We start from the raw sequence: 70228 nt of genomic DNA on the forward strand, positions 1-70228 counted from the left end.
AGGTGGCTCTAAAAGGCTCGGTTTGGGCAAGGTCCCTAACCATGAGGGCTGGAGGCTTATGACTGAATTCATGTGAGTGACCAAGCAGGGGGACTTCAGGTGGACCCAGATATTCTCTGGGCCAGTGGGTCTGGTCTCAGGGACTTGATCTGGGCCAGCGTAGGTATCTAAGTGGACTTCGGGAAGTGCAAGGCTAAGGAGCTTCTGAGGTGGTGGCAGCTGGTGGCTGGAGACAGGCAGGTGGTGGACCTTTGAGCCCATGACCCATGGGTCATTTGAGTCAAGGCCTCAGTGACCTCTGGGTGTAGGGATGCGCAGTGGTCAAGAGTGAGGCTGGGTGCCAAAGACAGGGAGAAAAAGCAAGAAATCAGGACCTCGGGGGGTGCCCTGGCCTCCCAACTTGTCACCCTGTAGCCCTTCTCCAGCCACAAAGACAGTTGCTCTTCCTTGTTCTCACTCTGGCCCAGGGTCTTCTGTTTACTGTTCTCTTTGTCCTGTGCTTCTCTGCTCCTTTGTCACCTTGGAGTGACTTCTTAGCTAAGTGAACACATCTGCTGGAACTATCACACCCAACATCTTCCAAGGCTGACTGATGTCTTATCCTCTGCCACCAAGACACACTGCCTTAGTGCTTCTGGGTTCCACTCGCTAATCCCAGGGCCCAGGTCATCCTTGCCTGGATGAAGGGTTGAGGCAGGACAGGTGACAAAATGACAGCTCCTGCAGCTACTCCAGGAGGGGTGGTGGTCATAAGAAGGACAGGGAGGCTGAAACTCTAGGTGGCACCTCAGCTATTGCACATAAACACACGCATGCACACAAGCATGCACGCACACTCATGCACATGCATGCACACACACATATAGACACATGCACACAGGTTAAGTTAATGCAATAGAACAATGTGCAGGAAGAAAGAGCATCAAAAGGAGGGTAGCCAGTGTGCTGGCCATAAACATCACTGAACTTGCCTTTTGGAGGTTAACACATGGCTGTCTGGGTCCCAGGGCCCAGGACCTGATGAGGAAGGACATGTGGCCATCTATAGTTCCACAGGTCTCAGCTTGTGAGGCTCACGCCCTCGCTGTGCTCAGACAGTGTCTAATGCACCCAGTGCCACAGGTAGCACTCATTGTAGCAGGAAGCAGAGCAGAGGATTTCAGGGTATATTTGGGAGGCTTGTGTCTCAATACTCAAGTCGTTGTCTGTTTCCTCAAAGCCAACAGGGCAGCTTTCACTGGTGTCTCCTCCAGGAGGGCATCACCTGCTCTCTAGGTTAATCCTTCACCCACCCCATCCATTCACAAACATGTATTTGGCCCTGACTGTATACTGGCCCCTGGGACATAGCAGCAAGCAAGGCTGATGTGAGCCACACCTTTGTACACCTGACACCAGAGAGATAGGACAACATCATCCCGGTGCATCTGTGTGTTTGGATGCCCAGCACGTGTGTTAAGTTGATGGTCTTCTTTTTCTGCATATCAGATTGACATCTTTTTCCTCCCCAGCCCTCCCCATCCCAGTATTGGAAGCTTTGCTTTTTTCTTCCAGGGATGAGTGATTTCCCAGACTTAAGAAGACTGCCTGGCAGACTGGGCCCATGGGGTTCAGTCCTCCCAGATGTCAGCAGGCCACCAGCCAGGAGGAAGTAAGGACTGTCTTCCCAGGCATCTGGGGCCTCCCTAACTTTCCAGCCCCACTCCCCAGCTTATGACACCCCACATATCCCAAGACAGTTCCAGCTGAAAGGCAGCATTGAAATGTGAAGGAATGGAAGCCTGTGAATGGCTTCTAGGCCTCAATGGCTCTGGCCAGGAGTCTCTAGCATTCTCCAGGGAAACAGGAACATACCAGCAAGAGATAATGCTGCCATTGCATTAAGCACAGGAGAAATAAGGGAGGTTGAAAGCATTGTTCATAGTAAATGTATCCAAGTAAGTGTCAAAAACATCCCAATGGTCTCATCCTAAGTGGGGGACAATGGAGGACCAAGACAGAAATGTCCACTCTCACCACTTTTATTCAGCATGGTATTGGGAGTCCTAGCCACAGCAATCAGACAAGAAAAAAGAAAAGGCATCAAATCAGCAAGGAAAAAGTCAAGCTTTCACTATTTGCAGATGACATATTCTATGTAGAAAACCCAAAGGACTCCAATAAAAAACTGTTAGAACTGATAAACGAATTCAGTAAAGTCTCAGGATACAAAATTAATGTACAGAAATCTGTTGCACTTCTATACACCAATAATGAAGCAGCAGAAAGAGAAATTAAGGAATCAATCCCATATACAATTTCACCAAAAACCATAAGATAACCAGGAATATACTTAACCAAAGAAGCTGAAGATCTGCACTCTGAAAATTATAAAATACTTAGGAAAGAAATTGAAGATGACACAAAGAAATAGAAAGACATTCTATGCTCACGGATTGGAACAATGAATATTGTTAAAATGTCTACACTACCCAAACCAATCTACACATTTAATGCAATCCTTACCAAAACACCACCAGCATTTTTTCACAGAACTAGAACAAGCAATCCTAAATTTTGTATGGAGCCACAAAATACCTTGAATCAACAAATCACTCTTGAAAAGACAAAGCTGGAGATATCACAACTCTAGACTTCAAATTATATTACAAAGCTGTAGTAGTCAAAACAGTATGGTACTGGCACAAAATTAGACACGTAGATCAATAGAGAAGCATAGAAAACCCAGAAATGAATCCACAATTATATAGTCAGTTAATCTTTGACAAAGTAGGAAAGAATATGCAATAGGAAAAAGACAGTCTTTTCAGCATCTGGTGTTGACACAACTGGACAGCTACATGCAAAAGAATGACACTGGACCATTCTCTTTTACCATACACAAAAATAAACTCAAAATGGATTAAAGACCTAAATGTGAGACCTAAAGCCATGAAAGAAAGCACAGGTAGTATTTTCTCTGACATCAACCTTAGCAACTTTTTTCTAGATATATCTCCTGAGGCAAGGAAAATAAAAGCAAAAATAAGCTATTGAGACTACATCAAAATAAAAAACTTCTGCATAGTGAAGGAAACCATTAACAAATCTAACAGGCAACCTACTGAATGGAAGAAGATATTTACAAATGACATATTTGGTAAAGAGTTAGTATCCAGAATACATACAGTTCTACAACTCATCACCCCCCAAAATGAATAATCCAATTAAAAATGGGCAGAAGACATGAATAGAATTTTTTTTTCCAAAGAAAACATCCAGATGATAACAGACACATGAAAAGATGCTCAACACCTCTCAGCCATCATCAGGGAAATGCCAATCAAAACTACAATGAGATATCACATCACACCTGTCAGAATGGCTAGAATCAACAACACAAGAAACAAAAGGTGTTGGCAAGGATGTGAAGAAAGGGGAACCCTCATGCACTGTTGGTGGGATTGCAAACTGTGAAGCCACTATGGAAAACAGTATGGAAGTTCCTCAAAAAGTTAAAAATAGAACTACCCTATGATCCAGCAATCACACACTGTTAGGTATTTACCCAAAGCATACAAAAATACTAATTCAAAGGGATACATGTACCTCCATGTCTATAGCAGCATTATCTATAATAGCCAAATAATGGAAACAGCCCAAATGTCCACTGATTGGTGAATGGATAAATATGTGGTATATACATTACAATGGAATAACGGTATATGTACAATGGAATATTACTCAGCCATAGAAAAGAATGAAATTTTGCCATCTGCAATGAAGTGGATGGAGTTAGAGATATTATGCTAAGCGAAAATACTGTATGATTTCACTCATGTGGAATTTAAGAAACAAAACAAAAGAGCTAAAGAAAAAAAAGGGATAGATAGGCAAAGCAAGAAACAGACTCTTAATTATAGAGAACACACTGATGGATCCCAGAGGGGAGGCAGGTTGGGGGATGGGTGGAATAGGTGATGGGGATTAAGGAGCGCACTTGCTCCTTAATCGGATATTTTATGGAAGTGTTGAGTCACTATTTGTACACCTGAAACTAGTATTACACTGTATGCTAACTGAAATTTAAACAAAAACTTAGAAACCCCCCCACACACAAAATCTCAATGCGTGTAACCCGCCTAATGGCCGAGAAGTCTAAAGCACCAGCATTACAGCTTCATCCAATCTGTTGCAGAGACACTTTGAACGGGAAAGATCATGTTTTGATGTCAGATCAGCCTGGTTTTGAGTTCTGGCTATGGTCCTTATTAGCTGAAAATGGACTATATGTTCCCCACGCAAAATGTGTCACAAAGAATAACTATGGAAATACTGGCTTCAGGGCTTGGAGGCTACTTTTATCCATAATAACCAAGTGAATAAACAGTCATGACCTACTGGGTTTATGGTGAGGGTCAATAAGACCATTTAAATATATTCTGTGGCTTTATTCCTTGCTGAGAACCCTTAGACCTTGCCATAAAAGGCATTCAATGACTAAGCGCTGAGTAAATTAATAAATAAACCAATGAATGAATAAATGTCATTTATCTCATCAAAATCCCTTTGCCTATGAAAGAAAATCCAAGTTTTTTAAGATAGCAATCGTTAAGGAGTGTTGCAGTGTCAGCACCTACCACTCCCCATCCCCTCCACCCACCCACCAGCTCAGCCTCTTCTCCTTTCTTTACACTCTGTCGGGGCCCAGATCCTTAGCCTTCTTCCTTCCCACAGCCCTTCCTGTTTCTCACTCTGGACCCAGGGCTTGCAATACCCACTTCTTGTCCACTTTAAGATATGACTCCCTTCCCCAAACAGAGTTGATCACTCCTGGCACTGTGCTTTCCTGCACTGGGTCTGTGGTCCTGGGGCTTGCTCTTATCACTGTGCTTTTCTCTGCATAGAAAAGTCACTGATTTCCAAGTCTGTCTCCACATTGAGCCTATGACACATCACCTGTCCTCTGTTTCTGCCTCCTTTCGTCTCTCCCTCTTTCTTTTCCTCCCTCCCTCCTTTCCTCTCTTTTTTTTATCCTTCTTCCCTTCCTCTCTTCCTTTATCCTTCCCTTCCTCATTTACTCATTTCCACACAATGATAATGATCCCAACATTTAATCCATACCTGGCATTAAGAATACAATAGTTCACAAGAGCACCAGAGTCCTGACCTTCAAGTAGTTTGTAACTTGGAGCTGGTGGAGGTGGTGGTAGTCATGGTGATGGTGGTGGTGGTAATGATGGTGGTGGTGGTAGTGAGTGAGGATGGTGGAGATGGTGGTGGTAGAGATGGTGGTGGTGAAGGTGGTAGTCATGGCAATGGTGGTGGTGGTGAGGATGGTGGAGATGGTGGTGGTAGAGATGGTGGTGGTGGAGGTGGTAGTCATGGCAATGGTGGTGGTGGTGATGATGGTGGTGGTGGTAGTGAGTGAGGATGGTGGAGATGGTGGTGGTAGAGATGGTGGTGGTGGAGGTGGTAGTCATGGCAATGGTGGTGGTGGTGAGGATGGTGGAGATGGTGGTGGTAGGGGTAGTGATGGTGGTGGTAGAGATCGTGGTGGGGGCAGTGATTGTAGTGCTGACAGCAAACAAATTTTTACCCTAATAATTATTTAATTCCAATTGTCATGTGACTGAAAAGAAAAATATGTTATTTTCCCTTTTTTCATCTTTTTAAAAAAGATTTATTTGAGAGAGAGAGAGAGAGAGAGTGAGCCAGGGGAGGAGCAGAGGGAGCAGAAGTGAGAAAATCTCCAGCAGACTGTGCTGAGCACGGAGCCCGACATGGGACTGGATCTCACAACCCTGAGATCATGACCTGAGCCAAAATCAAGAGTTGGATACTTAACAGAGTGTATCACCCAGACGCCTCTTCCTTTTCTTCACCTTAACATTAAACTGCATTTAAATCTTCAGGGCCCTCAGCTCGACCTGTTCTTGGTCACCTATCTGTGAGTGGAAAGAAGGCTCTAGAGATAGCCAGGTGGCCTTTGAGGACAGGTTGGGGAAATAGCAGAGGATTCCTGGCATGGGACAAGGGCAGAAAACGGGGCTCTGTGTGCTCAAGATGGAATTTCCTCCCTTGGCTTGCCCTTCACTACCATTCATTCGTTCATTCATCCACATGCGAGTTTTTACTGACCACAGCTGTGTGCGGGGCACTGTGTTAGGCTCAGGGACACGGTGCTAAAGGAATTAGGGGCCACCTCCTTACATCAGGACTTCCGTCAGAGAAATGCCTGTAATGCATCTGTAGTTCTTCTAGGCCAATCTGCTGATCAAACAGTTAAGTCCCCATTCCAGAAATTTAACAAAAGGAAAAAGAGTGCAGGTGCGTAATTCCTCCCCTGAGCCCTGCTGGAGCCTGGCAGAGAAAGGAGACGCCAGGCCAGGGTGCCCAAGGTCTTGGGAATCTTTGATGCTTCACACTGGGGGCCTGGGATGAGGAGTGTGGGAGGTGGGGGGCAGGCAGATGTAGCCAGGGGTCTGAGAGGGCACGAGCCCCACTGCCTGGCCGGGGGGGCCCGGGTAGAGGAGGTGTGAGGCACGGCCTCTGGGTCTCTAGCCGGGCCAGTGCCACCCTCCTGCCTTCCCCAACACTCTCTAATGGAAGGGATAAAATGTGTCAGCAGCTCTCATCTCCTACCCTGGAGGGTGACAGCGACAGCTGTCAGGGCTTCCTCAGGAGATGAAAGCTCCCACTGGCCTCTGAGGGATTGTGGTGTAGAAAGCAGATTTTTGTTTCTGCTACTTTTTGGGCCGCTTATGATCCTGTTTCTATTCTGTCCTTCCTAGCCATTTCTAGAGCAAAGCCTTGTGCCAACATTTCCTTGAACTTCTCTTTCCTTCCAATGGGACTTGGATGCTGGAGTGGTTGCATAATGTCCCGTTCTTCTGGGGCGAGCCTGCCACCTGCACGCCCGCCTGCCCGACCCGGTCCCGGTCCCCAAGCAGCCCTGCAGGACACTGATTCCCTTCCTGACAGAGAAGCCAAGATGCCTTCCCCTGTTGGGTAAGTGCTTGTCTCCCAGCCCCCAGCCCACCACCCAGAGCCCCCCGTGTGTGGCCTCCACCCACGTCCCTACAAGCATCCCAGCTATTCACACGTCTACACTGCACATCCCTCCCCACGAACATCAGTGCTCCCTGCTCCAGGGCTCCCCTTTCACTCTGAAGCCCCTCCACTCTAGCCTCCACACAAATAAGCCCTTCGAGTCAACTGCTGCTGCCTCCAGGAAGGCTCCTGGATTCCTTGTTTGGAAGAGGTTGCACCCTCCTCCTTGCTGTGCTTGGCCTGCGCGTCTCGGGGGCACAGATCACAGGCTGTCTGGTGCTTATCATTCCCTCTGATTTCTGCACCACGTTACCCTGTAAGCCTGTGTGTCCAGCCCAGGTCTGGTGGCCGTGGAGACGCGCTGCCTTTGGCCCTGGGCAATGGAGTGAGCAGACAGTGCCCAGCTGCTGGCTCTTTCAGAGTCTGTCCTTCCCCTGGCAGGCTGTGTCCCGTGACTGAGGGAGATGGGATTAAAAGGCCCGGCCATTTCAACCCAAGAGGGACAACCCCACTGAATGGTGGTCCCTCCAGAGCTTGGGAAGTAGCCAAATCCCTGTCAGCCAGCATTGCTGCTCCCCATTCCCATCTGCCCATCCTGTTGCCTTGCACTTCTGTCCACAGGTGTGGATCCCCACCGAGCATCCTGTACCCCAAAGCCCATCTCAGTGTCTGCTTCAACGAGGCCTGCAGCAACCCCAGGCCTTCTTCTGGACTCGCTCATTCGGCCCCTCATTCAGCAGATCTGGATCGAGCCCTAACTGTGTGCAGACACTGTTCTGGGCCATTGAAATCTGGCTGCGGGACGCCTCGGTGGCTCAGCGGTTGAGCACCTGCCTTCAGTCCAGGGTGTGATCCCGGGTCCTGGGATCCAGTCTCACATCAGGCTCCCTGCATGGAGCCTGCTTCTCCCTCTGCCTGTGTCTCTGCCTCTCTCTCTGTGCCTCTCATTAATAAATAAATAAAATCTTAAAAAAAAAAAAAAAAAGAAAGAAAAGAAATCTGGCCGCAAACAACGTGGGGACATAGACCAGAAATGAGCACATGAGTGAACAAGATGATGCAAATACCATGAGAATGGGCAAGGTAGGAGTCAGAGAGCACTTGGGGGTAACCACCTCAGACAGAGAGGGGTGCTGGGGAAAAGCTTCTCCGGGGAGGAGATGTGGGAGTGGGTGCTGAAATGGGGAAGGAAGCCAGGCATGGGAAGCATGCATCTATCAGGTTCTTTTTTTTTTTTTTCAATAAAATGATATTTTATTGCTGTTAAAACCACTCTGGGTTAAAATCACCCAAATCACAGGAAAAAAATAAGCTTAAATCTTAGTTATGCCTAAAAGGTCTTCTTGATTTGCTAATTTTTTAACTATAGAAGATGTGGTGGTAATTTCTTTTTTTTTTTATAAATTTATTTTTTATAGTTGTTCAACTTGCCAACATATAGAATAACACCCAGTGCTCACTATCAGGTTCTTTTTGTGCAACGGCTTCTGGATATCTCACCAAACGTTCCCAGGTCCCAAGTGGTCCTTACCACCCTCCTTTGGCTGCATGTGAGATCCCAGGGAGCCCCACCCCTGGCCATCGGCCATCCAGCCCAGACCCTGGCAAGTCCTCCATCCTGCCCCCTCCATCTCCCACATCATCAGGTCCCCATGCCACCAACCTCCTTGGGCTGACCACACCCCCAAGCCGAAGGTAACTGTGGCATCCACCCTGGCCGGCCCTCTGCACCTGTCATCAGCTATAGCAATACTCACTGGCAGATCGCCCTTCTCCATCTGGAAGCATCCTCCTTTCTCTCCAGGTCCAGATCCAGTGTGCCTGCTGGGCCCCATGACCGAGCCTCCGACCCCGACTCCTGGATCACACAGCCCCCCGGGTTGGTGTGCATGGGCTGCTGTAACAGAGAACCCAGACAGTGCCATTAAATGACAGAAATGGGTTCCCTCATAGTTCTGGAGCCAGAGGTCTGAGATCAAGGTGTCAGTGGGGCCGTGCTCCCTCTGAGACTCTGGAGAGAATGCTTTCATGCCTCTTCTCAGCTTCTGGGGGCCCTAAGCAGTCCTTGGGGTCCCCTGGCTTGTGGCTGCAACACTCCAGCCATTGCCTCTGTCATCCCATGATGCTCTCCCCACATCTGTTCATGTCATCTTCCTTCTATGTATGTCTGACTCCGTGGTCCAATTTTTCCTGTTTGGGAAGGACACCAGTTACATTAGGGCCCGCTCTAATCACGTCATTTCAACTCGATTACCTCTGTAAAGATCCTATTTTCAGATAAGATCATATCTTGAGACATTGGGGGTTAAGACTTCAATGTACCTTTTTTAACCCAGGACACCTGCCACGCCTCTACCTTCATCTCACACCTCGACATGGGGTCACTGGAGCCACTCCCCTCCCCATCCCCATTCCAACATCCAGATCTGTGGTCTTCAAACTTCTTGGATTTTGTAGTGCACTCATTTTGTAAAACATAATTTTATCTGCTTCTCTGACATCACAAACACAGAGTGGAGGTGCTCTCTGATTAAAAGGGATGGGAGTGAAGAATTGGAGGTGACGGCCCCTGCCATGGCATCTTCACTGGCTCGGCTCTGAGAAAGTCTGGGGTGCCATGGACCACGGTGGAGAAACGCTAGCTGGACAGGGAGACCCTTGGCCATGAGCCTTGGCAATGGCTTACTGGAGCCCTAGGAACCCAGGTCTGCATCCTCCTTCTTTGGGCCTCTGCCCAAATATCAGCTTCAGAGATGTGTCCCTGGGTGACCTAGTAACAAATCTAATGTCCTACTTCCACCCTCTTTCCTGCTTTAACTTTCCTCCCCAGCACTTGCTACCCTCTTTCTTTGTTTGCCATTTGTCTCACTCTTCTCTCACTGACCTCAAGGACAGATAACTCCTTGTCATTCCTCCAGGGCCCGGAGCAATGCTGGTAGGTGGTAGATGCCCAACAAATATTTATTGGATGGATGGACTTCTTCTGTTAACAGCTTTTTGAGAAATAGTTCACATTCCATACAACTCCAGCATTCAAGGTGCAAAATTCAGTGGCTCCCAGCATATTCATTGAGGTTGAGGAAACATCACAGAGCATTATCAAGAGATGTCTTCTTCTGAATGACACCAGAAAAAAAAATCCTGTTAAGGGCCTAACTGTTAGTTACACATATTGGTGGTAGGAAAGAAAACACCAGGGGTTTGGGTTGTGAGACAAACACAAAAAGTTAAGTTTTTTGTAGGTCATGTTTTTCTGTTTTATTTAGTGAGAAAATGTAGATGTTATACTAAGAAATGGAATATTGTACACAAGCGGACGCCTTATGCATAGATATTAAAAATTGTTATTTAATTAAATGTTGCATGCTCATTAACTTTAAAATAATTAAACAGGCTGTAGTTGACAGCTAAGAGTTCCATCTGCTGAGAACCCCTTTTCTGGAAACTTCCCATTCGCCATCTCTGGGTGTCTATCATTACCCTGGCAGCTGCTGCATGGTACAGTGTGTCCTCAAACTCAACTCAAGATTGGCTGGTCCCAGGAGAGCTACAGACACAAGCTGGGCTCCTCAGCCTCCTTCCCCTGGGATTTGGGGTCCAAACAAAGGCCTGTTTAGTCTGATTGCTCTCTGGAATAAAAGAGATGTAAGCCTGGAGCTCTTGGGGGCTTTGCTCTGCCCTGTGGTCTAAGAGGGGACAAACTGGTTGGTGGTAAGAGACAAAAATAAAGCAATGGAAGAAGGCAAAGGAGGTGGGGAGAAGGAGGAGAAGGAGAGGGAGGAGAAAAAGGAGGAGAGGGCAAGATTGGGGGGAAGGTATGGACGCAGGGCATTCTTTGCAACTGTAGGGAACTGAGGCCTGGGGGGGTTATTTGCCACAGGTTCTGTGAGACGCACAGAGCTGGCCTCTTGGAGTCCTCCCTCAGGAACTCAAGTGGAAACACGAAAGGCCTGGGCTTTTCCAGAACTGAGAACTAGCACACCATCGCTTCCACACCAATCTGTTGGCCCAACCTGGATTCCGGGTGTGAGGACACTGCAGATCTGTGTGGTGGGGGTGCACATGCTGGGAGGGGTGAGGAACTGGAGGTTCCAGGTTCCTCCAGTAGATTGCTTGCAATCTACGTACCAGATGCTTAGAAGAGACGTGAACCTCTGTGAAACAAGGATTTTAATGGCATCAGTCCTCTTGGAGGTGCTTATAAATTACCCGGCATCATGATCCTTATCATGATTCTTGTCATGCATGGGAAGTACTTGATAGAGCCCAGCACTTGGTAAAAAGGGTCAAAACTGGGGATCCCCCAGTGGCTCAGTGGTTTAGCACCTGCCTTCGGCCCAAGGCATGATCCTGGGGTCCTGGGATCGAGTCCCGCATCCAGCTCCCTGCATGGAGCCTGCTTCTCCCTCTGCCTGTGACTCTGCCTCCCTCTCTGTCTCTCATGAATAAATAAATAAAATCTTAAAAAAAAAAGAGGGTCAAAACTACTGTGCTTATGGCCACAGATAGACTCTGCAGGACAGCACAGAATTTCTTTCTGACAGACTGACGGAGGCAAGCCCCCCTCCACCCACCACTACAATCTCCTCCAATGTACCTCGTGTCTCCACTGCGTTGATGGGAGTAATGGAGCTCTGGGCTGGCCTCCAGGGCTCACAGCCCCTCCTGAATTCCTCAGGGACTCCACTCTGGTGCACTCCTACATCCAATGCCCAGTACTTTTTCATGCCATCCCAACCTGCTTTTCTAGTCTCATCTCTCGATTTTTTGCTCTTTCTCCCCAGTGGTTCAATCAAACCAGATCACTACCCATTCCCTGCCTCACTGGCCAGGCTCCATGTCACATGGCAGTCCCTGGCTGGCTGCTGGTCTGCTGCACACCATCTTTCACTCTGGGACTCTGATTCCTTTCCAGACACTGCTAGCCACAGTGGCAGTGGGGAAAGAAAGCACGGTGAGCTGTGTTTGGCTCCTAAAACCTATTCCCATAAACACACATCACTTCTGTACATACTTGATTGTCCAGGGTCAAAGTAGCACCTTTTCCCAGGCAGGGGCAGCAGACATAATAGTTGACCTCAGATTAACAATCCCTGAAACTCTTCATTTAGAAAAACATTTGAAATAGATTGAAAAATTCTGTTGCCAAGTTTTCAATATGAGAGTTTTTATAGGTGATTGTATTTACATGGCTTTCAACAACAGGATTACTTAACAATAGAACTTCCCATATATTTGTTCCCAAAAAATTTTTCAAAGACTGAGCTGGTTTTGTTTGTCTTTTGAAGACTGTTACTGTCCTACTCATAATTAAAACTTCTTTTAAGGGCGCCTGGGGGGCTCAGTTAGTTAAATATCTGACTCTTGATGGATGAGTCAAGTGGCTCAGGTCATGATCTCAAGGTCGTGGGATCCAGCCCCACCTCAGTGCAGAGTCTGCTTCTCTCTCTCTCCCTCTACTCCTCCCCCTTCTCATCCTCTCTCTCTCTCTCAAATAAATAAATAAATAAATCATCTCTAAAAAAAGGTATTTTATATCAAAGAGACAAATTGTTTTCTTAAATCCACTTGGAAATGAGATCCACTTGGAAATAAATCCACTTGGAAATGAGACCCGCTTCTTATTGTATAATAAAATAAAGTCAACAAATTTGAAAATACCTGTACTAGTAAAAGGAACAAAATATGTAACTCATCTTTAAGAACCATACTTTTAAGCACTTTGCACAAGATAGCAAAACCTTTCTGTGTGGCATCAAGGCTTTCAAAGTAATTCCTCACCTTGTAGAGATTCGATGTAAGAGGTTCTTTTTATAAAACTCATAATATTAATAACACCTTTCAAATCAAGACTTTTGGAATGACTTGCCATCTTAATATAAAGAATTACAAAGATTTTTGGGGTGTGAAATTAAACACATCGATAGCATAGCTTGCTGACTCATGATACAAAGAAGAGTTTCATATGTGGTGCTATTTTTATAAACATACCCAAGAATCCTTTGCGTATTCGAGTCTAAACAAATACTGTGTCTGTGCCTGCACTCTTTTCCCATAAAAATACTATTTTGACTTAAGAAATAATGAAGTGTTGAAAGATATATATCCTTTTGATACATTTTTCCTTTAGTATTTCACAAAAAAAACCCAATCATTTCTTAGATATACTTCATTGCTGCTCCAAGAGTTAAGAATCTTGTAAATGTGCTAATTTGAGACAGTAGACTCAGTACTGTCATCCAACCATAGAGCAAACCACCCACCTGAGGAGTTTATTTTTTTTTCCAATCTCTGCTTTGGATCTTCAGCAACATTTTATCTGGGTCACGAAACAGCGTTTGCTGACAAATTAGTTCACCTTATTTTGTTGCCCTACTATTTTCCATGTACTATTTCAATCCTTTTTGCTACAACCAACAGTATGTGCCCTTTTGTTTTCACCATTAAGAAAGAAAGACAAAAAGAGACTTCTCCTGGAAAGACGGTCCTTTTTTTTCCTGATCTGGGTCCTGAACATTTGGAGGTGTTCATTTTGTGAATTGTTAATGAGCTGCAGTTTGTAACACGTGCTTGTTCCTGTGTGTGTATTATAGCTCAAGAAAAAGTATTTCGGGAGATTCCTGAATGTGCTATCGAAATTAATACCATTTTGTAATGGTCCAGGTTGAATGATACATGATCTTAGACGCTGCTGAAGAAAGCTACAGAGATTGGTTTATTTATTTATTTATTTATTTATTTATTTATTTATTTATTTTTGGTTTTATTTCTTAAACTCCCTGGGATCATTCCCCATTCTTAAAGCTAACATTTTAGGAACAATATTAGCTGAGGAGACATGAATCTGCCAGAACTGTGTCAGCTGCAAGGAGCACAAAATATGACCAAACAACAGTTTAAACAAATTTCAGGATTCCTTTTGCTCATGTAACAGAAAGACGACAGTTCCTGGCATTGTTACAGCAGCTCAGAGATGTCAGGATGAGTCTGTACCCACTGTCTTGCCCTTTCCCTCAAGATCACAGTGTACAGTTGTGATGTACAACTAGTCATCGTGTCTGCATTCCAGAAAAGGAGGAGGCCATAGAGAGGAGGGTCATTGCCTATGTTAGAGAAAGAAAGTTCCATGGGGTCCCTGGGTGACTCAGCAGTTGAGCATCTGCCTTTGGCTCAGGGCATGATCCTGGAGTCCCGGGACTGAGTCCCGCATCCGGCTTCCTGCATGGAGCCTGCTTCTCCCTCTGCCTATGTCTCTGCCTCTGTGTGTGTGTGTGTGTGTGTGTGTCTTTCATGAATAAATAAATAAAATCTTAAAGAAAAAGAAAAAAAGAAAGTTCCCCCCAAATCCTCAGAAGATGTCTCATTATTTCTGTTTAGCTAGATTCTTGTCCAGTGTTGATCCTTAGTCATGTAGAAGAGTGGGAAATGCAGCATTTTTGCTGGGCACATGGCTACTCCTAGAAGAAGGAGAGGAAAGGAGGAGGGTCTCCAACAAAGGCCCAGAGTAGCTAGTCACTGATCATGGGTGTAAATCTGCGCTTCAGTCTTTGAGGCCTCTTGAGCACTTTGGCTGATTCCCTATGAGGTGTGGTTTGACCACCAGATCCTCTTGCAGTGGGGCTGGTAGGAGCCAGCACCAGAAGGGGCAGGCTGCAGGGAGCCCACAGCAACCTTTGTGCAAATGGGGAGAAGGTGTTCCGTCCAGGAGGCCATAGTCCCACATGTGGCAGGAAGAACTGGCCAATGGGGTAAGATAGGCTTTCAGCCCCCAGTCACCTCTGCCGCCTGGGGACCTCTGTGCAGCTCACAACCTGTACAACTGTATGCGGCAACCTTGGGCTGGGTTTGCCGATTTCTGTTTGTACAGCATCTGTTAGTATCTGTAATCCGCAGCTTCTTGCAGGAATCTCTTTAAATGGGTTTTCCATTTGCAAGCGTTAATTTAGTTAACCCTTGGGCTATATAGCCTATACATTATGTAAATGCCCTTAGCCAGGCATCCAGAAACTGCTATGAGAACCTAGAGTCAGAGGTTGAACCAAGGACTGAGGACAACACTACTCCCCCGTATTGTGAGGCACCTCTCCCACCAACATATCTTGGATTCTGTGCGTGGCTTATGCCTGGGCAACATGACCAAGTGAAGGAACCAGTATTAACCCATTTATTATATACTAGCAGAGTTTAGTTTCTTTTTTAAAAAAAATTAAAACAATAAAAGGGACTGTGCCTGGTGGTGTGTCCGCAGAGCCCTACGTGCTGCTGGCAGAGACACACTTGGTAAGTATTGGGAGGGTGCAAGGCTGACTGGCCTTCAGACATCTCATTATGTACCTAGCGCACCCATATCATCTCTTGTCCGATGTAAATGCCACCTTTGGGGCACCTGGGTGTCTCAGTTGGTTAAGCATCTGCCTTTGGGTCAGGTTGTGATCCTGGGGTCCTGGGATCGAGCCCCACATTGGGCTTCCTGTTCAGCTGGGAGTCTGTTTCTCCATCTCCCTCTGTTCCTCTTCCTGCTCAGGCTCTCTCTCTCTGACTCAAATAAATAAATAAAATCTTAAAAAAAAAAAGCCACTTTCTTGTTACCCAGGCTTCAGGACACCATCTTGAGAGCCCTCATCACCCCTATCTGTATTCTCTGGCCACGGTTCCCTTGTCTATGCCTGCAGGGGGTGCCCACCCCCCATCAGATCCTTGGCTCCAGGCAAGGTTGGAAACAGGCAGAAAGTGGGGGACTTCATCTCCCTTATCCTAGATTCTATTCTTCTTTTAATGCAACTTACAGGTACTACACAAGGAGAGTCACATTAATTGAGCACCTATTATGTGCCAGTAGGTTATGTAGATGATTGAATCTACTCCTAAGAGCCCCATGGGAGAGGTGTCCCCACTTACAAATGAGGATCCTGAAGCTCAGGCAGTAAGATATTTAAACCATCACCAGTTGTTTGGAAGAAGGGCTGAGCTCTGTGGCCATTCAAGACTGCACCACTTCCAGAAGCCCGGTCTGGACCCAGATACCAGCTGGCCTCAGTGGTGTCTGTTCAGATGTCTGCTCCCCAGAGGGACTTGCACTATGACCCTGAGAGTCTCATTAGCTCTGCTCCTGCCAAGCAGTCATTCATTCTCCAGGTCTTGGATGAGCCTCCATCACTTCCCCTTCACCTCCTGCCCCTGTCTCTCCAATTCCCTTATCTCAGCCCTATCCCAGCCAATGACAGTGATGTGGCCCCAAAACACTGAGAGAGAGAGAGAGAGAGAGAAGAGGGAATGGGCTGTCATCCTGCCTGCTTCACTTGTGAATCCCCACAAACTTCTCTGTGCCTCAGTTTCCTCAAAGCATTGGAATCCGTGAGCTGATGCCCATGTGGGGTCTAACATCTTCTCGGGAACATGGTGCGGGCTAAGGGTCCTGTCTCTGGATCAAGGCACAGTGTAAAGTACCCCCGGTGGCCATGGGGAGCTGCCTTGGGAAGACCCACCAGCTCAGGGAGTCAGACCTACAGATGCTCGAGGAGTCGGGGAGGCGAGGGTGCAGATCAGATCAAGGAGGAAAGATGGGAAGCCTTGAAAAAGCAGGTCCACTGTTGCAATAATGTTGCCTGGAAAAGTTAATCCAGCCAAGGCCGTCTTAATCTGGTAAAAACATAACAGAGACAATAAAATGAGGACAGCATGGGGCTGAGGCTCAAAGTTCCAAAGGTTTATCCTCCTGAAAGCCTTGGGGGATGAGAGAACAAAGACAAAATAAGCAACAAAGCCCTTGGAGAACATGACGACATCACCTAATTTGCTACCCGGTTCGTAAACAAGTCCTGGCAGCTGTTCGGCTCTTCAAAATTTAGGAAACACCTCCTTACCCCTTATCTCAAGAAATACGTCCGATAGAGCTGCAAGGGGACCCATTTCACAGACAAGCAAATCAAAGCCAGCACAGGTGATGACACTTGGCCAAGCCCAACAGAGGTGAAGACTGAGGTCAGAATATATGAGTGCTGACTTCAAATATGCCACAAATGGAGGCGGGCACAAGGGAGGGGGCACCCACAGAGACCCCACAACCGGACAAGCCAATCTGATCAAGAGCCCAGAGAGGTTGCTGGGGACCTCCTCAAGGACAGAATTCCCCAAAGAGTAATTCTGGTGGGAGACATGTTCTCCATCCTGCAACGTTGTAGTGTACCGCACCCGAAGGAGAAGCCACAAGACGCGCGTATACCATTTCCACGGTTGTCTGTGACCCTCCACCCGCATCTTGGTGTTTATTGTGTTCCATGAATCAGTTCAGAGTACTTAGGATTTATTTTAAGTTTTTTTTAAATTTTTTTATTTATTTATGATAGTCACAGATAGAGAGAGAGAGAGAAGCAGGGACATAGGCAGAGGGAGAAGCAGGCTCCATGCACCGGGAGCCCGACGTGGGATTCGATCCCGGGTCTCCAGGATCGCGCCCTGGGCCAAAGGCAGGCACCAAACCCCTGCGCCACCCAGGGATCCCTACTTAGGATTTATAAGAAAAACCTCTAATGGAAGGTTTGGAATCTTTTCCTTCACAGTCTGTATTCTAATATCTCTCCTAGGATTACCAAAACGGCTGATTTTCTGATCACCCAGTTCTGCACCCACAGCAGACATTACTAGTGGATCCTAGAACTCTGGCCTACTGAGTCCTGTGCTCCTCAATCCAGAGCTCCAAGCAGCCACTAACAGCTGGTTGGAAGGCAGAGCCAAAATGCACCTATGGCCCATCTTCAGGCATGGAGGAGCCGATTCGATCCAGTTCAGCCAGCTTTTCCAGAACACTCCTGCTGGCCTAGCAAATCTTCCTCACAGAGGGTTTTCATTCCACCTTGTAACCATGGTAGGGCTCCACCCTATAGTCAAGCTGTCCCTCTACTCACCTGTCATAACACCGTAAGCCAGGGTTTCCCACCAGGGAACACCTGATCTTCCTGTGCGATGGAGAGTGTTCCGCAGCATCTCTGGTCTCTACCCACCAGATGCCAGTAGTACCCCATCCCCCAGTTTTGAAAGCCCATCAAATTGCCAAATGTCCCCCGGGGAGCGAAGTCACCCCGAATTGTGAGCCAGGGCACCAAAGCCCCCCTCAGTCCCAATGTGATCTGGTTCTCAGTGTTTAATCACGACACAAGACAAAAATCCAGATCTTCAGAGGCCCCGGATGCATTACTGTTTCATCTGCTGGCAGCTCAAAGCCTCGCCTTCTCCATGCCTGGTGTCTGCTCCTCCACGAGGGACGCAGACACATGTGGAAGGTGGATGCCCAGAGGCTCAACCTGGGGAAATGCCTAGAAAAGCAAAGAGAGAAAGTAAAGCTTGTGTGTGTGTGCGCGTGCATGTGTGCGTGCTCTGTGGAAGATTCTCAAATTAGGGCAGAAACCAAAGCTAACAAGGTCCCGGCTAGGGAAACGGCAGGCTTCTCTACACCAGCCTATCCCAAATGGGAACAATTTTGCCTCCCCAGGGATACTTGGCAATGTCTGCAGAGATCTGGGGTGGTTACAACCGAGGGGCTGCTACAGGCACCTACTGAGTAGGGACCTGGGATGTTGCTAAAAAATCCTACAGTGCACAGGATGGCATCCCCCCCAACCCACCAACTAAGAATGATCTGGCCCCAAATATCAGTAGTGTTGAGCTGAGAAATTCTGCTCTAAACCAAGAGCTCCCTGCCTCATGGAACAGACCCAGGTCTCGGTGCCCATATAGATACTCCAGCACACACCCTCAGAACCTGGGGAACAGTCCAGAACTTACAGAAAATGAGTTTGGAATAATTTGCAGTAGCAGGATCAGAAGGGGCTGGAGCAAAAGCCGCTTGCTTCCCACCCAGCCAGAAGGGTCGTGGTGAAGTGAGCAGCCCACCAGCAGCAGCGTTTACATGATGACCCCTGAAGCCCCCGCTCTTCGCTGGGTGGACAAGAGTAGCTCACTGGGGCCAGTGTTGTTGAAGGATTCGAAGCCCTGAATCTAGAATTAGAAAGACCAAGCCTGGAGACATCTGAGTGGCTCAGCAGTTGAGCATCTGCCTTCAGCTCAGGTCTTGATCCCGGGGTCCTGGGATCGAGTGCCACATCGGGCTCCCTGCAGGGAGCTTCCTTCTGCCTCTGCCTGTGTCCCTGCCTCTCTCTCTGGGTCTCTCATGAATAAATAAATTAAATCTTAAAGAAAAAAGAAAGACCAAGCCAGAATGCTGGCTCTGCTATTTTCTCCCTGGACCATCTGGGGAAAGTCAGTTGGCTTCTGGAAAGCTCGGCCCCCTCATCTGGGAAAGCAGCGTGAGGCCAGCAGTACTAAGCTCAGAGGGGAGCTGAGCTGATGGAACAGAATGATTTTCTGTTTGTCACGAAGTGCTCAGTGAGTATGGGCTGCTGGTGTGACCGGGCAGGGTGTGTGCGGGGGTGCAGGCCCTCTGGTTCATCACCTCTCTTCCCCCTTACTGTAGCTCTGGAAGGCAGGAGCTCCGGGCTGGCTTTCTACAGCTCTGATGGCATGTGCCTGGCTAAGAACAAAGACACGCTCCAACAGCTCAGATAGGGGTTTTATTGTAAGGGACCCCCAAGGAAATCACCGAGGGAGAGAGGGAGGGACCCGGCGTCTGCACCTTCAGCTCCCACACAGAACCGGAACAGCCTTGGGAGGCACTGGCCAGCTGCCAGGCTCTTAGGAGGGACGCATGTCACCGCCCTGGAGGTGACTCAGCTTCTCCCACTTTGGCTGCCTCTGCTCCTGCCTCTATCTCTCCACTTCCTCCTCAGCCTTGTGGTTCCCCAGCCTCGTCGCCCTCTGCTAATGTGCTCTGTGCACCCTGGAGAGGGGGTCCAGCTGGTCACCAGGTCACAGGGCAGGACACGCGTTTTCCCGTGGCTCCCTGTAGACCACTAACCCTTGTGGGAGGGAGGACGAGCCGTGAGTGGGTGGGTCTCACCTCCCTGGTCCCGTCTGCTGATGCCATGGGAGGGAGCTTGAGCGCACAGCAGGGCCCCTCAGCATGGTTGAGGGTGTAGCAGGTGCTGGTAGGGAGAGGGAAGCAGCGTACCCAGAAGTATGTGGCCTCGTATGTGCCCTCAGGGACCCTATAATGTAGTCAGTGAAAGGAGATCCCAGGGAAGGGCAGAGCTTCTGGGGAAAAAAGGAAGGCACCATGGCAGCTTAGGCACTCCCTACTTCCCAGAGGTGGAAACTGAGGCCCACAAGAAATCGCTTGCTTCTGGGCATGCAAACAGCAGGTGCCGAGGCCAGACATGGCAGCAGGTCTGTCTCCTGCAAAGTTCACACAGCGTGGCTGCTTGGAGCCCCAGGCACTTCGGAAGGGAGGTGAGTGTGTCCTCTCTGGGACCTGGAGCTTCCCCTTTACTGCCTGGACTCCCTAGGGCTCAGCTGAGACCAGCCCACTGAAGGCCACCTTCTTCTGGTGGCCTCTCCGCGGCCTGTCCTCTTTGTGCGTGGGTGCGATCGGGAAGGACGGCACGTCTCGCCGAATGTGTCCTGGCTCACCCACAGAGTTAAATCCCCTTGGGGATTGCAGAAGTCCTGCTTCCCCGTGCCTGTCGCCTCCACTGGCAAAGGACGCCAGGACCCCAACCTCAGTGGCTCAGATGTGCCTGGTGACGAGCCACAGGGTCAAGGCCTGCCAAGAAATAGTGTAATAGGGCCTGGAAAGTTCTTCTTGAAGAAAAGTGGTCCTCTCCCCATCGAGGGCTTGCACGCTGTCTCTGCAAGGACGAGAATCATGTGAAGCTGCCTGCAGAAAGCCGGGGTCCCAGCACGTCTGTCTCACCGGCTGGAGACTGTGGCATCTGTGCGTGTGTGTGTGTGTGTGTGTGTGTACATCCGTGTCTGCGCCACTCAGTGTGACACCTCCTCAGGCCCTGATTAACTGCTGCGTACAGATGTCTGGCTGCCGTCCTTGAGACCCACTCACCAGCTGGTTTCCTGTGGGAGGAAAACCTCGTGATGTTAGATGCAGAGAATCACGGCTTCTGCGTCCTCTCTCCTTCCTCCCTCTGCGTGTGCTCACGTGTCATAGAGAAAACCAACCTACTCTAATACAATGTAAACCAGAACATAAATCATGTATATGTTAGGAGATTAATACAGTATCAAAGCCCATCTTACTTCCTGGACTCTGTCCTAAGAAAGAAATTGGAAATGGGCTTGCATTTCGGGCTAAGGATGTCGGCCCAGCATGATCACAGAGGCTGGCATAGAATTCATAAGCAACTGAAGGGTCCAGTGCAAGGGGATTGCCTCAACCAATGATGGCAGATCCTGAAGAGGGGTTATTATGGATGTTCGGAAGAGTTTTTTAATTTTTTAAAATTTAAGAACTTTTTAATTGCTCATAGTCTCCTGCTGAGGGGGACACGCAGGACACAATGCTCTATGAAATGTTAAAATGAGCCCTACAAATTGTCAGCACTGACTATGTTTGACCTACAACGCCCAGCATGATGGGAAGCCCTAGAAGGAGCATCTGTCACTCGGCACTGGGAGCTGTGGTCGGGCGGTGAGGATGTTGAGGGAAGCAAGTGGCACCTGACCAGCAGGAGCAGGAGAAGCTATCCCAGGCCGAGGGAGCAGCAGGGGCGAAGGCAAGGAAGCAAAGAGGAAGTGCATCTCTGGCCTCACATTGCAGGCTGGTGCTTCCCTACACACGGGGCCCACATGGAGCAATCCCGAGGCACCCCCTTTGCCTGATTTTCCCTCAACCTGAGACAGGCCTGAACACGTAGCTCCTTTTACCTTTAAATTTAAATCTGGACAGGTCCCCTAGACAGCCTCAAGGGACTGAGTGACTCATAAATATATATATATTTTTTTCTTCAGAGAATGCAGAGCTGGCCTTGAAGATCTAGCACCAAGGTCACTGCAAACGGGCAGCAAACGGGCTGAACCCATGCGAATCATACTGTTTCCCCTTGTACAGATTTTAAAAACCCGCTTACATTAGGGGCCTACACTTAAAATGGGTTAGTTCACATTAAAAAAGAAATTCAGATTTCCAGCTTCCTGGGAATACTTAGAAGGGCTGTTGGAGGTGTCATTAGATTGGGTACATGGGTTCACGTGCACCTTCCATAAATATTTACTGAGGTTCTGCTACGTGGCAGCCACAGAGGACTGACAACATTCCTGGAGCGAGCCCAGTTGGAAATCTCGGTCTTTGTGGAGCTGATGTCAGGCTTCCCACTATGCTCCTGTGGCCTGCCTCACTGTCATGAGAAGTTTCGGTGTGCAAACTCCCACTGGTCCAACCAGCTTGATTTACAGATGGGGAAACTGAGGCCCCGAGTGAGAAGGCGACTTGCTGAAGGCCATTCAGCAGTCACTGGCTAACGTGGAGCTAGAATTCAGGCTTCCTGACTCCCATTGCCAGCTACAGGGCCCCTGTTGCTGCCTCCGGCTGAGGGGAGCTAGACCCTTCCACACCTCTCTGCTTAATTTCAGATTATCAGAAGATTATCAGCAGCTCCCGCAGCTGCCTGGGCTCATCGGCGTGTCACTAATCAGAGCCTGGGAAGTTGCCATTTGAGTAACTCTGTGGTCGCTTTTTTAATGTATTTATTTTTCTAACTTGCTTTCATGAAGCATCACCAGGTACATCCAACCCAACCATCTCCGTCCCTAAGCCAGTCATTTCAACTGATGCACAGTTGTCATCTAACTGTCTTTGACACTGTTTGCCTTCTGGCCGCACACCTGTTGGAGGTTGGCAGGCTCACTGGTTGTGCCCTCGCTCTGCCTCCCTCTCTGGGGTTTCTATGGCGAGTGAGGAAGAGAGACATCACTGTCTTTTCCAGAAGGTTTCCATGGCAACAGGAGCTGTGGATTCAGCCCCGTCCCCCCCACCCCCCGCCCTGCCGTGTAGCTCCGATCTCCGATGCCGGGCTACCTGCCTCAGCTGCTGATGCCCCGTGTGTCTTGGGCAACTGGCACTCCAATCCTCGGCCACACTTGTCTCTACAGCTTATCCTTGCCCTTCGGGCAGGTCTCGACTCAAGTGCTACCTCCTCCGAATGGACTCCCTGACCACCCCCCAATCAGCCTTTACCTCCTCTTCCTTCACCATATTTCTTCAGGCACTGATCCTGGTCTGACATTCTATTATTGATGTATTGACTGTCCATTGCCCTGGCTAGAGTGTAAGTTCCACGAGGCTGAGGACTTTGTCCCGCTCGACGCTCAGGTAAGGGGTGCACAGTGCCTACACATAGCAGATGCTCCCCGAAGGACTGATGAGCAAATCAGTGCACTCACACTTGCTCTCCAGACCTCACCTTCCCAATCACGAGAATGTCATCTTTGGTGTTGGGCTGCTTCACCTCTATCAGGTGAGCTGTACTTTGGAGTTTCCAAAAAGAAGAAGGAAAAAGAATAGAGGGACGCCTGGGTGGCTCATCGGTTGAGTGTCTGCCTTCAGCCCAGGGTGGGACCCTGGAGACCTGGGATTGGGTCCCACATCGGGCTCCCTGCGAGGAGCCTGCTTCTCCCTCTGCCTGTGTCTCTGCTTCTCTCTCTCTCTCTCTCTCTGTCTCCCATGAATAAATAAATTAAATATTTTTAAAAAAGAAAAAGAAAAGACATTTAAAAAGTCTTGAGTCTGGAGCTGTTTGGAACATCCACTGCACATGTAATAAATGATTCCAGACGTCAGTGGCTGAAAACAACGATCACTTGACCTGCTTGGGATTCTGTGCATTGGGAATTGAGGCAGGGGTCAGCTGGCAAGGGGTGAGTGGGGGGTTGGTCTCTTGCTCTATGATGCTGGCCATAGTCATTCACTCAGAGGCACTCAGACCATGTCTGAACTGGGCTGGAAGGTTCTTGGATGCTTCATCTGCATGTCTGCTGCCTCCGTCAATGAGACTTCTCTCTCCATTGGTCAGTGTGGGCTTCCTGACAGCATGGTGGTCCCAGGGAGTCTCCTATGGCAGCTGGTTTCCCAGAAGGAACGTTCAGCATATGAAAGCAGAAGCTTTCAGTCCTAAGTGTCAACCCCAGGAAGTGACACAGCACAACTTCTGCCTCCATATCATTAAGATAAGTCACAAGGGAAGCCCTGATTCAGCAGGAGGGATGGTAGCCTGACCTCTGGATGGGAGGAGCAGCAAGACTTAGAAGCCACACTGAATCCACCACAGGGACTGATCCCTTCCCAGGCCCTGACTGAAGGATCTGGACTGTTATGCTCCAGGCACATGGGGTAGGGCCTCACCCAGTGCCACTATCTTGATAATTATGATTATTCACATGGAGCATAAGCCAAATGATGGCTAAGCTATAAAGGATGGGTTTATTGAGCAAACTTCCACTGAGGACAAAACTGACAGAGACAGTCTGACCAACTTAAGAGAAAAATCATCTCCATATTTGTAAAATATTTTAATAACTGTGTTAGTTACACCCCTTTTGGCTACCAAGAGACTTAGGATGCTTTGGATTACATAAATAGAAGGGAATTTAGTGGAAGCACTGCGAGGCTGTCAGAGAAGCTCATGGAGCCCAAGATAATGTGGACCAACCAGACCATGGGAAGGACAACCCCAGGACTCAGCCATGGTGGTTTGGGGGCTGCCTTTATAGCTTCTGTCGCAACCCAAACAGCACTTAAGACACTCGGCCCTTGTTTCTCCACTTCCAGGAGAGAGACTTATTGCCCCCCCCCCCGATCAGTTACACCGTCAGTCCCAGCCTGAGGGGCGGAGGCACATAGGATGGTCCAGTGTGTTGGGGGGAAAGGGTGACTGAGAACCTGAGCAAGGTAGACGCTGTTCTCATCAGTTCAGGCTGCCAAGGCAAAGCACCACAGACTGGGGGCTGAAGCAACAGACATTTATTGTCTCACTGCCCTGGAGGCCAGCAGTCCAAGCTCAAAGTGTCAACAGCATTTTTTTCTTTCTGAGGGCCATAAAGAAGCAGATTTATTCAAGGCCTCACTCCTTGGCTTATAGATGGTTGTCTTCTTGCTGTGTCTTCCCCTGGTGCTCTACTTCAGTGTTTATCTGTGTCCCAATCTCCTTTTCTTATAAGGACACCCCTCACATTGGATTAGGGCTATCCTAATGACCTCATGTTAACTTAATTACCTCTTTTAAGATCCTGTCTCTAAGTAGAGTTACATTCAGAGGCCCTGGGGCAGGGGAAGGATTTCAACATATGATGGGATGGGGGGGGGGGGAGGCACAGTTCAGCCCGTAACTCATCTCCTACCTAAAATTTAGTACGGATGTTGAGTGATGACACCACACATCCATTTGGGGCATGGAAAGGTTTACTGCTCACATAATGAGGCTTTCTGGGGACACCAGGGCAGACTCCCAAGATGGTCCAAAACCAGCTTGAGAAATGACTGAAGGCTGGCTTGGGGTTCTGCTGGTGGTTAGTTGGTGGGGCTGGGTGAGGACTCCCAGGCATGGTTTGAACTACTGCCATGGGCTTTTTTCGTCCACTTGCCTGGAAGGGAGCAGAAAGGGCAAGATGGAGGGATGAGGCTTAAAAGCTGTCAGCAGCCAAACATCAGAATATGGAGTCAGATTCTATTACAAGAACCTGCTGTAAATCCTCCGCATCTGCACAATCATTTATAAAACCTATTCCTTCCCATTACCCCACAACCCTCATCAGTCCTAAAGTGCTGAGATCCAGGGCGCTCTGAGCTGAGGGATGCTGAGGTTCATGGGCAGGAGGCTCAAACCTAAACTTTACTCTGAGCTCTACAGAACTGGCAGAGCTTGCAGAAGAGCCTGGGCTGGACTGGAGCCATGCTGGGGAGAGAGACAGAGTTTGAAGGGCCAAGGTGGACTCAGAAGAGCAGAAATCCTCATCCCCTCCTTTCCCGCTCCAATCAAAATGACTTTTACCTTCTGGAATAATCTGCTCAGAGTCAGATAGAAAACCCTCATGGCTAAGCTGGTAGCTGCTCTGCAAAATCAGAGAAGGGAACTCAACACCCTTAAATCAAACCAAACTGGGATCAACCTAGATGTCACCTCCTCTATGAAGCCTGTCCCTGTGTCCCGCTTCCAATCCCTTGCTTTATGGCTTATGTCCTTGCCTGGGGCTATTTCATGTTATTGCTACTCCTATTCAGATCTTCTCTCCCACCCTCTATGGTCAAGGTTTCTTCTTATGCACTTGGGTGTCCCCGATTCCTGCCTGTCCCTGTCCTTTCCCACCAGCCTGCCTTTCATGTCCTGATCCCCAGGCACATTGGCATCTTTGCATCCGTCATCGATCCATGTTTCATTCTTCTGCAAGACATTGCAAATGCTGTTCCCCTTTCTGGAGCCCTGTTCCCCACTGCAACTTGGTAACCCCTCATCTGCTTAGCTCATGTCTGGTCCTCAAGAAACCGCTCCTAACGGTTTCTCCACTCTCTGCCCCTGGTGGCAGCAAATCCCTGAGCGGTCAATACTAACTCCTGATCTTCCCCTTCAGAACTAGTCTTCTGAACTGCTTACTAGCATGTGGCTACAGCCAAGCATTTGCCTACCCTCCCCCGCCCCCGCAAAGGAGGACATAATGATGTTACTCCTAATGATGGAGCTCAGTAAATAGCTGGAATGATTGAGCAAGTGAAGGAATGAATGCAAGGATCAGTGAGTGTTTCTATTTCTCTCCAACCTGTAGGCAAGTCTGAGCTCATTGAGGAAAGAGGTCTGTGGTGGTGTGTGCAGAGCAGTGCAATCATTTTCTGAGCCCAGTTCCACCATTTTTTTTGCTTTGGATGGATTTTGTCCCTCTCTGTAAGAGGAGGTATTTAAAAAAAAAAAAAAAAAAGAGGAGGTATTTGAAAAAAGAAAAAGAGGAGGTATTTGGCTAGTTGAGCTAGCTTGAATGCTCTTTCAGACTAGCAGAGGGCCAGCTGTGTTCCCCCCCTTTTTTAAGTCTAATTTTGTGTTTATTGCTTTTTGTGTCATTTCTGAAAGCCTTACAGTTTTAGCATTTACATTTAGGGTTATGATCCATCTGAAATTAATTTTTAAAAAATATTTATTTACTTGACGGAGAGATACAGAGCCATAGAGCACAAGTGGGGGGAATGGCAGAGGGAGAGAGAGTAGCAGACTCCCTGCTGAGAGCGAGCCCCAAGCGGGGCTTGATCCCAGGAACCTGGGATGGTGACCTGAGCTGAAGGCAGACGCTTAACTGACTGAGCCACCCAGGTGCCCCTGAAATTAATTTTTGTGTATAAGTCTGGGGGTTGAGATTTATTAATTTATTTTTTGTCACACAGGAATTTAGTTATTTTAGCATCAGTTCTAGATCCTTTCTTTCTTTATTGGATTTTTTTGTTGTTGTTGTTGATTTGTGAAAATTGAAACTCCCATGTAAGTATGGATCTGTTCCTGAGCTCTCTGTTCTATCCCGTTGCTCTATTGATTCCATGTCAGTATTACACTGTCTTGATTACTGTAGACTTATTAGTCAAAATCTTAAAATCAGGTAGTATAAACCCTCCAACTTTGGTCTTATTTTTCATAATTGCTTTGACTCTTCTAGACCATTTGCATTTCTTTTTTTTTTAATTCTTTATTGGAATTCAATTAGCCAGCTGTGTTTCCTAAACACAACCCCCCCCCCACCCTCCTTTTCACCAAAAGCCCCGAGATTTTTTTTTATAAGAATGCCTGATAATGGAGACTCCCGTCCGAATAAGAGGTGATGGCGCGCCCTCTCGTGGTGAAAAGTTAAACTGCAGGAACTACGTCCCTCAAAGCCCTGGCTTCCAGGCCTTGGGTGATTTTTCATGACTCATTTGGGGAGCTCATTAAAATGCAATTCCTGGACCCACTCTATGCCAGCCCCAGAATTGTGATTCGAGAAACTTGAAGAAACTCCTGTGGTCCTTCGCTTTTAACAAATACCCTCTTATGGAGGACCCCGAGCCCACATTTTGAGGAATGTTGGTCTTGGGCAAAAAGCAGTGAATCCTTCAGTTTCCCCGGCACCTGTGCCGTCTCCATCCAGGGACCTCGCGTGGGGCATCAGGAATTAGCAGAGTCAGGGTCGCACACAGTCTTTCCCTGAGTGGTTGTCAGTCCCTAGCATCCCCCTGTTAAAGCCTAGTTCCCCTACAGGGAAAGTGGGGGGCATTGGGGCACTGGCTGGCCAGTATGCTGAGATTAACCACCCATTTCTATAGTAAGAGTCAGAAGTGGAGGCTACGATTTTGGGCTTTGGAACCAGCTCTCTCCAGGCTCAAACCCCAGCTCTCCCATGTACCAGCTGCGTGACCACAAGCAAGATATTTAATCTTTCTTGGCTTCCACTTGCCCTTCTAGTTAGTGGGAGGAAACACATCTCATAGGATCCCTACGAGGATATAATGTGGTTAAATCATCAAGCACAAGATCTTCACACAGGGCTTCTTCTGGGCTGAGCATTGAACATTAGAGGGAAGGGGACAGATGCAGAGGGAAAAAATGAATAAAATCCTGTCCCTGTTTCCAAAGAGCCCAGAGTCTAGTGGGGGCATTGCTGGTTTGAATGTCTGCTGTCCTTTTATGCTACTAAATTTGGGGTGGTTTTCTGCAGGACTGCATAACCAAGACACATGTGTATCCACCTATCTAAAAGCCAGGTAGGAGATGATGAGTCAGAGAAGACAGGAAAGTAGATGCAGTGAGTCCCCAGGAAGTCTGACCAGCCTACTGGCACCTTGCAGATATTTCAGACAAGCCGGGGCCCAGTGAACTGGACACCCCTAACTATAGGGATGCGTGCTGTGTTTTATTAATACCTCCACTGAAGGCCCTTTCTATGGTCTGAATGTCCCCTTGCCTCCCCCCAAAATTCACAGGTTGAAATCCTGGCCCCCAAAGATGATGGTGTCAGGAAGTGAGGCATTTAGGAGGTGATTAGGGTGGAAGGTGTGGCCCCTATAAATGGGATTAGTGCCCTTTAAAAGTGAGGCTCCAGAGAGCTTGTTTGTCCTTCACTGTGTGTGTGGGCACAGTGAGAAGGCACCAGCTGTGAACCAGGAAGAGGGCCCTCACCAGAATTTGACCATGCTGGCCCTGGGCCCGTGACCCTATCATTCTCAACAGGCCCAGCGGGGACTCCTCTCCCCTCTCTTTGTAATCCCTTCTCCCCACTTCTAAGCCTTTCTTCATGCCAGTAAAGCATTTAGGATCAGGAGAACAGTTCTTAACCCCCTTTCGTGAAATTTCTGCATGGGGGGTGGGGAAGGGGGTCTCTGAACTGTAACATTTATTGTCTTTGTGTTTCTATCAAAACCAACACTGGAAGGGCCTCATTGTCGACAGTCTGTATGTGCATGTACCCATTTTTTAAAAAGACTGGAAGCAAATAAATTAAATCTGACTATGGCAGGTTTACAAATTATTTCACTTTCTTCTTTAGACTTTGTATATTCCCGGATTTTTCATAGCAACCATAATTACATTGACAATCAACTGAAAAACAGCCTCTTTGAGGGCAATATCCTGGCTCCCCCTGGAATCCAGGGAATGAGAAAGGGGTCAGGAGTGGCCAAGAGGACGGAGCTTAAACTGTACACCTGTGCTGGTTTTGGAAACCAGAACATCCACAAAGGACTGGATCTCGAGCTGCAAAGTGACAGAGGGAGGGTCCCAAGGGAGTGCGGCTCTTGACTCTGGTACAGCTCAGGCCACTGCTCAAATGCTGGGAAAGCAGCTCTTCCCTGAGGATCCCAACCCTGCAGCAGCCCCAGGTGGAGCATTTTGGGAGGGGGTGGCCAAGATAAATGGTCAAGCCCTGTGCTTCTCTGCTTCCACACCTTGGACTTCCAGGTCAGAGAGCTTTTCTTCTATCATTTAAACAGGTACTTGCTAAGATCATTGCTGTTTTCAGGAACACACCAAGCTTTGAGCAGAGCCTCTGGTGTCCATTCATTCATTCATTCATTCATGATGCATATTCTCTTGGCCAGTCCTATTCTGATACAGATACAAATCTGACTGTAACATGATCTGTTGCCCTCCTGGACCTCACAATTGATGAGAAACTCCTGGCACACCAGGGTATAACATGCAAGGTCTTCACACTCCTTAAGCCTGCCCAGAGGCCTTAGGACAGCAGCTGGATGCTGGGTGGGGAACGAGCTCTGAGCTAGCGGCTGAGCCCAGTCTGCCACCAGTACCGCTGGCCAGCAGTCCCCATCCTCCATACTCTCGGGCAGTGACTCTTTTGAGGATCTGAAGGTCATTTCTATCTTTCCATCATGCAGGATGCTTCCTGTGGGAGAAAATGGTTGTCCTGGCGCACAGTGACCACAAGGACTTTGTGTGATTCAAGGAAGCTCGTAAATTGTAAAATTTGAGAATCTGTGCATATTTTAGAAAGAGTCAGTCCAAGGCTTTCTTGAGATAGGCTGTCAGGACCACAGTGCAAAAAAAAATGTTTAAAAACACTGATTTAGCTATATTCACACATTTAGGGATAAATGAATAGCATGCAAACTGTCGGGAGTAATACGATAGACTAGCTCACACTTACATTGCACCTCCTATTGCCAACACTCACTCTAAGCACTTTACAGACACAAATTTCCTGACTTCTCATGACAAGCTTGAGATTTGGAACAATTACTGCCTTTAGCTTACAGAGGAGAAGCAGAGGGAGTAGTGTAGCTGGTGGGTGGGCCTGGACTGAGCACCCCCACCTCCAGGCCCTGCCCTTTACCCCTGCAAGAAGTTGGGAAGAAAGAAAGAAATGTCATTGATCCGGAGGGGGAGCCCAGCACATTTGAGGATCCCCGGTCCCCTCATGTCTGCCTTTCCAATTAGTGATTGCTCCTGATGTGACAGGTGAGGAAAGTGAGTTTCAGAGAGGTGGAGTGACTTGCCCTGAATTCACCAGCTCAGCGGCAGCACTGCCTGTCTGACTTCAAAGCCCAACTCCATCCAGAGCATTGCAGGGGCAGGGTCCAGGAACCAAAGGGCAGTCACCATGTGCTCACACCAGGGTCAGGACACCTGTCCTTACAGCTGCCCCCTGGAATCTGCTGCATCGAGCTCTAACTCACTGCAGAAACCAGGCTAAGGAAGCTAAAACCAAATTGCCGACTCTGGGAAGGGAATAATTGAGGTTCATACTCATGAACTGATAACCCATCTCTCCTTCATTCATTTACTCGGTGAATATTGATGGAGCACCTACTGGGTGCCATACATTTTCTAGCACGTAGGTTACAGCCAAGAATGAAACCAGACCTGATATTTTAGAAGAACGGCAGGTTTGTCCAAGCAGAGAAAGAACATGGGCTTCAGTCTAACTTTGAAATCTGAGCTAGCAACTTCTCTGAACGTTTGTTTTCTTGTCTGTAAAATGGGACAAGGACAGTCCTCCTGGGGTGTGTACGTGTGTGTGGTAAGAGAGGAGATGCAAGTGGGTAGTAGTTCTCACTCTTACCTGGCATGACAAGTTCTTCTCTTGCCCTGGTGTTGATACATTTCTGTCCTGTGAACTTGGACACACCCCTGAACCTCTCAGAGCCCAATAATAGACTGGGATTTGGACCCCAGAGCTGCTAGGTCCAAGCCTGTGCTTGGACCTACTCTACCACTCTGTCCTCTGCCCAGCTCTGGTCTCCTAGCCCAATCTTGCTACTTGGTGGTATATGTTCCACTCAAGTCAAAGCCCCAAGCACCTGGAGACACATTCAGGAAAGCCCACGAGAGGAAGCATGAATGTCAAGGGCATATCATTCAGGACACCTCGGGTCACATCACTTCCTTCCCCTTGAGCTTAAGAAACAACCATATGTTATCCACATATTTAACTGCCCCAGAATAGTCCAAGGGTGCCCAAGCTCACTGATTACTACACATAAATCAGATTCAAGATCCATAATTAAAAAGGAAATGTGCAATTGGATTCCTGGCCCACAGAGGGGTTTGCTCCCACCCCATGCCACCTTTACCCCTGGATGCACTCTCCTTGAAGGCCAACATATGGTACCTCATAGGCCAACATGTTCCATCACAGAGTCATGTACCTTTAAAGCCAGAAGGTTCCTGGGCAATCCATAGTCCAGGATTGCAAACTGGAGGACCAGGGCAGGATCCAGCCCCCTACCGCAGCCCAGTGGGTCCTGATGGCCACAGAGAAGTAACCCTCTCCAGTCCCACATGTCCACCATTCTTAATTATGTCATCCTGGAAGCAGTATTCTGAGGTTTGTGAGGGCACTGGGGTTTGCTGCCCCTGATCTGGTCCACCTCTTCATTTTGCAGGAGGTGGTGGGGGATGGGATGGGTGCATGACAAACCCAGAGAGGGGAATAAATGTGCCTGAGTTCACATGGCCAATGAGGGGCAATGTGGAGGCCACATCCACTAAGGGGCCCCATCAGCCTCTGGGGGAAGCATGTGCCAGGCAAACATTAGTGCACGACACAAAGAGCAAGGGGTAAACTCAGTTGGAATCCCCCTGGACAGAAGGGGGGTCATCTTGAGAAGGTTGAGCCAACTTTCAGTGAAGTTCTCTGTGTTGAGACTCCACGCTGCACCCATAGGTCTGTTCGTTAATAATTACCTAATCTGGGAGGTGGTAGGTGGTGCTGGTGGTGCTGAAAGCCTCTGCCAACCTTCGTTGGCTTGATAAGCCCAGACCCTGTTCCTGGGCTTCCTCTAGCACTCAGACAGCTGCCCGGGGGCCATACCAGGACTGACCGTGAGTAACTCTCTGAGGGCCACGATTGAGACTCAGAAGGGAGGGTGATCAATCATCCTAGTTTTCCTAGGACTGGGAGATCTGGGACATAAGACTTGTAGTGCTAAGACTAGGAAAGACCTAGAGGTGACACATCCTATGGTGGAAAGACCCCTACAGATGATTGCACCAGCCTTCATGTTGCACCAGTGAGCAAACCGGCACCCAGGCCCAGAAGCGCCTCCTGCAAGGCCACATATGACTTAAGACCCAGGTGTTTTGGAGAATGTCAGATAGAGAATTCTGGGTAACTCACTGCAAAGCCAGAGATAAGTACGCATGTGACGGTTAGGGCAGGAGAAGGTATTATAGCTTGGTAGGAAGCCATGCTATGGGGACAGGTGTTAAGCAGGTGAGTAGAGTGGTTATTCCCATTCCTGGGTGGAAAATAATATAGAAAGACCAGGTAGGAAACTACAGTGGTCTAAGACAGGGCTCAGCAAATGGTGCCCTATGGGTCAAATCTAGGCCACGGCCTATTTTTGCCTTGCCCCTGAGCTAAGAATGCAAGATATAACAAAATATAAAATATACATATAAATACAAAATTTGTAAATGGTTGAAAAAAATCAAAGGGAGGACAATATTTTGTGACCCACGCAAAGTATATAAAATTCCCATTTTATTGTCCATAAATGAAGTTTCACCAGAACACAGCCACACACAAGCCTGCCTCGTGGGTAGCTGCTTTCCAGCCAACACAGCCAAGTTCGGCAGCTGCAACATGACTATGGCCTGCAGAGCCAAAGACATTGACTCTCTGGCCCTTTGCAGGAAAAGTTTTCTGACCCCTGGTCTGGGTGAATGAGGCTGGAGGCCTGAGTGAAGGTCATAGCAGTGGACAGGCTGGGGGGTTGGGGGAAGAGCCTGTCAGACATGCACAATGATTGAATGGAGTCGGGGATGGAAGGCCAAACACAGACTAGAGATGACAACTGGGTTTGGGGCTGAGAACAAGATAGTAATGGTAGGTCCATTTGATGCAGCTGCACAGATTTGATGGAGAAAAATCGAGCACCCTGTTTGGGGCGGATTAAGTTTACTAGGAAAAGAGATCAATCCTTTTCCTGGGACTTCGGGCAGGTTAGCTTTTGAACATTGATGATCTTACCTGTACGGAGCAATGGTGAGAGTTCCACTGATCTCTACCTAGGAAAGAGGGGCAGGCAAAATGGCATTAAAGTGATTATGTCGACTGTAAAGCACACCTTGGATGTTGCTGCTGTAGATGCTAACATACCCTTTGGTGATTCGCACCCTTGCTGCAGTGGGTCACCGGACCGAGGGAATAAATGTGAATGGTAAAAGGAGCTCCAGGCTGAGTCTGGAGACTGTGTTCTAGCTCACTTACCAGTTAGGTGACCCAATTAAGTCATTTCTGGAGTCTCTGAGACCAGAATGGAGGCCAGTGCCTTGCAGAGCTCAGAGGGATGAGAAATGCAGGGAGGTGTGTGCACAGGAAGTGTGCTTGGTTCATCTAAAGCACCGCCATGGAATATCATCTTCATCATACGCTGGGAAGGTGCTGGATTGTTTGCTAGCCTGCCACAGGTCCATCTGCAAGAGTTCACAGTGTCACTTATCACCCTGGGGCCCTGCCCTTGCCCAACTTCTTAGAACAACTGGATGTTCTACTGAGGAATTGCCTGGGCACTCTTTTTCCTCCTATAGCCCTGAGAGCGCAGAAGATGGATCTTGCAGACAGCCTGCTCCTCCTTCTGGCTGGACTGCTATTCCTACCTCATGGTCAGCTGCATCCTGAGCGCTACAGCCTCCATCAGGAGCCTCCAAGCACAGGTGAGGGCTCCCCTAGCCTCAAGATTGCCCCAGGCAATACAGCTTTCGCTCTCCACTTCTACCACCTGATGGCTTCCCAAAGTCCTGGGAGCAACATCTTCTTTTCCCCATTGAGCATTTCGGCCTCCTACGCCATGCTGTCCCTGGGGGCCCGCTCACACAGCAAGACCCAGATCCTTGAGGGTCTGGGCTTCAACCTCACAGAGGTGTCCGAGTCAGACATCCACCGGGGCTTCCAGCACCTCTTGCACACTCTCCACCTTCCGGACGACAGGCTGGAGATGCACATGGGCAGCACCCTATTCCTGAGCCAGGACCTGCTGATCCTTCCGGAATTTCTTAATGACAGTGTGGCCTTCTATGACTCCAAACTCTTCCTCACCAACTTCCATGATCCTGTGGGCACCACCCAGCTTATCAATGACCACATCAAGGAGGAAACTCAAGGGAAGATTGTGGATTTGGTGAGCAAACTGAACACGGACATTGCAATGGTGCTGGTGAATTACATTTACTTCAAAGGTAAGAGTAGGTTCACTACTGGATCCTGTATCTTCCCTCTCCCCCTAATTTAAGGATAGATTAAATATTTTAAAAAGAGAAAGTAGATGGATGGGGTCAGATAGGGTCAAGCAACCCTTAGAAGATTCATGTGAAAGCATCAGATATCTAAGATTGTGTAGTATTGAGAAAATTTAGAAATATTTACTTATTTGTTTTCTTCATGGTAGTAATGTATGAAATGCACAAGGTGAACCGCTGGATTCATATCAAAGGTCTGCCACTTACCCCGGTGTAAACAGAGCAGGTTGTTTGCTTAAAGTAAAGATAATAAGAGTCCCTCCTTCAAAGCTTTGTTTTGAGAATCAAATTATGTCACATTTTTATATACTCTTTAAGAGAGGGCCTAAAGAGATAGGCAAACCACCAACCCCAGCCACATCTGATGGACCACTTGTTTCTGTCAATAAAGTTTTATTGGCATACAGCCATGCCCACTCATTTATGTATTTTCTCAGGCTGCTTTCACACAGCCACAGAGATAAGCAGTTTCTACAGAGCCTAAAATATTTGTTTTCTGGACCTTTGCAAAAGAACCTTGTGGAGACTTGACAGTTATGTATATTCAACAAATAGAGTAATCATAATTAATCTAATAATAACAATGCTCATTTTGAAGACACCTAAAAACACATAAAGGTATAAAAGAGAAATAGAAATTACCCATAATCTTACTACCCTTAGGTAACCAGTGTTAACATTTCACCTAACTCATTCCAGTCTTCCATTCACACACACATATTAACAGTTGAAATCACAGTGTGGGGACAGATTCGTACAGTGTGCATCATCAGTGTTCCATCAGAGGAACAAAGCCACCATGAATGTTAAGGGAAAGGGGATTGCTATAGGAATTGGACCTTGCACAGTCGTGGGGAAGTGAAGGTCTGGAGGAAGTGGAGTTGGAGGAACGGAGTGAAGTCCTTGGCACAGGTGGAAGTTTGGAGTTTATCAGGGATCTATATGCCAGGGACATCCAGCCACTACAGTGGGTTCATGTATGGGCAGCTTGTGGAGAGGTCCATGCTGGGCACCTGGTAGTGACTTGAGGACACTGGAGGGCTAATGTTGGACAATGAACTTGGAGGACGGCATGGAAAACTTGAGCACACAGAGCTCTGCTAGATCTGTTCATCATCCCATCTTCCTAGGAAGACCTTTAGAGTGTGGTGGTTGCTTCACATCTACCTCCTGATCTCACACTTGTAACCACCTTGAACCCAGAATCTACAGGGAACAGATTCTGGGAAACAGTCCCAGACTAAAATCCAGCCTAATCGGTCATTGCTTGTATTTTACACATGGAATATTTTATGCACCACTGAAAACGTTTTTAAAAACCTTTTTAATTCTGCAGTAACCATAAACTTATAGAAGTTGCAAAAGCAATACAGGGAGATCCCATGCACCTTTCATCCAGGTTACCCTAAATAATATCTTACACAACTGTCATACTAAAGCAAAACCAGGAAATTGACATTGGTGCAATCTACAGACTATTCAGATTTTCCAGGTTTTGCATTCATTTGTGTGTGTGTGTGTGTGTGTGTGTGTGTGTGTGTATAGGTGTAGTTTAATGCTATTGAAAACTGTGTGTGTTGTTTTATGCCACTGTAAACTTTATTTAGATCTTGCTTTAATGGTTGCACACTATTCTATAGATGTCAATCTTTTCAAAATATAATTTATAGTATATTTATGGTATATAGTATATATAATATATAGTATATATAGTATATTGATGTATAGTATATTCCATCAACCTACCCAAAGCTTTGACCATAAATAATGCAGGATTTAAGTGTTCTCTTCCTGAAAGAGACCTAGCTCCAACTGGGTTAGTGTTATTGGCCTGAGAATGAGAGGTTCTCCAGAAATAGAATGAAGATAGAGACATCCTTCCCTCTGACACATCTGCCCAACACCTTAGAGACATAAACGTAGCCCCAGGCCTCACTGTAAGTCACATGGTGAGAGAGTGGGAAAATTGTGGCTTACCTTCAAAACTGAAAACTACCTAGCAAAGATGCACAGGATTTCTGTAGATAAGATTCTCTTGAGAGATATTAAAGTAGACTTAAATTTTTTTAAATACAGATATACTATGTTCATGAAAAGGAATAGTTAATGTGTAAAGATGTTGATTATCTCCTCAATTAGTCTAAATATTTAATGCAATCCCAATCAAAATCCTAACAGGTTTATTTTTTCTTTTTGGTGGCGGTTAACAAGCTGATTCTAAAATGTGTATGGTGGTGCAAAAGGCCAAGAATAGTTAAGATGGGAAAACTTGACTGCCAGAGGGTGAGACTTATCATAAATCCATATTAATTTAGGCTATGTAGTATAAATGGGCCAATGGGACAGAATAATGAGGCCAGAATAGACCTTAGAAATGCCCACATGGATAGATACATAGACATTTGATATTTGTCAAAGCTGACATTCCCCCTCACTGCCATGATAGAGCACTAGGGAAAGAGTGGATTTTTTTAAAAAATGGTGCTGGTGCAACTAGATACCCACAAGAGGGAACAAAATGGGTTTGGACCCCTCCATTCAACGAGTAATAAGTATTTATTCTAGGTGGACTAGAGTCCTTTTTGCAAAAGAGAAAACTAAATCTTCTAGAATATAATACAGGAGACCATCTTCAAGACCTTGAAGGGAAAGCTTTCCTAAACAAGACACAAAAGACCTAACCACAGAGGAAAAGACTAATATGTTCACTGCATTAAAGTTAATAATTTCAATCACCAAAACACTATTAATAGAGTGAAAATGCAAGTCAGAGAGAAAGACAAGGGATTTGCAACTCATGCAACCAATAGACAATTAGCGTTCAGTTCAGAAAGAACTGCAAATCACTAAGAATCAACCCTACACAAATCAAGAGAAAAACATGAAGTGGTGTTGATGTAAGAAAAAAAAAAAAAGGACACTTAGTTGGTCAATAAACATACAAAAGATTGCTCAACCTTATTTTTAACCAAGAAAGTACACTACAAAGCCATAATGTGCTACCACTACATAAACATCAGGTTGGCAAAAAGAATTTAAGTGCAGCAATGTAGATGAAATGGTGAAGACATGGGGTGGCTCAGTCAGTTAAATGTCTGACTCTCGGTTTCGCTAAAGTCATGATCTCAGGGTTGTAAGATCAAGTCTGGTATTGTGCTCCAAGCTCAGTACAGAGTCTGCTTGAGATTCTTTCTCCCTCTCCCTCCCCCTCTGTCCATCCCAATCTCATGCTTTCTCTCTCTCTCTTAAATAAATAAGAGCTATGTAAATAATGGTGAAGACATGAAACAACCTTGCTTATACTGTTTTGTATCTCACATTTTAGAATCTTAAATGAGCCCTGAGAGATCCGTTTCTCAGGCAGGTCAGGTTTTGAAGGATCTAAATGGTACACCATGATGGAATAGTAAGGTGGGAGTCTCCAAGACTGTGGGAGAGGCATTCCCTAGCTGAAGGCTTAGCTTGTTGGTCCCCAGGTGCCCTGTGCCTTCTTTCCTTCTTCCTTTCAGCTCTGTGGGAAAAACCATTCCAACCCTCGATGACCACTACCCAAGACTTCCACGTTGATGAGAATACCGTAGTCCAGGTGCCTATGATGCTGCAGGACACAGCGCACCACTGGTATCTCAATGACAGATACTTACCCTGCTCAGTGCTGCGGATGGATTACAAAGGAAACATGACAGCCTTTTTTATCCTTCCTAACCGAGGGAAAATGAAGCAAGTGGAGGAGGCCTTGACCCCAGAGATGCTAACAAGATGGAACCGCTTACTTCAGAAGAGGTAATCAATGTGCCTGGTGGTGCTGAATCTGCAGCACTGCCCTTCTTGTGGACCCTCCTAATGAAAGCCAGTGTCCAGAATGGGGGTAATTGCCAAATTATGAAAAAAATTCTTATTTGCTCTCAGACTTTCCATGGGTTCCCTTAGACAATGAACTTTCCTGTTACATCTGAAATATGATTTTGCCCCTATTGGTGAGAAGAGAACCAGACTAGGTGTTAAGAGTCCTGGTAGCCCTTATACTGCACAAGACTTGTGTGAAGTGACATCGGCTCTTCAAGGATCTGCTCCTGTGCAGTGAGTGCATAGACCTCGGGTCAAGGTGCTTAGTATAGAGGGACTTAAGAAAACTCCACCCATTCATCCAAGGAAGTAGCAGGAAGTTTCCTGTCACCTTGGGGCTATGAATGGGGGAAGTTTCCAACCACAGATAAGAGCCTCAGCCTAGGGCCACATGTGGATGGAAAATTCACACGGCTCACGTGGTAGAGGAATTCTAGCCAAAGAAATCATCTTTGGTCCCGAATAAGTGAAAATCGCAGGACCCCAACAGAGATGAAGGCAAAACTGTCACACTTGTATTTCCCTGGGCACCTGACACATTCACAGAAAGCAGCCTCTGCTGAAAATGTGCTCCCAAGGGAGGAGCTCCTGCAGATAGCAGGCCGGGGTCGAGGGAAGTGGGGGTCCTGACTCTAAGTCTCTGGGAGCATTGAAGCACAGTCAGTTGGAGTGAGTGGGGCCAGCTAGAGAATGCAGTCAAGAGGACCACAGTGCACTGGGGTCCCTTGCTTGTCCCTGGGTCCAGTGTTTTAACCCCATGCCTCCTTTAGACATTTTTATAGGAAGCTCGAGCTGCATTTCCCCAAGTTCTCCATTTCTGGCTCCTATCAACTGAATGAGATTTTGCCCAAGATGGGCTTCGTGGACCTGTTCTCAAGGCAGGTTGACTTGTCTGGCATCACCAAAGAGAAAAAACTGCAGGTGTCCAAGGTAAGTCATCCGTGGTCATCCATGCCTGAAGGCTCAGTGGGGAACTTCTGCCGTACGAGAGCTGCCGGGTGATATGTGTTCTCTCTGCCACCAAATGAAATCTCAGAGCCTGGATTTCATTCAATCATCCACAGGCATGGGCATCCATGAACCAACCCCCTGTTTGCTGGCTTAGTTCTTAGCACTGGCAAAATGGTATCCACCCAGACCCTGTCCTCAGGGAGCTCTCACAGCCAAGTGGGCTTCATAGATCACAATGGACAGTGACAAATGCATTGATAGAAATAGAGGGAGGATACAGACCAGGCTGGGCTGAGTGTGTGTGTATCAGAGATCTCTTTGACAAGAGAAAGAGATCTATGACTTCAGTTAAGAAAACAAAAGTGTACTCCAGGATAGAGCCTTGAGTTATAGAGTTGAATTCCAAGTCTTTCCCTTATGGCATCAAAGGGCTAGTGAGTGTCTAGATTTATTTTCCTCATCTGTAAAACAGCCATAATATATCAACCTTATAGGATGGCTATGAAGATTTAAAAAGAGCCCTAAGCACATAGAAAGTGTTCAGTTGCAGATAGAAATAACTATTCCTATAAATAAGAGGTCATCTAGCTCACAGATCCACCCAGTGTAGACATTATTGCTGGGAGATTCCCAACAAGTGGCTTGGCAAGCGGTGACCCGTAGTGATGATTTCCAACTACCTCTGGTTCTCCCAGCCTTCCCTAAGTCCTGATTCCTGTTCTCTTGAGATAACACTTATGATTTCCTTCCCAGAGTTTCCACAAAGCCATTCTTGAGGTGGATGAAGTTGGTACCCAGGCTGCAGCAGCCACTGGCATCTTTACCACCTTTCTGTCTGCCTGGCACAATCACAGAGTCCTTTGGTTCAACCGGCCCTTCTTTGTGGTGATCTTTTCCACCAACACCCAGAGCATCCTCTTCCTGGGAAAGGTTGTCAACCCCACAAAACCATAGCCCTCCCAGGGCTGGCTCTTCTGTTATAAGCAGGAGGACGTGGCCTGGAGGAACGCCATGGGAGAAGCAACATGTTTGGAGAGGGGGATACAGAAGATCCTGAGAGTCCAGGGCAGAAGCTGTTGGCGAGAGAGAGGGATGTGGGTGGTAGGAGCTGCTCATGGACTGGACACCCAGATCCTCAGGACAGTGCAATCTCAGGCAGATCATCTCACCACTTTGAGCACCACCCCAGGAAGTGGGAGAAATGCCACCAGCTGGTTGAAGGGATTAAACACAATGATGGTTATGAGGAGCCTGGTTTGGTGCCTTGTACATAGTAGGTTCTCAATAAATGCATCCTTATTCTCCATCTCTTTGGAGTTCATTCTGCGCTGCCCTGGCATAGCTGGTCCCAGACATTAAGGGTGAGATGCTCCAAGTTCCAGTGGGTTGGCAAAGGTGTATATGGAATGGAGAAGCAATGTGGGCAGCCTGCTCTCCCCGGCAGGGTGGATGCCTTGTTTCAGAGTGGGAGCTCCAAAGGCCTTGGTGGGAAGAGCACGAGTCAAGGCGGCCACCACAAAGACCTACCGAAGAAGGCCCAGTAAGGCAGGCGGCTCTCCCCGGGTGGTGCAGGCACTTCCCCCATCTTTGGCCATAGAGATGTGGCCAGTCCCCTGGATCAGGGGCATGGTCACACATGCACTGCAGAAGAAGGAAGAGCCTGAGATTGGAGTCTGGAGCTTGTGTTTACATCCTGCTCTTCCACTGATGTGCTCCAGGGCCTCAGGCCAATCCCCTTCCTTCTTGGGCCTGCTTCCTCACCCGGCTAATCGGGCTGTCCCAGGTGGTCCAGCTCAGATGTCTGTAGCATGTGGGGTTAATTCTCTCAGAGTCTTAGAGAAGAAACCTTGATCCCTCCTGTAGGGGTAAGCCAACGGAACCTGGCTGTGTTTGTTTCTGAACCTCAGGAACATGTGGCAAATGCATCTCCCTAGGCAGGGCCCTGGGTCATGTTCTTGTCACCTAGCATGTCAGACGCAGGAGGTCCTGAGGTCACAGACCCAGATTTCCATTGGTGATTGAAGAGACAGGCTGTGGGTCACCTCCAGCGCTGAGATGACTGAGCAAGAGTCACAATGATCCAGGCTTTGTGTGACGTGGTTCCTGGCCCACATAATGTCACAGGTACAGGAACAGGCTCATTGTGGGAAACCAGGAAACCAATACGCAGAGCAAGAATCAGATGACCTGTTTATGGCGGTGGGAAAAGCCATTGTCTCACAGGAAGTGAGACAGGGTAGGAAGGGAAGATTTGGAGGTTCTCTCCCCTGGCCTCTAAAATGGAGCCCTGAGCTGGACAAGACAGCCTTGGGACAAGTGCCAGCCCAGAAAAGGAGGGTGCTGAGCAGGACCTTCTGGTGCTCATCATACCAGCCCCGAGCTACACGGACAAGGCCCTGGAAAGGCTGCAGGACCCCGTGTCCTGGCATGCTCAGAGGAATGCAGACCCTCCTCCTTCCCCAACCCTTGGTTTCATTGGCTGAAAAGCAACTACATTACTGAAAATATGAGTCCACTCCCCCCCTGCATCCATTGGGAAGTTGAATTCTGTTTTTTAATAGCCAGGCAGGAGATAAAGTCTGGCTCAGGCTGACACTGGCAACTCTGCCCTTACAGAGGCAGCTGGGTGGGTGGGTTCAAGCCCTTCAGGAGAAAGAGGCCAAGGCCTGGGGTGACTGTGCCCGGTGCTGCCTGGGTGGTGTGGGAACATGAAGCCCTGGTATGATGCAGAGAAAGAAAGGGGAGGAGTCACCCTCAGTTCAGCCTTGAGCTTGGTGCCTCCGTATTCCTGATGAAGCCCATCCGTCCCCAGCTCAGAAGCCCTCAGTGGCACCCTATTGCCTGTAAGATAACGCCCATAGTCCTCCACCTGCAGCTCTGCCTCTCCTGCCTCTGTGCCTCCTCCCACACTCGTGTGTCCAGTGACTTCAGCTGCGGAAACTTGCTATTTTCCAGGTTGTCCGTAGCCTCCACTCCGGGCCTCTGCTCCTGCACCCCCATTGCCCTGAGAGCCCCCTTCCCCATCTCTGAGCATCTGCCAGGATCTCCTGCCTCATGCCCTCCCCAAGGCAGACGGCCATCCTCCCATCAGACGTGCTTGGCTGACACTAATCGCTGATCCCCCGGCCCTGATTAGACAGATGATCTCAAAGTCAGAGCTCTGTTCACACTGCATCCCCTTCACTCACCCCAGATCCTGGCCCTGGAGTTGACCGTATGGTCTGGTGTGTGGCTGAGGCTTAAATGATATTTGGTGAATGAATGAATGAATGAATGAATGAAAGAAAAAGGCTGTGCCCTGAACAAGGTCCCTGAGCTGTTTGTTCCGCACCACCCCCGACACATCCCTGGAATTGATTGGGTAAATATTTATGCCAGCTCCTCAGATTTCTAAATGCCCTTTTGGAACATTAAACCCATAAATAAATAAAAAGACTCCATGCAGGCACTGCCCCCAAGAGCAGTGGCTCCTCCTCTTCTCCTTTGTTGCTCTCCTATGGTGTCCCTTACCTGTGTGGCACTGGTTACGCCATTTGGGAGCAATGGGAGTACCATGAGCACCAGTGGCATACTCTGGGGACCCCAGAATGCCGGTGGAATGATGAGCTTGCATGGCTCTCATACGTGGGTGCGTAGAGATGCCTCGTGGGCTCTTTCGGTTATTTGTTCTGTCATTCAACAAATAGTTACTCGGTGGGGATGAGCGCCTGGTAGGAAACCAGGGGATCTCCCCCCCCCCGCCAGTGGAGGCACTTGAAATCTGGATGGAAACAAAGAGGAGTGCAGCCCCAGCTTCCCCACGAGCCCTGTGCTGGGGGGCAGGCTCTTCACCCCTCTGGATCTCAGGTTCCACTCCCCACCCCATAAGTGGGCAGAGAGCCCCACAACAGCTGCTGCAGCAGAAAGGGGAGGGTGAACATGGGATCCCCTGAAGCTACAGTCCTGGGAGCCCCTGGTTCTGACTCAGTGTGGCAGGTGAGGGGCAGGAAGGAGCCCTCTCCATCCCTGGCTGCCTGGGAAGGTCAGGGGCCCTTCTCTGACAAGTGGCAGATCTAAGGCCAGTGGTCCCATGCTCCCATGCTCCCATGTTCTGAGCACCTGCAGGGAGCAAGCTTGGGTGACACGTGTTTCTAGGAGTTGTCAAGAGGCCATGCATAGAACTAGACTTTGGAGCCAGAATGCCTGGGTTCGAATCCAGCCGCCACCAATTACTGAGTGTATTAGCTTGTTGGGGCCATCAGAACAAAGCACCACAAACTGAAATGTATTGTCCCAGAGATCTGGAGGCTGGAAATCCAAGGTCAAGGTGTTGGCAGGGTGGTTCTTTCTGAGGGCTGTGGGGCGGAGAATCTGTTCTGGAACCCCTCTGGGCCTCTGATGGTTTACTGTCAATCTGTGGCATCCCCAGTGTGTGTCTGTATCCAAATTTCCCCTTTTTATGAGGACACTGGTCAGAGGGGCTTAAGGGTCCCCTCTACTACCGAATGATTTCACCTGAACTAATTCTCTCAGCATTGACCCTCTATATTCAAATCAGCTCAACTTCTAAGGTGGTGGTGGTGGGGACACAGTTCAGCCCATAATAGCATGGGACATGGGCTGTTCTGGGCCTCAGTTTCCTCATCTGTAAAATGGAGATGATACTACACAGCACTAGATTTTGAGCCTGGATGAGTCATTATATGTAAAGCACAACTCTTTGGTGCCCCACAAATGTGAACTAGTCCCTTGCTTCATCTTTTGTCACAACTCTGTCCTCTAGAGCAAGTCACAACTTCATACGCCTGCCAGGGCTGGCAGGTCACCTGAACGGTGAAGTGGGCTTACAATGTGTCAGGGGCCAGGCAGGTGAGTCAGTAAAACCCCCAATTCATTAAAATCACTTCTGCCCAGCATCGCAGCACTCGGTGGGCTGAGCAGAACGCCCCTCTGCCCAGGGCGAAGCTCATCTGTTGGGGTTGGGTCACTCTTGGTGATAACGGAAAAATAAATCTATCGGGGCTCCTGGGTGGCTCAGTGGTTGAGCACCTGCCTTTGGCTCAGGTCGTGAATCCAGGGCCCTGGGATCGAGTCCCACATCAGGCTCCCTGTGGGGAGCTTCCTTCTCACTCTGCCTATGTCTCTGCCTCTCTCTGTGTTTCTCATGAATAAATAAATAAAATCTTTTCTAAAAAAGTCTATCATGACCTATAGAGTCCTTTAAATTCCCATATTCTGGCCGCTGGCCCATCCTACCCACTCCCTGAGGCTGTTACAAACTTCAGGGTGTCCCCCCAAAATTCACATGTTGAAGTCCTAACCCCTAATGGGATTATATTTGGAGATGGGGACTTTCGGGAAGATAATTAAAGTCAGAGGAGTCATAAGGGCTGGGCCTTAATCCCACAGGGATGGTGTCCTCATCCTCATAAGAAGAGGAAGAGACACCAGACCTGCCTCTCTCTGTCTCTCTTTATGGGCCAAGAGATCATATGAGCGCGCAGTGAGAAGGTGCCATTTACGAGCCAGGAAGAGAGATCTCCCCAGAAACCACATCTGAGGTCACCTTGATCTTGGACTTCAAGCCTCCAGAAATGCGAAAAGATAAATCTTTGCTGTTAGGTCCCCCAGTCAGTCTATGGCGTTTTGTTCTGGCGGCCCTAGCAGGCCGATACGGGAGGCATCGCGCCCCGAGACCCCCACCGCCCTGCCGAAATCCCTCTCTTCGGACCTTAACCCAGTCTCTGCCTCCTTCCTTTGGGGCACCTTCGGGGCAGCCGGGGCAGGGAGTAAGGGGCTGCCACAGACTTTCCCCCAATTCTCAAGCTATGCCTTACAGCACAGTCTTGGAAAGTAGTCCATGTGATGTCTCCAGGAACAGCCCACAGCTGGAGAAGTCCTACTTCCCTTGGTTAATCCCATCTTTCCCAAATACTTCCATGCGGAGCCCATTCTGGGGTATTGTACACGTTACCTGTTCTTGCTGTAACTAATTCATGCCAACGTAGTGGCTTGGAACAGCACAAACTTATTCTCCTACACTTTGGGGTCCAAAGTCCAAACTAAGTCTCACTGGGCCGACACGGAGAAGTTAGCAGGGCTTTCTCCTCCTGGAGTTCCTTGGCCATCGAACATCCTTGGATCCCCACATGGCAAGGTCTTCTGCTTCCCTGGTCATGTTGCCTTCTTCTGAGCCTGATTCCTCACTGCCTTCACTTGTAAGGGGCCCTATAATGAGGTTTAGGACCCACCTGGATAATCTGTGCTAGTCTTCTGCATTTCAAGATCCTTCACTTTGGAACGTCTGGGTGGCTCAGTGGTCGAGCATCTGCCTTCGGCTCAGGTCGTGATCCCAGGGTGCTGGGATCGAGTCCTGCATCGGGATCCCTGCAGGAAGGCTGCTTCTCCCCCTTTGCCTGTGTCTCTGCCTCTCTCCCTCTGTCTCTCAGGAATAAATAAAATCTTTTAAAACAAAAATTCTTCACTTAATCACATCTGCAGAGTCCCTTTTGTCATATAAGGGAAGATCCACAGATCCTGGGTATTAGGATGTGGCTATCTTTGGGGGACATGTTATCCACCCCAGCACAGGCATGTAATACGATTTCCACCCTACAGAACACAGTTTAGGAATCTCTAGGTTCTTTAAAGGACTCTTGCTATGTCACATGGGACAATGGACGGAAGAGACCTAGCTTTCCCCTTGCTAACGCTCCCCCTTATTAGCTGTGTGCCTTTGGGCTGATTACCTAACCTCTCTCTGCTTCTGTCTTCTCACTGATCCGATGGAGATACTAGTACCCACCTTCCAGCACATCTGGGAGGCAGCGAGCACAAAGTAAGTGCTCAATGCCCAGTAGTGATGGTGTTAACCTGTGGACTGAGGTGGGCCTCAGTCTCCTCCTGGTCTCAGAGGCAGTAGAGGGACCCTGTTTGCTGAACACCAAGATCGCTTCCCCTGGGCAACGTCTGGCCCCCTGTCTCCTCTGCCAATTCCCCACCCCAGCTCACCCACATCACCCCTGGGTCTTGGCCACACGCAGGACACCTGACACCAGGGCCCGGGGACCTTGGGAATGAAGCAAGGGTTGAGCCAGCACCCTGCACCAGTATCTTGGAAATGCTCTTGAAATGGCGGGGCTGAGTTCCAGAGCCCCAAGGTCAAGGTCAAAAAGGGCAGTTCAGCTCCAGCTGAGCCTACTGAAAACCCAGATACAGTCCTTTCCTAAGGAAAAAGCCTTGACCTTGAAGTTGGTGACCTGGGCACCAGGCACCATTCTGTCCCTAATTTGATGTCCCGCTCATCTTTCTGAGCCTCAATTCAGTTATTTGCACAGCAAGGGGACTGGATCCAATGGTCCCTGCATCCAGCCATGGTGACAGTCCCTCTGACTTCCTCTAGACTCTCACCATTGAAGGAATCCTGTAAGCTCTGCCTGGGAATCCGGTAGTGTTGGGGGGTGTGGAGACCTCGGGCTCGCACGATCCTGCCCCAGATGTAGAGCCAAGTGGCTGTGGGAGCAGAGGAATCAGCCTGGAGAAAGGAAGGCTTGCCAGAGGGTGTCCCTTTCTCTGTGTCTGGAATGCCAGCAGCAGGTGGCCTCCCTGGGGACCCCGTGCTGTGGAGGCCAACGGGGGTCTGTGTAAGACTGGTGAGTGGGTGGCCCCAGGTCAGAGCTCAGGTGGCTGTGCCTGCAGCCTACCCGTTGGCAAGAAGCCCTCCAGGACAGGACGGGGCAGGGCCAAGGGGGCGGGGGCGGAGTCAGGGCTCTGCCCAGGTCAGTGACAAATGCTCCTTCCAACAGCTTCTGGTTTTCGCTGAGCGTGAGGGACTGGGACCTCCACTGTGTGCACGCTTGACTGTGAGACAGAGTAAGTACAGGCATTGAAGACGGACAGGGGGCCCACGGGCTTGAGGGCATGGGGCTTGATAGGATACTGGGGTTCTGGGATTTGAGAGGCTTCGAAGCTTTGGGGCAGCGCCAGAGTGACCAGGAAAACTTCCCGCGGGGGTGGGGAGAGAGCCAGGGCCTCAGAGGCCGCAGAGTCCACCCTCTGCCCCAGAACTGTGAACTTGGGCACACACTACATTGGCAGCACCTTGGTGTCCTTTTAGGTAAGATGCGAATTATTACACCTTCCCCACAGTGGCTGTGAAGATTCGGTATGTGGTAGCTCTCGCCCAGGAGGGATTTTGATCCCTGCGGCACATCTGGCAACATCTGGAGACATTTGTAGTGGGCACAGCTGGGGACAGAGTTGCACTGGCGTCTAGTGGGTAGAGGTCAGGGATGCCCCTAAATCGCTGACAAGGCACAGGAGAGCCCCCATGACAAAGAACAGCTCCGAGGTGGAGAAACCCCGAGACAAGGTAGAGGGGACAGAGTCTGGTCCACAGGCGGTGCTCCTCTGTCTGGCTTTCGGCACCTGCCATCTCGGACCTTTAGAAATCAGGAGAAACGACGGAACAGCTCTGTTTCCCTGAGTCAGGGCTGCCCCGGCTGGAGCTGCCACCTACAGGGGTCTCAGGGGCTGCTCGAGCTCCGGATGCTGTGTGGCGATTTGTTAAATAGGCGAAACTTGGACATAAAATAAGTATACTTTTCGGTTTTTCTAAGGAGAGGGGCAGTTGCTGCCCAGCGTCCTTGGTCACGGATCAAGAAGCATGAAGGATAAGGCGGTGGGCAGAGGGGGCCGGGAGGCGATGGGTTCGTTTGTGCTGGTGGTAGTTTCACGGGTGTACATGGCCCAGGGCTTTTTGTATGTCACTCGTATCTCAAGAAATGAGTTTTTAGGAAGGAAAAGGGAAATGGAAGCCGAATAGCAGAGGAGAGTTGTTCCAAGCCACCTGGCAAGTTAGCCCTGGGTGCAGGAGGGCTTCGCGTCCAGCACAGGTTCTAAAGCCTCTGAGCCATAGAGAAGGACTTCATTCATTCATTCATTCATTCATTCATTCATTCTTCCAAAAAGGGGTCTGAGCACCAGCCCTTGGCTGCAAACCTCACAGCAAGAGCCTTTTCGGTTGCTTTTCGGTTGCTCTCTGCTAGGAGCTCGTGCTCTAGTTGGGAACAGAGGCCGGGAGGCAGGAAGGCACCTGCAAATGCACGTGGGACCCGGGCTTCCATCACTGTGGGGGCTCAGGGGCCATCCTAGAGAATAACAATGCACGGGGAGGGGCCGGGCAGGGGCAAGGCATGACAACAGCGAGGAGGAGCAGACAGGTCTCCTTAGGCACACACCTCCCACAGCTGAGCTCCAAGTTGACCTGGTAGGACTTTGGGACCTAGCATTCGGAATAAGTGCAGCAGTTTTGGAGTCCATGGATGGTGGGGATTAGTGGGAGGACTTCCTCAGCGCCTGCCCAGGCCCTGCCCTGCCCAGCCCGGCCGGCTCAAGTCACTCTGGCCTGGGGTGCCAGATGCGCTGGATCCATCTGCTCTTCTCCCTCGGACATGCGGGGACCTCTCTGCAGAAACACTGGCATCGGGGGGCCCAGGAGAGGGCCAACGAGGCCAGGCTCCACTCTCCTGATTGAGAGCCCATCTCCCAGGGGCCAGGCTCCCAGGGCCTGGAGCAGACTCGCCCCAGCTCACAGTTGGCACAAAACTCTGTCAAAGCTGTGTCTTTCCGCCGGAGGCCTAGTAATATGATGACTGGCACAGTCCGGGTTTGAAACTGGGAAGCCTAAAACCAGCACCCTCATGCCTCCACTCTCTCGGACCCCCTATTTCCTCCTCTGTACAATGATGGTGAAGATACCAGCTCCGTGTTGCTGTGGAGGAGCATAAATGAGCTTGGGCGAGACCTGGGGATACTCACGAGGACCTAGCTACAGGGGAGAGGGAACAAGGTATCTGTCTCAGAACCGTGAAAGGAAGAACGAGGCAGTGTGTACACCAGTCACAGGAATCTGGATTTTAATCCCGGCTCCATCACTCACTGGCTGAGACAAGCTATATACCATTTTGCTCAGCCTCAGTTTACCCATCCGCAAAATGGTCTCAATGATGTTTCTTCCTTTGATGGGTAGATGCAGTAATATTTGTAGAGTATTGAAGAGGTTGTTAATGAACACTGTTTTGGGTTTCTTTTTTTTTAAGATTTTATTTGTTTATTCACGAGAGACACAGAGAGAGGCAGAGACACGGGCAGAGGGGGAAGCAGGCTCCCTGCGGGGAGCCTGAGCCTGATGCAAGAGTTGATCTCAGGACCCCAGGATCACACCCTGAGCTGAAGGCAGGGGCTCAACCACTGAGCCACCCAGGCGTCCTCAAACACTGGTTTTAGTAAGAGAGAGAGAGTGAGCCCAAGTGGAGAGTTCTAGGTCCCAAACCTGCAGCCCAGGGGAGAGGGCATGAGGCTGGGGCCGCCTCCAAGGAGACCCCGGTATCTGGGGAGACTCGGTGGGTGCTGAGAAAGTGGCTCTGGCCCACCAGACCTCTGGTGCTTGGTGGGGGGCAAAGGGGCAGTGGTGGGGAGAATTGTTTATGAACAAGCTGAGGCCTGCAGAGAGGAAGGAACTGGCTCAAGGCCACCGGGCCAGCTGAAGGCACAGGAGGCCAGAACTCTCTCTCCTGCCTGCGGCAACTGCCTCTGGGCTCCATCCAAGCAGGAACCTCCCTCGGTGTCTGCAACTATTCTCTGAAAGCATTTCTTTTGAGGCAATTATCAGCTCGGTGTTAATCTGTGATAATAAGGGAGCGGAGGTTGAGCTGAAGTGTTTGCTCCGCAGCATCCTGCTACATTGACGGCTCTAACACTTTGCAGGAGGGACCATACTGTGCTGTAAAATTGGCTAGTTTAAAGGACACAGAGATTAAACCACCCACCCACATCCTCTAAAGACTGACACCCAGGGTGCAAACAGAAAGGGGGTGTCAACCTGGGAAGCCCAGACCCTGTGGCTTAATTATCTGCAGATGAGCAGCTATAGTGCTGGCTGCTGAGGCTGGGGATCCAGAGACTGGAGGCGGTGGCACAGAAGGAGGGCCCGGGAGCTGGGGAAGCCAAATGGCCTGGCGGTGTAGAGCACGGGCTGTGAGCATCGGAACTGAGCTTTGCTGGGACGCCTGGGTGGCTCAGCGGTTGAGCATCTGCCTTTGGCCTAGAGTGTGGTCCCGGGGTCCCGGGATCGAGTCCCGCATTGGGCTCCCTGCATGGAGCCTGCTTCTCCCTCTGCCTGTGTCTCTGCCCCTCTCTCTGTATCTCTTATGAATAGATAAATAAAATCTTAAAAAAAAAAAAAGGAACTGAGCTTTGCCGCCATCGGCCAGGGACTCGGCCTGTCTGAGCGTCAGGTGACCCCTCTGAACGGCGCTAATAGCAGAACCCGCCTCTGAAGGTGGGTGTGAGGCCGAGGGAGGGCAGATAGGAGGAGACAGCGCAGCACCCAACAGCAGGCCCGTGACTGCTGAGGCTGCAGTATTTGATTCTGGGTGGCCGGAGCTTCTGCAAACAGAATGTTCTAAATGAGCCTCCTTTGTGAGCTCAGGTGCGATCTAAACGCCAGGGTTGGTGAGCGTTCCCTGCTCAGGTCACTTGATTTTGCTCAAACTCAGGACTGCAGCCGGGTCAGCCTGACTCCCAAGGTCACTGGCCCCTCTCCCCCTGCCCCCCCACAGTGGGGCACTTGTATGCAATGCCCATTGCAGCTGTTTGGGGCCTTTGGGTTTGGGGTTTGTGTGGGTCATGTGACTCTGGCAGGACCCTGAGGCTGGGGACTTGATGACACTGTGTCCTTGGAGGAAGAAGACCCAGCTGGAGGGAGATCTCACCCTCTAGGGCTTTTCTCAGCACACAGGCCACTAGGCCCACACGAGAGCAAGTGTGCAGTGAAAGAATGTACCCCACAGCACAGCTGAGGAACCGGCGACCTCGGTGGGGCTTTGACTGGAAGCTGCCACAGCCACGGCTGACACTTCCACTGCAACAGGTGTGAGCCTTGACCTGTGTCGACTCCTTAAAGCCCCCAGTCAGCACCTGGGGACAGGTAGTGGAGTCACCTCCGCTGCACAGATTGGGGTGGGGGGGTGGTCAGTGGCTCAGGGCATGACCGACTTACCCCAAGCCACACTCATGGGAAGTACTGGGGCTGAGCTTTGAACTCAGGAGGCCGGGCTGCCGAGTCTGGGCTGGTCACGGGGGACCATGGACATGGGGGACTTTGGAAGGCCTGGGCCCAGGAAGGTTTTCTGGTTGGAGAGGAAGGGTCTAGGCAGATGGACCAGGAGAGGAGGGAGGAGGCAGGGGCTGAGGACCTCCCAGGGCCCACCTAGGAGGCCTCCTTCTCTGGGGGACAGAAGGAAGAAGACATGTCTTGGCTCAGGGTTGCAGTAACAAAGCAGCACACAAGAGGAAATGGGTCTGGAAGGGCTGATTCCTCCCGAGGCCTGTCGCCTGGACCCGCAGATGCTGGCCCCGTCCCTGTGTCCTCATGTGGACGCCTGTGTGTGTCTGGGTCCTCACCTCTTCTCACAAGGCCTGCCCATACAACCTTGTTTTGACTTCATCACTTCTTTAAAGACCCTTCCTCCCAATACGGTCACATTCTGAGGTGCGAGGTGTTAGGACTTCATTGTAGGAATGTGGGGGACACAGTTCAGCCACCACAGAGTAGGAGGGAAGTCGAGATGCTCACAATCAGAGCGTAGAATTTTCTCATGGGGTTGGGAGTGGGGAGGTGCCTCTGATGAGGAGCAAGGATGGCCCCCGGGTCCTTGCACAGCCCCGCTTCCCGCCCCAGGGGGTGGGTGGGAAGAAGGAGAAAAGAACTAATTGGCATCCACGTGTTCCCCAGCACATCTCTGGAGCCTGGCACCCTGCCGGCCATGGGGGAGATGCTCAATATGTATTTGCTGAGTGAACGAGGATAAATCCAGCAGTGTCGAGGGGCCCGTGGTGGGGGAGTGGTAATTGGTCTGAGTTCACAGAAGGACCACTGGGCCTTGCAAACGCTGCCTCCAGGGATTGAAGTGACAGTCACAGGCCACCTTGGAAGCAGGCTTCTCATTGCCTGGGAACCTCAGAGATGCTGATGAGGCAGAGAGAAGAGAGCCATGCACTCTCACGTCCCACCCCCTGTAGCACGAACCCTGATACGGACGAGAGGATTCTTGCTCTGGTGGCCAGCCCCCACTTCTGCTCTGCGAACTCTGCTTTCTCCTTCCTCTCCCGACCTTTAGGTGCTCACGTCCCCCAAGTCTCTGTCCTCGAGCCTCCACGGCTCTCCTTACCCCGCTCTCCCAACTGCACAGGCTCATTATCTCCCTTAGATGCTGCATGCTGGGTGGTCACAAGCCTGGGACACCGGCCCTACATACCCAGTCCCCTCTCTGAGGAGGTGCCCCCGCTGTGCACCCTCCCTGAGGACACCTCCCCACTGTCCTTTCAGAGCGAGGAGCAGCCACCATGCAGCTCTGCCTCCTTCTGTGCCTGATGCTCTTCAGCTCGCCGGGCACCAGCCTACACCGCCACCGCCCCCGGGAGACGAAGAAGAGGGTCAAGGAGCCGCCTGTGGCCAGCACGGTGGCCCCCGCCAGCAGGGACTTCGCCTTCGACCTCTACAGGGCCTTGGCTACGGCTGCCCCTGATCAGAATATCTTCTTCTCCCCTCTGAGCATCTCCACGACCCTGGCCATGCTGTCCCTGGGGGCTGGATCGTCCACAAAGGTGCAGATCCTAGAAGGCCTGGGCCTCCATCCCCAGGAGGGCTTGGAGGAGGCGCTGCACCGCAGGATCCACCAGCTGCTGTGGGACTTCGCCCAGCCCAGGGAGGACATCCAGCTGAGCCTCGGCAACGCCCTGTTCATCAGCCCCACCGTGCGTCTCCAGGACACCTTCCTCCAGGCCGTGAAGATGCTGTACCTGGCAGACACTTTCCCCACCAACTTTGGGGACCCTGCAGGGGCCCAGAAGCAGATCAACGATTACGTGGCGAAGCAAACCAAAGGCAAGATCGTGGACTTGGCTAAGGACCTGGATAGCACTGAGGCCATGGTGATGGTGAATTACATTTTCTTTAAAGGTAAGACCCCGGTGCTCTGGGCCGAATGCTCTCCTTTCCTCTGCTTTTGTCAAAACGGCCCCCAAGTCCCACACCCATAAAGGAGAGAGAGTAGAGTTAGTCCCTTCTGGTGCCTTGTTGACAGAGTGAGGCCAACAATCAGCAGAGGGTAGGTCAGGCATCTTCCTATGGTATAAGGGGGGGTCAGTGACCCCAGCTGCTGTCCCCCCTCCACCTGCTACCCTGGGAAGAGCTGGCTCTTGTTCATGGCCCTTGGGACCCAACTTCCACCACGAGATTGCCATGGACCACCGTACAGCCACTCAGGAAAGGATTGTGAGTCTTAGAGGGGCCTTGGAGGGCTTCCCCCTGCCCCAACATCCTTGCCCCCATGCCCTCCGAGGGGCTAGGCTCTTCTTTCAGCAGAGAAATCCCTCGACAAGCACCTGGCCTCAGGAGAGTCTCCCCCCGCCCACAACAGCTGATCCCCCAGCTCCATCTCCCTTACGTTTCTGGTGGATACCCCTACTCATCTCCACTCTCATGTCTGCTTCTCCTTCTCGATGCAGAGCCCCTTTGGTGCCCCCATATGGGGCCTGGCTGAGGATGTGGAGGCAGGAGTAGATAAAGAGGGGGACAGGGAGAGAGGAAAGAGGGAAACAGCTTGTTAACTGCCTCCCCCTTCCTAGGAGCACAGATGGCGAGCATCCAGCTTGGAGTCCGAGTTTTCATGTCTCCCCCCCACCCCCCATGCAGGACTCTCTCTCTCTGACACCAGGCTGCAGGGGACTACTGTGACAGAAGCTATGTGGCGTCCTGGGGTGGGCTCCGTATCTTACATCTACTAAGAAGATGCAGAGAACTATCTGTATCTCGTTGATGCAGAAGAGCTGGAGGGATCAGACACAGCAGGAAGCATAAGTGAGGGCTTCTCAGTAGGAAAAGTCCTGTATGTCCAGGAACCTTACAAACTCTCTCCCCCAAACTGAGATCAAAATCCAAAAATGGGAAAAGAGTGAAAAACAGAATAACTCCCCAAGGTGTAGTGTGGCTTTGTCAGCCGTCATTACTGCGGACCTTCTTCTAGAAGATATTTGACCTTGAGTAACCCCAGAGATCAAACAAACAACTTTGGCAGTTAAGGGCCTCCAAAGACATGAAAACCATCCCCTTTGCTTTGCACACGTGGAAGGAAAACCCCATAGAAAGTTCAGGCACGTCCCTGAAGTTATAAAAAGGCTCGCCTTTCTAGTCCAAGGGTTGCGGGATCCCCGCCACTGAGGAGGAGACTGCGCAAGGGGGGATGAGCTCTGTTTGGTGGGTTTACTGTCTCGACACCGTTCATCTGCAGCTCGGACTTTCTAACTCCTTTTCCATTTTGATATTTAGCTAAGTGGGAGACAGGCTTCAACCACAAAAGCACCCGCAAGCAGGACTTCCATGTGACCTCGGAGATGGTGGTTCAGGTGCCCATGATGAAACAGGAAGACCATTATTACTACTACGTGGACCGGAACCTCTCCTGCAGGGTGGTGGGTGTCCCCTACCGAGGGAACGCCACCGCTCTGTTCGTTCTCCCTGGTGAGGGCCAGATGGGACAGCTGGAGAATGGAATGAGTGAGAAAACACTGAAGAAGTGGCTCAAGATGTTCACAAAGAGGTATTCCACAGGCGACGTGAGGCCAGGCTGGCCCTGCACACTGCCAGGGAGACACAGCAGTGGTGGGAAGGTCTCACCCAGCCCAGGAGCTGCCTCCCAACCTGGAGGCATCGAGTGAGGGCCCAGCCCCCGGGGCCTGAGCGCCCACTTTCCTAATGGGGCCGTCAGAGTGTGTGGGGACCCATGGGGACAGATCCCATGGTCCAAGTCCAGAGTTGGGTGGGCTCTAGGCAAGGGGTTGGAGGACCATTATGAAACTGAGGGCAGGTAGCTGGCATATGAGTTCAGCCAGCCGATGAAAGTTCCTATTCTCTTTCCAGGCAGCTTGAGCTCTATCTTCCCAAGTTCTCCATTGAGGGCTCCTACCAGCTGGACAAAGTTCTCCCTACGCTGGGCATCAAAGATGTCTTTACCTCCCACGCTGACCTGACTGGCATGACCAACGACACTAATATCCAGGTGTCTGAGGTGAGCTCAGAAGATTTCTGTTCTATTTTGCTCTATTCTATTCTATTCTATTCTATTCTAATTTATTCTGCTCCGCTCCTTTCATTCCATTCCACCTTCTAAATTTACTCTCCCTCTTTCTCTCTCTCTCCTCTTTTCCTTCAAGAAACAAAGATATCACTTTGCACCTCATCCTATGTGCAATGGGAAGCCATATCCAGCACCGCGTCTTAGAAGGAGCTCTCAAGAAGCAATCAAAACTAAGACTTAGGTGCTAGCTCCTTCACTCACTAGCTGTGTGACACTTACTTGACCTCTCTGAGCCTCCTTTCTCTCTATAAAATTGGAGGGTCACATCCTTGCTTCAAGATTCCATGAAAATTCAAGGGAAGGCACAGATCCCAGTGCACAGTAGTGGCACGACTACCTGTCATTTGCTACCTGCTTGGTGGCATGGTTGCACAGAGAGTTGGACAGTGATGGCAGAAGCTTCACCGTCTCCAGTGATGGCATCTCCCAGCCCCTGATGGTTTGGTGACATCTGATCTTTCCTTTGCAGATGGTGCACAAGGCTATGGTGGAGGTGGACGAGTCGGGGACTCAAGCGGCTGCAGCCACAGAAGCAATCTTCATGTTCAAGTCAGCCCCAATGAGGCCTCATAAGATCATGTTCAACAGGCCCTTTATGATGCTCATTGTGGAGAATGCCACGAACATCCTCTTCCTTGGCAAAGTGACCCATCCCTGAGGTGGGTGTTTCTCCTGAAAGGCCACAGGCCTCCATAGTGGAAGTCCCTACTGGGAGCTCGTGATTGACACAGGTTTTGTTGACTAATGAAGCATTTACAAGTAATAATAATCATAGTATTGATATACTAACGATGGCTTCTTTTCACACAACTGCAAGATGTGGCCACCTTGAGGAACCTTTGAGAGCACTTGGTCTGGCCCTCACTCTTCATCAGTGGAGTCTAGCATCGAGGCCCAGAGAGGTTGGTTGACTTGCCCAAGGACACACAGCATGTTAGCAGTAGAGAGAGGCCCAGAATCCAGGCCTCTGATGCCCAGCCCAGTGCCACTGAGCTCTGTAGGAGGATTGTTCTGGCAAGCATTTCTACCAAAAAATGTAGTTCTAAGCTGAGGCCTTCTCTTGCCAGCAATACCAGCCATCCATTCATCATGGTTTAGAAAAAAACAAGGAATGGGGCTTCTGTCCCAGCTAACCAGCTGTGGGGCATTGGGGTGATCCTATTCCTCTCTGGACCTCAATTTCCCCCATGCATCCAAGGAAAGATCAGGTGAAAGGTTGACATCATATAAAGAAGCGGGGGTGTTCCCTGCCCATCACCATAGATTTTAACACATTCCAGTGCTCCTTGTCCTAGAAGAAAAGCAAGTGGGCACCAGGGTGGAAAGGGCCCATCACATCATCGAACTATCCTGAGGCTTCATTACAACCTCCTGGCGTGGCTAGGGGCAGGAGAATAGAGACCTGTTGCAAACACTAGAGTATCAGTTGAAGACATTGATGACTAACCACGAATTTTAGCATCAACAAGAGTAATAAAGCATTTTGCAAACACTGAGTGTCATTGTCCTTACGGAGGTAATGCTGGGAACGGTCACATTAATAGGTTACCGTGTACCAGGCCTTGTGCCACGTGTTCACCTGGATGGTTGCCTTTATCTGCTGTGAGGCAGGTAGCGCTATTATCCCCATTTTACAGATAGGGGAGGCAAGGCTTGGAGAGAGCAGGCTACTTCTCCAGTCACACAAGGGTGGAGGCAGGAATTGCCCCAGGGAGTGCAGCCCCCAGACCCACATTTTCAGTCTTGTGCTCTGCTGCAGGGAAGACATGATGGAGAACCAGAAGCCTGGTTCCAGATGCATCACTCCTCTGGGATGCAGGCAAGCTTACTCTCCCTCCTCTTTTATGAAAGCCCCTACAGACACTTCCTCGTCTAGCAAATGAATGGGATCGGACACTTTAAAGAATCAATGAATGAATGAATGAGTCCTTCACTCGAATTGTCCTCTAATTAGCCACCCCTTTAAATCTGAGTGCTTGCCCAGCCCACCCTGCATGGCCCTAGTGTGCTCCCAGGGAGGCTGTACCCACTGCCCTGATCCCAGAGTCTGCACTGTATTGCAAAAGGTCAGAACCTCAAGCCTTGGGCACACCTCAAAGTACTGAGCACCTACTTTGTGCCAGCCTTTGGGGACACTTTACACCTGTCATCTCCTGAATCCCTCGACAACCCCGCAGAGTATGTCCCTGTACCCATTTTACAGAGGGGATGTGAGGGTGTGTGCAGAGGCTGAGGGCAGTGAGAGGCTTAGGCCCTAGGACCCAGATGGCACCTGTGTTGACATATGGTTGGGCAGATGGCTGAGATGGAACCCGGACAGCTTGTCTGCATCTGAGCTTCCAGTTCAGGGACAGCATTTCAGGATTGGGCCTCCTCGTGGGCTCAGACCCACTCCCGTGTGCCTTTCCCTTGCGAAATGTCTCTCCTGCCTTGGCAGATATTTCTCTCACTGTTTGCCCAACCAGTCCAAGGTCAGAGGGAGGCCCTGCCTGTGTGATGTGTGTAAGACCAAGGTCCAGAGTCGTCTGAAGTTCACTGGGCACATGGTCACACAAGAGCTACCATGTATGAGGTCGGGATGGGCTCCAGGGTGGCTGCATGTCACACACTGAAGCTCCCGGCTGGGTGTCATGGCAGGCCTCATCACTCAACTGTCACACGATCCTGGGATGAACGCAATGGTATAGCATGGGGGGGTGGGGGGTGGAGAGAGAGAGAAAGAGGTCAGGAAAACCTTCTTGGAAGAGGTGATATTGAACTGGTCTTGAGTAAATAAGCTTTCACCAGACAGCAGGTTTGGGAACAGGGGAGAGACTCCAGCAGAGAGAAGGGCCGGAGGATGATGTTGAGTAAGCTGCAATGTTTGGAAACCACGGAGACTTCATTCCAGGCCAGGATAGGGTGTGTGAAGGAGAGTAGTGAGGATAAGGTGCCCGCACAACCATCTGGGACGGGGACCTTGAACAAGAAGCTGGTGTTACTCTGTTCTATTTCTTCCTGATTTTAGAATGGCTTGGTCATCCGCATCACACCCTGAGCCCTCCCTGGACCCCTCGCATCCCTCATTCTCACACGGGCACATGAGCAGACACCTCCACTCAGCCCTATAGGGGGCACTTGCACCCATGTGCACCTGCTCCTCCAGTGGCCCTTTCTCCAATTGACCTCGTCCATCCTGTCCATTAAAAAGGCAGCTTAACAACAGAAACTGTGTTATTGCACAGTTCTGGAAGCTGGAGTCTGAGACCCAGGTGTTAGGCTGGTTCCTCCTGAGGCCCTTCTCCTTGGCTGGGCTCACAGGTGGCCTCCTCTCTTTGTGCCTTCAAATGGTCATCTCCTGGCATTCTAACCTCCTCTTCTGTCTCCCAGCCTCCCCAGGTCTGATTGGACCAGAGCCCACCCTATGGGCCTCATTTTAACTTAATCACCTCTTTAAAGGCCATGTCTTCTAATACAGCCTCATCCTGAGGTTCTGGGGGTCAGGGCTTCAACAAATGAATTTGGGGGCAGGGGACACAATTTAGTTCAATAGAGTCACCTCCATTTGAATTTCTGCTGCTATTGTCAAGCCTCGTCTTGTTCTTGGGAACCCACTTTCATTTCTCTCTCTGATCATATGGATACTCAGGACCTCCCCTTGTGAACCCACTGCCACCAGAATGGCAGAGGACAATGCTAGGGCTGAGAAGTCCTGCCCCCACCTCTTCTGCGGAGACCCAGGCCAGAAAAACGACCTGGGACTCCAAGAGGAAACACTTCACACCCCAATGAGCAGCCATGCCCAGCCCACTCTTGTTTATTTAGCTCTTTTACCCAAAGGCCATTGTTTGGGGGCACTTACAGAGCCTCAGACATGGAAGTCATACAAGGTACAAGTGCAAGCCCAGCAGACATGGACTCTGGCCACAACCAGCTAATCAAGCAGATAAACATGGGGGTACAAACTGTGGTGAAGGTAATTCATTCATCTGCAGATATTTATTGAATGCCCACTGCTTATCTGGAACCGTCCTGGGTATTGGAAATAAATGAAGAAAACCACAAAAATCCCTGCCCCAGTGGAGCGACATTCTTGCATGGAGAGACAATAAAATTTAAAAAAAAATAACGAGGAATAAAATAGAAAAGTAGAGTATGACATATGCCCATTGGTGACAAGTGCTATGGCACGTGAGCTTGACTTGGCACCTTGTTTCTCCAAACAGAGCCCAAGGAGAGAAGGATGCTAAGTGGCGCCCACTGCCTTGACTAAGTGGTCCAAACCCTAACCCCCCGGGGTGATGGTGTAGGAGATGGGGCCCTTGGGAGGTGATTAGGTCATGAGGGTGGAGACTCCATCAATGGGATTCGTGCCCGTATAAAAGACACTGCAGACAGCTCCCTGGCTCCTTCCCATGGCAGGGCACAACCAGAAGTCCATGACCAGAAAGGGCTCTCATCCCACCACGCTGGCTCTGATCTCGAACTTCCAGCCTCTGGAACGGTGAGAAATACATTTCTGCTGTCCAGGAGGTGCCCGTCTGCGGTGTCCCCAGACACCTGGGAGCTGTCACGGCCCGGGCGAAACAGAGGAGACATGGGAATTAAGTGTAATGTGGTTTCCTGATTGGGATCCGGGAAGCGAAGAAGGACAGTAGGGGAAAAACTGTTAAGACACAAATGAGTCTGCACCATACTGACGTTCACGTCTTGGTTTTTGATAAATACGCCGTGGTGACAAAAGATGTTTGTGTCACAGGAACTCTCTGCACTGTTTTTACTACTTTTCCGAGTATCTTGAGTTATTTCAAAACAAAAAGTTGTTTTCTTTAAAAAAAAAATGTTAAGGAAAGAGAAGAGAAAAAGCAGAGGAGAGGAGAGGAATGGGATTGGTTTGTAAAGGCAGAAGCTAGAGGCCAGTGAAGGGAGAAAGTGGGGTGCCCAGAGCGACAGCTGGGGAGACCCTCTACCCCGGGAGCCGGGGGTCCAGTGGGGGCTCTGAGGTGGTGGCGTTGAAGCTGAGATCTGAAGGACAAGCCGGACTGAACCGGGCAAAGATTATGGGCAAAGACCCAGACGGGGGAGACTGTCTTGCTCTAGGAATTGAAAGAGGACACACGTGGCTGGAGCCCGGAGTCCTGCTCATCACGGTGTCCCTGTGCAGGTGCTGGCGCAGGGAGTGACAGCAGTAATACTAGGTCACACTCAGGTGCCACCTGCTGCATGCGTGGCACTGCCCTGCATCCCCTGCATGTATATCTCAATTCACAAAGTGTCAGAGAGGCCCCTCCTGCAAGGTAATGGGGCTGGTGAGCAAGTGCTATCGGTGTCCTCCTCCAGCCACACCCGTGAACGGACCATCTGCCACCTTTCCACAAGGAATGAGGTAGGAGGAAAGTGGCCCCAAGGTGACTGTGTCCTTTGACCATCTGGGACATCCAGCGTGAGTCCATACACCACTCCTGATGGTAGTTTTCCATGAAGACATACAGAGCACAGATAACGAAACATTTCCTACATAGGTGCACGCTGCTGCTCACACGTATGTGCACACACACCCAGCCTGCTGGAGAGCAGTGGCTGCCCGGCAGCTAATCCAACTACAGTTTCCATTGTACTAAGATCTGAGCATTTGCTGCACATGCCTGGGAGCGAGGGGTCCCCCAGAGTCTTCCCTCTGAGCCCCTCCATCTCCCTCAGCATCCCAGAGAGGCTGCCATGAGCCCCCCGTGGATTTGATCAAGTCTCTGTTCTTTCACAAATAACAAGGTCCTTGGCCTGGGTGGAGGCAGGAGCAGGAAGGTGAGTCTGGTGGGTGGGGGTGGGATGGGTGAAGGAATACCAGAGGTGGGCTGAGATGTGGGACCTGAGCTTCTGCTCCTGGATGCTCCTGGATGCGCTAAGTGAGGTGCTCATGAGCCAACACACGTGTCCCTTCATCCCTTGTGCGGTGGGAATGATCATGATGATGCCCTTTCACCAGGCTGGGAGCAAATCGGGCAAAGGGAAGAAGCTTTGACCCTACAGCAGCGTTTCTCAAACGTAACTTGAGGAGCTTGTTAAAAATTCTTATTCAGGGTCCTTCCTACCCTAGGAACTGTAATGTTTGAGATGAGGTCTTTAACAGGCCCTGCTCAGATTCAGATGCACACGCAGCGTTTGTGTCTCCACTTCTCGGGGTGCGTGACAACACAGGGCTATCCTACTAGGCCCAGGCCCCAGGCACTCCTATGTCCCCCCATCTCCCCACCACCACCACTCCGGCGCAGCTGCCACCCACCTAGACTCAGAGCCTGAAGACCCTCGTCCTCCAGGGCCTGATGCCCCTGGACACTCTTTGCTTTTAGGTATTTTTCCAGCTAATTCTTTCAGGGCAGCAGCCAGGTAACAAATACATAAAACCCAGGTGCATCTTGGAGCTCATGGCCACTCTGACAGCTCAGAGAGTGCTTCCTCGGGTCTCTGCTCAGAGGTCCCTGCCCGGGTAGCCGTCCTGACTCCCCCAACCCGGCCCTGGGGTCCCAGTTCCCCATGCCTTCCTCTAATACTTTCCGCACCAGAGTTAACATCTTTCTACGTGTCTGTGTCTCTCAAGGACCATGAAGTCCCCGAGGGCCCGAAGTGGTCTCTACTCCCCAGTACCTGGCACGGGGCTTGGCCCAAAGTGGACTCTCATTGGGTGCATGAACTAGGAGATGGCCAGCTGGCTGCAGAGGACTCTTGCTTCTGCAAGTCCTCAGGTCACTGCCTGAGACTTCTCTATTCCTTGGGTGGGACCCCCACCGCACACCCTGCAGGTGGGGTTGCTGATAACCTATAGGACACCCAACTAAGAACTCCAGGTGATAAATCACTTTTTAGGAGAAGTACGCCCCAGGCCTAGTGAGGCACGTTTGCTCGCTGACTCAGGCAGCTCTATGTGTAGGGAGCAAGGATGAGCGAGAAGGGCGTCCCCACTGGCCAGAAGCCAACAGTCTCACTGCAGAGATTGGGGAAGTGACAGTCACCTGGACAGCGGGGGAAGCAGAGTGGGGACACATCTGGGCTAGTCAGAGGAGGGGCGGTTCTGCCAGGAAGGACCCCGGGAGGCCTCCTGTCACATGATGTGCAGCCCAAAGTGTAACAAAGGTGTTGACTCACCGATGATTGCATCAAACTGAAGCCTGAGACAGAACGTCCTGGGAGGTTTCCTTGTTTGTAAAGGAATTTGAAAGCCTCCCTTCTCCTGGTACAAGTGGGGGGCCGTGGGATCTGCAGGGACAGCTCGGCTCTGGGGAGTGCCCTTCGGACCCCTGCGGTCTGGCGTCCCAGCTGCAGTTCTGGTGTCACTGTGGCAGGGAGCGTGGACCACAGAGATGGACAGTAGGGAGCGGGTGTCCACGATGTGGAGAAGGGACACCCCCACCCCATGTAGAAGAGGGGCAGGGGGACGGCCCCAGGTCCTGGCTGTGCTGGGGAGCAGAGGCAGCATTCACTGGGAGGCGGGAAGACTGCAGGGAGCAGGGAATGGCGGGGGGGTTCAATTTAGGGTCGGATCCTTTGAGAGAGGAGAGAGGTCACTAAGGAGAGACGCCAAAAGGAGGCGCTGGGGTCCACATTCTGCTCACCAGAAACCTCTGAAACTTGGAAAGAGCCACATGACCCCGGGTGAGACATGGGAGCTGATGGATGAGATGGAAGCGTGGCAGGTGGACACCACCCTGCGGGGGGAGTGGCAAGGAGGCCGGGGGAGACCCGAGGCCTGGGAGAGGCTCTGAGGTGGGGGAGCCCACCGAGGGGGCACAGGAGGGATCAGGGGCTGCAAAGGCCTCCCCTCACCCACACCCACGTTTACAAAGAGCTCCGCAGCCGGTGGCCACTTCACGTCCCTTGACCCTGACCTCAGAAACCCTGTCACAGCCGGGCCATAAGCCCCCTGGTGTTTTCTGGACCAATAGTCCCCACTCAAGCCAAGACAGTACAGGAATCGCAAGGCCACGGGCTCCCTGACGAGGCTCACAGAAACCCCAGAGGTGGAGAAGCGCTAAGGAGGAGATGTTAACCTGAGAGAGGGGGACAGGGGACCCCTTGCTTTGTTATTATGATGGTTACAAGTGCACCATGTTTGTCCTAAATATCCACCCTGATAGTGGCAAGAAATCTACCAAGTTCTGGGTCAGTTTCCTATATTTATTTTTTTAAGATATTTATTTATTTATTTATTTATTTATTTATTTATGAGAGACACAGAGAGAGGCAGAGACACAGGCAGAGGGAGAAGCAGGCTCCATGCAGGGAGCCTGACTCAGGACTCGATCCCACGACTCCAGGATCACACCCTGGGCCGAAGGCAGGTGCTAAACCACTGAGCCACCCGGGCTGCCCATAAAAGCCCTCAGTAGCCAGGCTGTCAGGACCCATCTCACTTTTGAGGGCTTTCTCTGCATCTTTGCTTAATAAATTTCTATCACTTTGCCCGTTGTCAGTGGTCCTCTAGAGTCATGTTTGACCCCTGTGAAATAAGAATCGAGCTCTCCCGTATCCGGGCCACGTACTTTGTATGAAGTTGACCTGCTTTCTTATATAATATTTAGGTTTCCCTGTTTGTTTTCTTCCCTGATCCTAAGAGCTCAGCGGGTAGAGGATGTGGCTCGGGGTTAAGCTACTGCTGTATAATAAATGACTCCAACAAAAGTCCACAGCTTAGAACAATAAATGTTTACAACCTCACCGTTTCTAGGGGTCAGGAATCCGGGAGAGGCTGAGCTGGGGGGTTCAGGATCAGGGTCCTTCCTGAGTTTATGGGGGCTGCTGTCTTCATAAAAGCGGATGGACAGGCTGAATGAGTAAGGGAATGAGTAAGGAGGTACCCCAGCCCCATCTGACGCAGGGGAAGAGTCTGCGGCTTAGGGTACGTAAGGGTGTCGGGGGTAAGTCGGGGACCGGGCTGCTCTAACTCCAAGTCAGGAATTCTCAGATGCACCTGTAACGGGAAACAAAAGTGGATGATGGCATCTGCTTCCTCCTCAAAGGGACCAGGCCGCGTTAACAGATGAGCAAGCAGAGGCGGGAAGTGTCCCTGTCCCACCAAGTCCTCCCGCAGGGACACCCGAGGGCACAGCCAGGGCGGTGCTGAGGGTTACTGGCCAGCGCACCTCCCATCCGCAGCCAGCACCTCCCCGGCCACACGAAACCAGGGGTTGGACTGTTGCCTCCTTTCTGCCTCCTAAGAATTCTTTAAGGAGCAATGATTGACAGAAAGAGGCTCAGAGAGGTGAGGTAACGAGACCAACATCACCCGGATGGCCGCTGGTGGCAGAGCCGCGACAAGGAAGGGGCCCGGCCCAGTGGGGCCCTTCCCAGGACCGCACTTCCCCAGCCTCCAGGAGGAAGCTCTCTGGGAGGAACTGGTGTTTGTCCCTCCCAGCCTCACCTGCCTCACCTGTTCTCTGGAGGTGGGACACCCCCCTACTTGGTGTCCTGCCATCCACCCCCTACCCCCCGGCGAGCCCCTAAAGTACATACACTCTCCCATTTGCGATAGGAGCCCCAGTGGGGACGCAACTCTTTTCCTAAGACTATCTATAGCCTGCCTGTGCCAAGTTGGCATTCAGGAATCACGGGTAACTACGGGAAGGCAGGGACGCCCGGGTGGCTCAGCGGTTGAGCGTCTGCCTTCGGCTCAGGGGGTGATGCCCAGTTCTGGGATCGAGTCCCACATCAGGCTCCTTGCAGGGAGTCCGCTTCTCTTTCTGCCTATGTCTCTGCCTCTCTCTCTGTTCTCTCATGAATAAATAAATAAAATATTTTTAAAAAAAACAGGAAGGCAATAACTATGGAAAATGATAGATCACAATGGTCAAGCTTGCAAGACCCAAGTCAACCCAGTCCCGACGGATTCCATATGTGGCTGCGGACAGTAAGAGTGACTGACCCACAGACGGAGCACCTGCCGGACCCCAGGTCCAGGGATCATCACTCTAGGTCTGACTCTTGCCTCTTCTCCTCTGAGGCAAGTGCAACAGCCACACCCAGACAGACCCCAAAAGCCAGTGCTGCTTCCAGCCTCAGCCTGTCTCTCTCTCTGCACTGAGCCTTAGCAGTAGGTTCCTGGAGACCGTGGCCCTGACCCCCGCAAAGTCAAGTTGAACCTTCCAGCCCTCCCTTGGGCTGTTCACCTGCATGCATTTCCAGTCCAAGAAACACGCCGTCTGCAGTCACAGGTAGAGCTGTCAACAGACAGGGACAGGGCTCCCATTTAGCTCCCATTCCACAAAAAGGAGGCAGCCTTCCCGACACAGAGCTATAGACAAGCAACACCTTATAAAATTAGTGATCCCAACAGCTGTAGAAGAATTATACTCCTCAGGGGCGTGATGGGGTGGGGGGAGCTCAGTCAGTTAAGCGTCTGACTCTAGGCTTTGGCTCAGGCCATGATCTCTAGGTCGTGGGATTGAGCCCCATATTGGGCTCCAAGCTCAGTGCAGAGTCTGCTTCAGACTCTTTCTCTCTCTTCCTCCCCCTCTACCCCTACTCACTCTCTCTCTCAAATAAATAAATTAATCTTAAAAAAAATAATTATACTCCCAAGATACGCGTTTTCTTTCATATGTTCAAGGATGGAAATCCTTTTCCTTTTCTCTCTCTCTCTCTCTCTCTCTCTCTCTTTTGGAGGGGGGGGCATGGGAAGGTAGAAAGAGCCTGAACGTGGCATTGGAGCAGCAGCTCCACCACTTAACAGCTAAGGGCTCCTGGGCAAGTCGTAAGGTTAGATGTTAGAATTTTTCCTCTCCCCCCAAACCCACCACTCTGGAGTCTGGCACAGACCAAGCCTTGGTGACAACAACATAAGATGGAAAGGGGACAGAGATCTTTTTCAACATAATGATGTACCATATAAAGAGGTGCTAAGTCCCAAGATTGGTGGGCACTGGCCATCTAGTAGACATTCTGTCTCCAGACAATGCAGCACCCACCCGACCCCACCCAGAGGGCAGCCCAATGACACTGAGTGAATGAATGATGATCTCAGGTCTCAGGGAGAAGCAGAGGGCTTCCAGGACTAAGAGGCCATGAGGGCAAGAAAGAGAAGGAGAGAGAGAGAAGATTCCATTGGGGAAGGGCTCCCCTGCAATTCATTGGATGGAGTAAAAGGAGGAGGAAGGGAAGGGGTCAGAGGAGGAGGAGGAGGAGGAGGAGGAGGACCCAGCAATCAGACCCCAGGAATGGCAGAGCAACAAGGCAGAAGGAGCCTGGGATCCCAACAAAGGGGAGCCTCCATATCAGCCCACACCCACACCTAAATTTCCATGAGGGAGGAGTAAACATAGCCTTGTTTTAGCCACTATTTCTTTGGGAGTCTGTGTAATTTTTTTAAGATTGTATTTATTTATTTGACAGAGAGAGAGAGAGCACAAGTGGGGGAGCGACAGAGGGAGGAGAAGCAGACTCCCCGCTGAGCAGGGAGCAGGATGCGGGGCTCCATCCCAGGACCCTGGGATCGTGACCTGAGCCGAAGGCAGATGCTTAACCAACTGAGCCACCCAGGAGTCCCTGGGATTCTGTGTAACTTTAAAATATGTATTTGATTCTGAAAATACTTGGAACTTAAAAGGGCATTAAGTCACCATTGTAGAGAGGATGGGACCAGAATCCTCCTTAGTTACCCCAGTGCTTCCTGGACAACACGTACTGGGTAAGTACCCTAGGCCACAGCACCACATGGTCCTGTCCTCAGCGAGCTTACGCTCCATGTTATGTCACTTACCCTTCGTACCACCCTGGCAGGAAGATGTCTGTGTCCACATTGTAGAGACCAGGAGGTTAAGCCTGAGGGATTCCCAGTTGCTTGAGGCCACCAGCTGGCAAGGGTCCATCGAGGACTCGGGAAGCCACACCCTTACCGGTAATCCAGTGGTTTCCAAACTGTGCTCCATGGCACCCTCTAGTCTGTCAGAGGTTGTCATGGATGGAGGGTCGTGACATGAGGGGTCAAGGGGAAGGTGTTCTCAGGAGCCCAAGAAAGACCTGGCATGCAAGAGAGATCGGAGGAGACCTCGAGGTCACCACAGCTCTTAGAGGGAATCAAGAGTAGAAGGGCCCTGGGGTGAAGAGGAGGCCACCCAGGATGGATAGTGCCAGAGACCAGAGGCCCCCGACTGACACCCCCAACCTGGGAATGAGGGAGGGGTGCTTCAACATGCAAATCAATCTACAGGCAAATAGAGCATTGAATTTTAAAATATATCTGAGGGGAGGTGGGCGGGGGGTGGGGGTGAGTGGGTGATGGGCACTGAGGGGAGCACTTGATGGGATGAGCACTGGGTGTTATTCTAGATGTTGGCAAATTGAACACCAGTAAAAAATAAATTTATATAAATATATATATATATCTGAGTTTGTGTATGAAGATTCGCATCAAAGAAAGTGATTTTTAAAAGAAATCACAACAAAACGTCAGCTGGGGGGTGAGATTCGGGCAAGTACTTTCCAATGTCCTTCTGTATATTTTCTGGGTTTTCACATGTTCCTTAATGAATATTTCATAAACAAAAGATACAAATGAAAAGGGAAACTTGTTTTTTGGGTTTTCCTTTTTTTAAGAAACAAATGAAGGGCTGTCCTGGTAACTGGATTATTCCACTAGATCTAATGAATTCATGTTACCAGAAATGATCGCCCATTCCAGTCTAAAAACAGAACACTTGGGCGTCCCTGCCAACATTTCCCAAGCAAGGGGAGGAGTTCTTTGCACGGATAAATAGGTGTCAGCACCCGTGAAAATCCAGCACTCCGGGCAGGCGGTGGCTTTGGAATCCACTGAGTACGTCCAGCTGTAGAGGCAGGTAATCCAAGATGCAGTGGGTGCGTCCTGGGAGCAAAGGAACCCATCTTTCTAGGGTGGTTCTAGGCCTTGGCCTGGAGCCTGGGAGGCGGGAGGGAGCCAGGCGGAGGTGTGCCAGGGCGCCGGGGACAGTTCTGGGGCTGGCCCCGGAGGCCATGCCCTCTGAAGACAAGTCTTCCCCTCTGGGTCTGAGTTTTCACACCTGCAAAGGGGTGGACATACCACTAGGGCTTCTTTGACTGTTCCTGCCTCCAACACTTGTGGATTCTGACTTTAGCCAGCTGGGTGCCCCCATACGCAGGACCCTCCGGACCCCAACACACCTGAGGTGCCTCCCCTTGTCCGGCACCCGGCACAGCTCTCACTCCGTGGTGCAGACGGAATGTTGCAGGGGGTCCCTCCAGGCAGAGCACATGGGGTCTCCAAGGGGGCCTGGCGGGTGGCTCCTCTCCCCTCTCCCCTCTCCCCTCGCCCCACCGGGGGCCTTGGCCAGGGAGACAGGCCGGCAGTGTCTGTCCAGCAACTGCTCAGAAACAGAGCCAGCCTGCCAACTTGCCCAAACAGAGTTCTTTTTCTCCAGAAATAATTCAAAGCTGGTGGGGGGGTGCAGGTGGTGGGCAGGATGTTTAACTCGTCCAAGGAAATGGTTGCATTAGCCCAAGAGTAAACAGAGAGTTGAGGCAATTGAGCTACTGTTGCCCCTCAGCTGATCTGAAGGTGTCTCTAGTGGCTTCTTGATGGAAATCAGTTCAACTCTGTCCCTTGCCCCCTCCCCTTCCTCTACTTCCCCTCCCACACCTCCTCTCCCCTCCCCACCCCTGAAGCTCTGCTTTTCTCCTCTGAACTCTGGGCCTGAGTGGGCAGAGGCTGAAGGTAAGTAAATAATCATGTTGGCTGCAGTCCCTGGCTCTGACGGCTCCTGCCACAGCTCCGTCCCCTCTCCCTGTGGAATCACAGCTCTGGCGTGGCTGGGAGTTTCAGGGAAGGGGTGCCCTGTGGGAGGAGATAGGCCTCTGGAACCCTGTTAGGAGCCCGACACCTTCATGGTTTCTCGCCCGTGAGCTGCTCAGCATGTTGTACTGAGATGGGGATTGAGGCTCAGAGAGGTTCAGCCCCTTGCCTGTCACCACACAGCAAGGGCAAGCAGCCAAAATGAAATCCTAGCCCAGGTCTGGGCAGCCCCGAGGCCCACACTGCGTTCCCCCCACCGGGTAGCCAGGAGCCAGGCCAAGCGGTGTCCTGCCCCTGCTCCTCCCGCCGCTGGCTGTGTGACTGCGGGCGAGCCGCTTCATCTCTCGGTGCCCAGTTTGTCGCCA

At 50.2% G+C, this 70228-nt stretch overlaps 3 protein-coding genes across 5 annotated transcripts in view; all 3 read left to right on the forward strand.

The window, feature by feature from the left end:
- Positions 1-32597: 32597 nt before the first annotated feature.
- SERPINA4 (serpin family A member 4) lies at positions 32598-41238 on the forward strand. Its single transcript, XM_038545634.1, has 5 exons — positions 32598-32717; positions 34428-35075; positions 38645-38918; positions 39752-39911; positions 40686-41238. Exons 2-5 carry the CDS (start codon positions 34445-34447, stop codon positions 40884-40886), a joined length of 1266 nt encoding a protein of 421 aa, XP_038401562.1. The 5' UTR covers positions 32598-32717; positions 34428-34444; the 3' UTR covers positions 40887-41238.
- Positions 41239-47641: 6403 nt separating this feature from the next.
- SERPINA5 (serpin family A member 5) lies at positions 47642-57603 on the forward strand. Of its 3 annotated transcripts, none has more exons than XM_038545636.1 (5): positions 47642-47783; positions 53302-53934; positions 55303-55573; positions 55894-56041; positions 56580-57603. In XM_038545636.1, the coding sequence occupies exons 2-5, from the start codon at positions 53319-53321 to the stop codon at positions 56766-56768; spliced, it is 1224 nt and encodes a 407-aa protein (XP_038401564.1). In that variant the 5' UTR covers positions 47642-47783; positions 53302-53318; the 3' UTR covers positions 56769-57603. The 3 variants fall into 3 exon arrangements, with proteins under 3 accessions (XP_038401564.1, XP_038401563.1, XP_038401565.1); XM_038545635.1 differs by lacking the exon at positions 47642-47783 and adding an exon at positions 47913-48027; XM_038545637.1 differs by lacking the exon at positions 47642-47783 and adding an exon at positions 51489-51843.
- Positions 57604-68761: 11158 nt separating this feature from the next.
- Positions 68762-70228, forward strand: part of SERPINA3 (serpin family A member 3) — an 8770-nt gene continuing 7303 nt past the window's right edge. Inside the window, 1 exon segment of the mRNA XM_038545638.1 lies at positions 68762-68913. The gene's annotated coding sequence lies outside the window, so the exon portion shown is untranslated.

Source organism: Canis lupus, chromosome 8 (assembly GCF_011100685.1).
Source record: "Canis lupus familiaris isolate Mischka breed German Shepherd chromosome 8, alternate assembly UU_Cfam_GSD_1.0, whole genome shotgun sequence".
Lineage (NCBI taxonomy): Eukaryota > Metazoa > Chordata > Mammalia > Carnivora > Canidae > Canis > Canis lupus.

What these genes read in the sequence shown, in the direction of transcription:
- SERPINA5 (XM_038545636.1), top strand. Translation starts at nt 53,319, where the DNA reads ATGCAGCTCTGCCTCCTTCTGTGCCTGATGCTCTTCAGCTCGCCGGGC. An exon ending in CTCAAGATGTTCACAAAGAG is followed by an intron (nt 55,574 to 55,893) that starts GTATTCCACAGG and finishes TTCTCTTTCCAG; the next exon opens with GCAGCTTGAGCTCTATCTTC. An exon ending in CTAATATCCAGGTGTCTGAG is followed by an intron (nt 56,042 to 56,579) that starts GTGAGCTCAGAA and finishes TTTCCTTTGCAG; the next exon opens with ATGGTGCACAAGGCTATGGT.
- SERPINA4 (XM_038545634.1), top strand. Translation starts at nt 34,445, where the DNA reads ATGGATCTTGCAGACAGCCTGCTCCTCCTTCTGGCTGGACTGCTATTC. An exon ending in GAATTACATTTACTTCAAAG is followed by an intron (nt 35,076 to 38,644) that starts GTAAGAGTAGGT and finishes TCTTCCTTTCAG; the next exon opens with CTCTGTGGGAAAAACCATTC. An exon ending in AAAAACTGCAGGTGTCCAAG is followed by an intron (nt 39,912 to 40,685) that starts GTAAGTCATCCG and finishes TTTCCTTCCCAG; the next exon opens with AGTTTCCACAAAGCCATTCT.